Below are 52,327 nucleotides of genomic sequence, written 5' to 3' on the forward strand. Positions count from 1 at the left end.
TGCCATCTAAAATTAAATAAATAAATAAAACTAACTACCCCCCCCAAACACATTAAATTTAAAAATTAAAAAAAAAACTTTTGTGCATCAAAGGACACTATTAAGAGTGAAAAGACAACCTAAAGAATGGGAGAAAATAGTAAACATCTCAACTTAAAAATGAGCAAAGGACTTGGATAAGCATTTCTTTGTGTGTGTGTGTGTGTGTGTGTGTGTGTACATACATACACAATGGCATATTATTCAGTCATAAAAAGGAATGAAATTGATACATGCTACAACATGGATATAAACATCATGCTAAGTCAAACAGTGCAAAGTTAGACACAAAAGGACAAATATTTTTATTCCACTTATGTGAGGTACCTAGAATAGGCAAATTCATAGAGAAAGTAAAATAGAGGATATCAAGGGCTAGAGGGAGAGGGAATAGGGAGTTATGTTTAATAGAGTTTCTGTTTGGGATAGTGAAAAAGTTCTTGATATAGTGGTGACAGTTACACAACATTGTGTAATGTACTTTATGCCCCTGACTTATACATTTTAAAATGGTTAAAATAGTAAATTTTATGTTATGTATATTTTGCCACAAACAAAAAGAAAATTTAGAGGATATGGCAACTAAATTCTAAGATAGCCCCCAGTGATCCTTGCCTCCTTATATTCAAAAATCGCCAATTGAGCATGGGCTGGACTCAGGGACTTACTTCTTACAAACAGGATAAGGAAAAAGTAACAGTATATGACTTAAAAGAGTCTAGGTCATTAAATAAATTGTGGCATCACTCTTCTTTGGATCATTCATTTGAAGCCATCCACTAAGTTGTAAAGAGATCCAAGGACAGGTGCATACAGTGATGGGCTGAGCACCTGTCAATAGCCCTGTGAGTAAGCTGGGAAGCAGATCCTACAGCTGTCAGTCATATGATTTCAGCCCCAGGTAACACCTTAAATGAACCCACCTAAGAGCTCCTGAGCCATCGCGTTCAACTACCCTGACTCTGGATTTCTGATCCTCAGATACTATGAGGTACCTGTTGTTTTAAGCTCCTAAATTTTGGAATTTTTTAATGCAGTAATCGATAACTAACACCAGAGATGGGGGTGAGGAAAAGATGTTAAAGCAAGAGTCCAAGTATCATGATAAAGAATAATCACAAAATGCCAGTATATTCATCACCTAAAATTTCACATTTTACAATTTACTAAAGTTTCTCAAGTTAGTCACTTGCTGTGTTAGACTTTAAAGGAACAAAAGGAGAAAATGTCAATCTTAAGAAATACGAAAGTTGAGCTCACACAGGATACCAAGATGGCTTGAATCAATTCCATTGGCATTAAAAGTTTTTATTTGGAATTTAATCCACAATCTATACAAGTTATTTACAAGGCATGAAAATGGAAAACAGCGCAAAATACAATTGAGGTATAAGCTAAGAGCACAGTATGTCATGTTTCAATAAATATAATTCAAAATTTGTAAACTAACTGACCAGATAGATGAGTCTTGTTTTATAGTAAAACCATATAAAATATTTATTTCACGTGAGGTAGAGGACAGTTTTGTGTGTCATGTAATGCAACCAACCACAGCAATTTTAACCATAAAACTGTACATCATTGGCAAAATTTTAAATTGAATTATGGTCAATGTAGTCAACAATTTGTGTCAATAGTTGCACAACAGATCTTTCATTTACCGCGTTCACAGATTAGAAATTCAGAAATAATTTAAGACTACTGTGTTGGCTTAAAATTATCAGGATAAATAAATACTTCTAATAGGATGGTTAAAAGCAAATATATTTTATTTCTTCCAAACTATAATTCCCCAAAAGTTGTTCAAGATTTAGCAATTCTTTTAGTAGGATTTTTTTTTTTCACTAGAACTACTTTAAGTATGCTGTGCTTTATTTTCAAGTGAGGTATCTATATTGAAGAAAAAACTTTGTAAATTTCTTTACATTCAACCAACTTAATACACTATTTTGTTTTCTGGGCTTAATTTTTAAATTTCAATTTTTACATTTGTTCATTTTAATTCAAAAACAGTAGCACTATATAAGACATTTAAGTCTATCACTAAAGAAACAAGCTCCAAATTGCATTATGTAATTTAGAAACCATTGAAAATGGGAAGATTTTACAAAAGAAAAAAAAAAACTGTCCTTTTAAACAAGATGCAATATAGACTACCCATATGAATTTCTTCCAATAATAGAAATAAATTTAAGCTGTTTAAATTATTCAATCCCACAATTTATAATACAGCAGTAATGTGTCCCTTATTGCTGACAGTTTCAATAAAAATAAGTAGTTTCAAGCACAGAAATAGATGTACAGTATGAGCACAACTTTCCATTATATTAATTTTTAATGTCCTGTCACGCAGATTAAATGTATAAGAGCAAATAAAAACGAGGATTCTTCCCTAAGCAATCAAAACATAAGTCATGGACAACAAAATTTTAGAAACTGATCAAAAACCTTCAGCACCAGCTTTCCTATTACTTTCAGGGAAATAAAACATGTTTTCTGTTACTCGAGTTGCCTTATCATTTTACTTTCCTTCAAACAGAAGCCATAGATGTGCAAATAAATTGGCTATTCTGTCATGACTTCTAAAATATATGGATAACCTGCAAGTATCATTGTACTCAGTCTATTATTTAGTAACTGATTTTTAATTCAATATGTACACATGATTTTATATCTCAATTGGTAATATATTAAATATGTTATAAAATTAGTTCAAGAAGCATAAAACATCCCAACTCTTCTGGACACAGAAATTCAAAAGCAAAAGAATATGCTTTACAAAACTAAAGCACAAGCCAAAATTATATTGTTGGTCAAATCCTTTGATAGTGTCCTAAGTTGTATTTGTGATATCAGGGTGGTTTAGAGCTTTCTCAATGACAGCAGGTTTTATGTTTCTATAGATTTGGTACCTTCTTCTCATGAAGTTTAGAGTATAGAAACTGTCGTCACCCAAATTAAACATCACTTGTCACCCAGTAAACTAATATTCTATCTTTTCTTCTTTTTAAAGATGCTCTAGCACTCTTGATAGGCCATTCCTTTAACACAGGTTTTTAAAGTAAATATTTTTGTATTTTTCCTACAAAGAATAACATTATAAAGTCTGAGGGAAAATCTGCTTTCCTGATGAATTGGCACACAAAAACTAACACCAAAACAACTAACACCAAAACAAACTTCAGGCTAGCAATCAACACACAAAATGAGCATGCCAAGAATAAGAGTAAGTTTATACGGGTATTTTAAGCAGAGGCCACTTGTAAAGTATTACAAAGTCTCAATAGTTTCAAGCTATGTGGTACAAGTTTAACTTAAAATGACTTTTAACTAGAATAGGCATAATATTTACAATTGACTAAAAAAAACTATTTTCAAAGAAGTTAGACAGAAACCTATGGCACATCGATGTAGCTTCTGGAAAATAAAGACTATACAATTTCACGTGGCAAGTTTCCCTTATGTGAAGGACCAGAAAAAGCAGTTCTTTACTCAATTTTAAACTAAGAGTTTATGAAATTTAAAGGTAATTAAGCACTGCTTAGAATTTTCAAATAACATATTTCAAAGATTAGGCAATTTATTTTAGAAGTTTTGAGTTAAAACCTAAGTAAGCTAATTATTTAAACTAAGTAACATAAGTAGATTTTGAGTGAATCAGAAAAATAAATGAAATTACAGGGCCTTGAGTTTTGTCTCCCAAAAAGCTTAGCTATGACACAGCTAATTTACAACTAAAATGAAACTATGTCATAAAATGTCTTTGTGATTTTTCTTTCTCCAGATAAAGATAAATAAGAGGTAATAGGAGGGCATGTCACTTTTAATATTTGTTCCTATATGTCATTTTAGACATGTGTTCCTCCTTGAGTAGGTTCCAATAATCAACAAAGTAAACTGCAGGGTTAATATAGTAAAATTTGAATGGAAAATAGAAAATAAACACTTAGACCACACTCTAGTGAAGAAACTATACTTCGAGAAGTATAAAAATTCTTTTAGGATATATTAAGTACCATTAAGCAAAATATGAAAATAACTGGTTAAATGATAACATCTTTATTTTTGAAGTTCTATATCATTAGAGTATCCATCACCTATGGTGGGAATAGTAAATAATCTTAATCCTAGCTGAATTATTTTAAAAACAAATTTAGGTCTCAAGTTATTTCATACAATACCTTACACAAGAATATAAACATGAAATTCATGGGATAATAATGTCAATTAATGGCAGATTCTGGAAAAGTCTTTTAAAAAATACATACTAAGAATTTTACCTAGTACCTGTTAAGCCAAGATTTAAGTAATATGAAATTTGCTATTAAAAGAATGACAGGCTTTCTGTGCAAAAAAAAAAAAAAAAAAAAAGTGCAGAAGTTGCCCCTCCCCCAAACTATGGAATTCCTTTGTCTTCTAAAAATTATCTAAAAATCTTTTAGTAGCAATAACTAAACACTACCAGCTGACTGTATATTCCTGATTTTGATATTAAATAGTAACTGAAAATGGTCCATTCGTGCAAATTTTGGTAAGACTTGACATTTAAACATACAAAAGTCCAAAATAATCTTCAAGGTGTTTAATATTTTACAATTTAAAGGAAAACAAATCCATTAAGGAAAACAAATCCATTATATAAATTGTAGTAAGACCCATAACTACATATAAAAACTGTACAGGAGGATTATGGATTGTATAGAAACTGATACACATCAATGTTATCAGTTTTTCTCAAGTACATTAATATTCTCACACCACTATTAACAACATAAACAGAAGCTCAAAAATTATTACATTTTATTCCCTCTCCTGAAGTTGCTGCATAAAAATTTTTTTCTAAATATAACCCCATTTAAACAAAAAAAGCTAATTATAACTGCTTCTTGTGTTTAGCAGCAGTGTGTAAGAAAGCATATAATCCTTCCCCATGGGGTGTGCTATAACCCTCTATGGACAAAATGTCTCTCAGGAGACATTAAATAGAAGACAATCAGTGGAAATTCATTCCACAATATTAACAAAAGCAAATTTTGATTATAATAATGAGATTACTACATCAACTTAGACAGGAGACTGTATTAATAAAAAACATGGAGATTCAACTCCTTGAGTGGCTCTATAAATGAAATATGAAGCCGCCATTGTATCTAAAATTGAGTCTGAAATATGGATAACAAAACTGACCACAACTATTTTCCACCACACAATGCAGCTTTTAAAAAGTATGCAACTGCTAAATTTGCATTAGAAATATAGGCAGATAATATTATAGTTGAAATCATATAGTACTGTTACTAAGCTAGTTGAAAAAAAGTTCAAAGAAACATACACTTTCATTCATTTGGAAAATGTAAAAATTGATGTACCAATATATAATCTCTTCACTTTCTCTGACCTACAAATGGATAGAATGCCTAGTTATTTCATGCAGATAAATTGTTCAGAATTCAATGACCAAGCAAACAAACAAAAATAAACCCTGTTGGGAATACACAGATGAATCTCTTTAAAGATTTTTATTCTTTAACAGTCTTTGATGATTTCAAAATTTGCAGCTTTAGTTCTTTTATCATCATCTCTAATTTCTGTCTTGCCTCCCGTTCCTGTCTGAGTTCATCCTGGAGTTCTTGCCTATCAGCCTCTGCATGGTCCAATCTCTGTCTCAGTTCTGCCAGCTGTGTGATTTAAAAGAGTGTGTCAGTTTTCACTTAGTTTTGTTTTTCCATTTACTCCTCACATCATGGCAAAGATCTACTTTCAAATTACTTTTTACAAAATGAGCTGTTTTATATATACTGCAATCTCCTGAACATCTAATACTATTAATCTGACTTTGACATAACCTTAAAATGAGGGAAAAACAAAGGGTCAAGAGAACTGAACCTAGAGCACGTTCACGATGCCGTAACACTTCAGTACCCCTCTCATCACAGCCTGCTCACACTGAGTTATTTGTTCATCTTCCCCAAGTTGTGAGTTCATTTTTGCTCCAGGGCTTGTGAACACAGTGGGCAACAGTTCATGGTTGTTAATTCATTGATTTGAAAGCACATATACTACATTAAAATCATATAACATTTGATATTCAGACAGCTAGAGATTTAGACAACTCAATTACAGAAACCCATAAAAGTTTAAAGTAATAAAGCAATCAAGGTCAAAAAATCATCTTAGATGATACAGCATTAAGTTGTATTTAATGGAATTCTCTATTTTGAAATCTAGTCTAATGAAACAAGCTTGAAAAAAAGTAATTTCTTTAATGAGTAAAGTAACAGCTTCAATTTCCACACTGAAAGGGCAACACTATACAAACTGAGTAATTCTTACCTGCGCTGCATATTCAGCCTCTTTATCTTTTTCTAAATTTGAGTCACAGGTACATTTCTGCTTCATTACCTGCTCCAATTTTTTCTCTAAGTCCTTCTGTTCAACATAAAATTCTTCCATTTTATGAGCATGTTCATTCTGCAAAGATTCGAGCTCTTTCTGTAAATTCTGCTGTTCTTCAGTGAGCTCCTTCATAGCTTTTGAACTACTCAACATTTCAACTTCCTGTAATTTAAAGAATCACAATACAATTTTTACTTTACTTCCATCATGTTAAAATTTTCAAGTCAGGAAAGAACAGGACAGAAAAAATCTAAAATTCCACTGTCATATCAATTCTACATAGAAGTAATTATCTAGAAAAATTATTTTCTCTAAAGATTTAAAAGTATATTAATCTTTCTGATGAACGTAAAACTGAATAATCTTAAATACATTTGCAGCATGTTATCATGACTTTTCTTAAGAATACGCAGAAGTATCTTTTCACAATGGACTATTATTTAGATAACAATTTTACCATCTGAAGTTGTTGCTTCTTCTGTAAAATTGAGTTCAGTTTTTCCTGTTGTTTTACGTAAGTTTTCATTACTTCCTCCATGATTTTTCCCTTATCATCCTCACAAATGACATCTTTGACAAGAACTGGAGATGAAGCTACAGCATCATGGTCAGCTCCCACCTTGCTTGTGTCCCTGGTTGAGTTGCAGGTAGTAGACTCAGGTTTCTTTTTACTTGTAGAATTACTCGAAACTGATGGATCTTTGAGAGGCAAAAATGAAGTAAGAGTATTAATATCACTCTGTTAAAAAGTAACTTGAACAATCCATAAATGAAATTAAGACGATAACCCCACTTACAAATAAAATAAAAGATAATAAAATACTTACGAATGAATTTAACAAAAGAGTATAAAACATGTACAATGAAAACTATAAAACATCATTTAAAGAAATAAAAGACTAAAAAATGGAAAGGCATCCCATGTTTGTGGATTGGAAGACTTAATATTGTTAAGATGCTATCATGATCTGAATGTCAGTGACTTTCAAAATTCACATGTTGAAATCGTAACCCCCAATGTGATGGTTTAGGAGGTGGGGCCTTTGGGAGGTAATTAGGTCACAAGGGTCATAAGAGCCCCCATCATGGGATTTATGACCTTAAAAAGAGATTTCAGAGAGCTCTACCATTTAACCACGCAGAAGACAGTGAAAAGACAGCCATCTATGAACCAGGTAGCAGGTCCTTGCCAGACCAAATCTGTTGGTGCCTTGATCTTGGACTTCCCAGCCTCTAGACTGTGAAAAATAAATGTTTGTGGTGTCAGCCACTCAGTCTATGGTATTTTTGTTATAGCAGCCCAAAGGGACAATGATAAATGGTAAAACACCCCCAAACTGATCTATGTTTTTAGTGCAATCTCTATCAAAATCCCAACTGGCTTCATGGCAGAAATAGACAAGCTGATTCTAAAACTCATATGGAAATAAAAGGAAGCCAAAATAGCCAAAACAATCTTGAAAAAGAACAATAAAGTTGGAGGACTCACAATCTCCAATTTGAAAGCTCATTACAAAGCTACAGAAATCAAAACTGTGTGCAGTACTGGCATAAGGATTGAGTCCAGAAATAAACTCATACTTTTATGGGCAACTGGTTTTCAACAATGGTGCCAAGACAGTTCAATTGGGAAAGAGAAGTCTTTTCAACAGTGTTGGGACAACTGTACCTATATACAGAGAATGAGGTTCATACCTTACATAAAAATTAACTCAAAATGGATCACAGACTTAAATGTAAGAGCCAAAACTCTTAACTGTAAATCTTTGTAAGCTTGGACTAGGCAATGGTTTCTTAGACATGACACCTAAAGTAAGCAACCAAAGAAAAACTAAACTGGACTCCATCAGAATCTAAAACTTTTGTTCTTCAAAGGACACTAACAAGGAAGTGAAAAGGCAATTGACAGAATGGCATATTATGTAGATAAGGGTCTAGTACCCAGAATGAATAAAGAACTCCTATAACTCAATAGTAAAGAGACAAATAACCCTACTTAAAAATAGGCACAAGATCTCAATAGGCACTTTTCCAAAGATTTGAAATGTTCAATAAAAGCATGAAAAGATACTCATTATCATTAGTCACTGGAGAATTGCAAATCAAAACTATGAGATACCACTTAACAACTACTAGAATGGCTATAATCAAAGACAAACAATAACAAGTGTTGGCAAAAATGTGCAGAAATTAGAATCCTGAGAAGCTGCTGGTAGAAATGAAAATGGTGCAACAGCTTTGGAAAATAGTCTGGCAGTCCCTTAAGACATTAAACATAGAGTTACCATATGATCTAGCAATTCCACTCCTAAATACATACCCAAGAGAAATGAAAACCTATGTCCACATTAAACTTGCACATAAGTCTTCAAAACAGCATTAGTCATAACAGCTGAAAAGTGTACATCCAAATGTCCATCAACTGATGAATGGATAAACAAAATGTAGTATATCCATCCATACATTAGAATGTTATTAAGCCATAAAAAGGGAAGAATTACTAACACATGCTAAAACATGGACTGAGAAAACACTATGTTTAGTGCAAGAAGCTAGACAAAAGGCCACATGTTGTATGATCTCTCTTACAAGAAATGTCCAAAACAGACAAACCCACAAAAACAGAAAATGTATTAGTGGTTGACAGAGGCTAGTGGAAAAGGGAGAATGGAGAATAACTTCTACTGGATTACAGGTTTTCTTTTGTGGGTGATGAAATGTTCTGAAACCAAACGTTGTGATCATTGCATACCTCTGTGAATTTACTAAAAACCACTGAATTGTACACTCTAAAAGGGTAAGTTTTATGGTATATGAATTATATCAACAATTTTTTTAAGTCACTAGAATTAGATAATTTGGCAAATATAATGCAAACATGGCATAATGGTACATTACTAATTATTATTTGACATATTTAAATCTAAGGGAAATTAAGTTTTAGAAAACCTCAAAATTGAAGTACAGAAACCCACTCCCAAGAATCTCAATTATCTACAGAAACAGGTACATGACTGTTCTGAGAAAGCCGTTCCAAGAAAGCTGAAAGAGCTGTTACACTCGCCCAAGCTATACGCAAGGTTTTGCAGCTACGCAGAGGGTAGCACAGGCAGCATGTGGGCAGACGTGTCTTGCTTGGTCCACGGTATTTTAAAAGGCACTGTGAATACACAGTTTTTTGTTTTTGTTTTTTGATGTCCAGCAGGCATTCTGCATTTATGCCGAATAGCCTGGCTCCCATGGCTGTGAGTTTTCAATCCTTGCTTATTCCATAACCAAGTTTCCCTGAGTCCTATACCTAACTGCTCTTACATACCCTTCTCTCTTTTTTAAATTGAAGGATAATTTACAATATTACATTAGTTTCAGATGTATAACATACTGATTCAGTATTTTTATAGATTGTCATATACTTCTTATATTATCAGTTAAATGGGTTCTCAGTTCATAGCAAATCGGAAAGACAATAAGGACCTTCTGAAGAAATCTGACAGCAAAGAAAAGGCTGGAAGAATCAAAAATAATCAGACAGAAGCCACTTGCAGTATGCAGCCATCTAGCCTGTGTATCTATCTCATTAGCCTCTACAGCTATCACCATGCTAGTAGAGCAGCTGAGCTTCCAAAGAGTCACTCAAGAGTTCTGAAACATGGTATTTTTTTAAAGACAAAATCTTTAATTACCTGGAAAATTCTCCTAAACAGAAATGCTCTTTGAAAGTGCTGAAAAAATGTGTCTATTAAGATATTTGATTTTAAAAGGTAAATTCTGAATACTTACCTAAGTGACTATATGATTCTCTATTTGTTTTTAAATCCATTTTCTCCTGTTCCTCCAGTGAGACATCTGGATACGACACTGTTTTTTGATGTTTCCCACTACTGTGTGGCTTCTCTGACTGTCTTGGTATGGATCTGCTTGCCTCTGTCTTTGCAACCTCTTTAGGCTGGGATGCAGCAGAAGTAAGCGACACATTTGGGGCGACCACTTTATCACACATGTATAAGTAGTAGCTGAAAACAAAGAATGGCAAAGTAAGATACATATTACATTTAGGTAAAAAGCAAAATATATTACATCTATTTCTACGGTTAAACTTTTTTTTTTACCAAAAGAGACAACATAACAACCCAGAAAATAAGGGTCACAGAAAAGAATTCTTGAAAAAGTTAGTAGTTGAGGCAGAAAGAACACAAGTTATTAGGATATTTTTGTTGTTTTACAAAAAGTAATTTCTGAGCACTAAGAAGATACTCTCTGGAAAAGAAAATCAGTCTCTTCTCTTTCCCTCAAAACCATATGAGAACGAAAACCATGAAGTATCTTTACAGAGTGATTCAACAGCCCTGAGTAGGTAAGGTTTATGCCAAAAAGAAAACAGACCATATACTACTTTGGAGGACTATTTCCTCGTCCACCCTCCTCCAAAGCAAGGCAGTCCTGTTCTTTGTGATGGTGAGGCTGATTCAGTCCCACACTGCATGGCTATGGCCTGATTCACCGCAGCCCCAGTGAGGAGCTCCCAGGGCCCTTCTTAGATAGCTTAGGGAAAGAACTAGCATTCTGAATGCTGTCCAGCTACTGGGCAGTCCTCCGTGGATCAAACCCCACAGAGCAATCTTCTGAAAACACTGTGGTATTGCCTACTTACTTGATAAAACAGCAATAATAAGTTGTGCAAAACTAAGATCAAAGGGTAACTACCCATTTTGCTCACAGCTCACATAAAATTGTTCAGGAAATTATGTGAGAGACTCATGGAACAAATTTGAGCTAGACATGTAAATACCATTTTACTAACTATAATCTGCTTATCCTTTAGCCAAAAGACGCAATCATTTAACTGACCTAACACTTCATTCTCTGAACTCTAAATAATCTCCTCTTATATCACATTTTCTTTGTACAGGACATCTGTATTTTTCCTCTCTACTAATCACATGAATTCTGAGGATGAAAACTCAGTATTCTGCTAAGAAAACTGACAAGCTTAATACTGCCCAAAGACTTACTTCAAACACAACAGGACTAGAAGGAACTGTAAGACTGAGATTCATCATCACTGTGCTTGGGGAGAATATACATGTACAGCAGCAGATTAAAAATTTAGGTTCAATAAATTAAAAGTTTATAATCCATGGTATATTTTTATTGAAAATATGAAAATTTATTTTGAGGGGTATTGTTACTATGAAAACTTCTAAGTTTCAAAAAAGTTTCTTTTTAAAATATCAAAGTTGTACACCACACTCTTGAAGAGTTGGTTTATCTCTTGAAGGGAAGTAAGGAAATTAAAAGAAAACTTTCATTTTTTTCACTTTGGGGCAAAAAGGAAATGATCCATTTTTTAGAAAAACATAGAAACACACAGAAAAGGTTATTTCAAATATGCAACACAATTTATAATTCATTTCATTGATTAGAAAGAAAGCCTAAAAATATATAATAAATTCCCAGGACCTAGAATAGTACCTGATGTATAGAGGTTGAACGAACGAATGAATGAATGAATGAGCCAATACCCACTCACCTGGGGTGTAAAAATGAATGTGTCTGAGAAACATGGTCACCTTCCTGCTTTATAACAGGATACCAAGAGTGTAATTCCATTCCTGGTGGTGTATCTATCTGTAGAAAAATGCAGAAGGGGAAAAGTTTACTAAAGGAAGATATGATGGTTAATTTTGAGTCAATCTGATAGAGCCATAGGCTGCCTCTGGAGGACATTGATGAGTAAAGAATTATGCTATTTAAGAATCATCTTCCTATTAAAATAGTAAGAATTCTCGTTAGAAAAATAATAAGACAGTCTTTCCTTAAACTACCATGTTTAGTCACTTAAAACTCAAGGAGACTGCTACATGAACTGTCCCGTCACAAGAAGGGCTTGAGTCAGCATGAATGTTAACATGGAACACCAGAAATGATTTCATCAAATACCATACTTACAGAATCTATTTTAAAAATCCATTTTAAATAATAGTACTCTGCAAATGTACAGCATTTGTAAGCCCTGATTCTTCTTCTTATTGCTACAATCAGCTAGAATATACCACCGTTCCTACAGTGTTTATTAGCATATTCTACTGAATAACATTCTACAGCAATAAATACTTTGCGAAACTTTGAAACCACCTTGTCTGCTAACGCTTATCAGGATACTACATTTCCTCGTAACTATGAAAAGCTCTTTCTCAGGGGGACGGAGGGTGGGAAGAGATAGACTGGGATTTCAAAACTGTAGAATAGATAAACAAGATTATACTGTATAGCACAGGGAATCACAGAGGAAAAAATGTGACAATGAGTGTGTATATGTCCATGTATGACTGAAAAATTGTGCTGAACGCTAGAATTTGACACAACATTGTAAAATGATTATAAATCAATAAAAAATGTTTTAAAAAAAAAAAAAAAGAAAAGCTCTTTCTAGTCCTAAAGGATGAACTGTACCTGTAAATAAAGGAAAAAAAGAAAGCAGCTGACTACTTAATGAGCATCTACCTCAAAGTTCATGATAAGAACTTTATACATCCTGCTTAATTCTAACAAATATTTCAAGTAGGTATAATTATCTCCATTTTACAGATCAGAAAACTAAGGTTCAGAAACTAAAAAAAGGATAAATAACCTGTGTTAACTAACTTCCTCATTTCATTTGTTTTGTATTTTGTCTCCCCTCCCCCCAAAACACATATTGGTAGGAGATAAACATTTTTATTAAGAATTACTGGGCAAGGAATTTGAAAGACTAACAAGACTACAAAATTATAGGGAAAAGAGTAATATTTTGAAAGGATCTGAGAGCTGAGTATTCTGTGAGGGCCTCTAGACTGTATGAGTAGAATTTGTTTTACAACCTCACAATCCTGATCAAGTATTCTAAAGAAGTTCAGAATCTGGGGCAAAATCAACTGCTTTTTTATAAAATAAAGCAATCACTTGTTTACATTGTTTGTCAGCCTATAGCTTAGTTCTACCATAAATCAGAAATGGAACCGACTGCTGGCAACAGAAATACTAAATGATAGATGCCAGGTGCCAGCTGACAGCCTAAGGAGAGAAGAGAATTACAAGACATTAACACAAAAACTGATCCAAAAAGCAAGACAATCTAAGGGTTTTATCATAGGCCAGGGCAAAAATTTAATACATCTCAATTTTTCCCTATACTTATCACAACAGAGTAATTAATGTTTCAGAAGTCTTGGGTCAATATGACACAGTTAAATTACAATCTATATTTATAGACTGTATTTTATATTTACTTATACCACATAAGTAGTATACCACATACATATATATACCATACGCATATACTTAGAAAGACTGAAAACTATTTAAGACATTTTAGAATTCATAAAAAAAGGTTTTAAAGCTTTAGTTTTAAAAACAGTGCTGAAGAGTAGTTTCATTATCTAGAAAACTCACTTAGGCATAACATTTTTCACACCAACACGGGGACAAAAGGTGCAAATGAGCATGGGTAAGCTCACTCTAATAAATCAATAAAATGTAAGATCGGCTTAAATTAAATGAGAATTTTCTTTTTTCGAAGGTATTTTTAAACTCATTATTTAGAAAATAAAGAAAGTTCCACTTTAAATCAGTTTTATATCTGAAATAATTCTGGATGTGCTGCCCAAGAAATAAACTGGTTCCAAATTTTTAAAATTAAAATTGCTAAAATTGATTTATATATTTAAAAGTTCTTCCTACTATGAATATCTGGAATCTCAAACTTCAGAATAACAAATTCTAAACTTCTTCAGCCAAAGATCTTGACTTGAAATCTGATTCAATTTTTATCAAGTTCATTTCAAAACTCTACAGCTTGATTTGTTTTACTTTTATTCATGATCCAAACTCAGTGTATCTTTGTTTCTATGATGTCTCTAAACTTCAAATGCCGCCTTAAATAATTGCTAGCACATTTGTTCATTTTTAAACATCCATCCCTTTCTAGTTTCTGTCCTTTATTTCGTTTCCTATTCTTGCACACACCCACTAAGGCAGTCAGAGGAGGAGTTCTAAAGAAACCCTCCTTAAAGACCACTTGGTGCAGTCCTCTAGCTAATGTCTGAATTCCCTATACAAAATCCCCGACAATTGGCTATCTGGACTCTGTCTGAACAGCAGCTTGAGGTCAAGGGCTGTCTTAATTACTTTTGTATTTTCACTACCTAGCACTATGCCTGGCATGTAGTAGGAACTCAATAAATATTTGCTGAATGAATTCTGACTGACAGTGTAGCTCATTAATTTCTAGGGTGGCCTCTTTTAAGGTTACTGTGCTACCACAAAAGTCGCAAGATAGTCTCTTTCACATTTAATACCCTTCTGTTCCATGAAGTACTATGAAGTGCCAAAGAATCCCAACAGTCTCTGGGATGTATTTTTAGAGATCAGATCTACAAAGTAAATGACATAAATGATGGGGAAATGCACAACACTAACCATGATAAAATGCTGGGAGTTAATTTTACTTAATATGCTGTGGTAAACCATAAACACATTTATAACAAATTATCCTAACTGCATGTTAAAAACAATTAAGAAAAGCATATATTATACAACAGAATATTCACAGGCATGCCAGATTTTCTCATCTACTCTGCATTTGTGGCAACATACAAATTAGATCTTCAAAAACATAACAATATAATTAAATGGCACAGCAGTAATGCTACTACTGATCAGGAATAAAAATTAGACACCAAGATACAAGCATCTACTGCCTTTTATCTTACCTTTCAATAAAAGACTAATTTATTCTCTTTATGTATTTAAACGTTAAAATAGAATACACTACATTACTTGGCAAAGAAGAGAGGCAGATCACTTAGTAACTTAAGTTAGAGTCTTAACATTTTAAAATACTCCTATTGTCCAACGTCCCCACCATTATCTACCACAAAATGAACAGATGACATCCTCATCTGAAACACATAAGAAAAACTTCAGACATATGATTTCATTCCAAAACCTCAAAACAACAAATAATGTCTATGAAAGCAAAATTTAAACAATCCCAAATTGTATAGTAGAAGAGTAAATTTTAAATAAGTAGAAATTAGAAGATGTTTTATTCAAATTTCTCTAAATTTCAACTTACTATGTTATGTATACAGAACCCTTTAATAATCAGATTTCCTAATTGTATTTTGGTACAATGCTTATTAGTCTCACAATGACAAATAATTTAGAGAACTTGATTTCATTTATAAAAAAGACCAATCAGCAATTTTATTACCACTTTCTAGTTATAAAAGCAATTCCACCCACTCAGCACTACTCATATACAAACTTTCCAATTTGCACTTAAAAAAACCAAAACCAAAAATAAAAATAACACAAAAATCAAAACCCTCTAAAATTTCCAGACTTATCTTCAATAATAAACTTGGCTTTTCATAAAAAATAAAATTTTTGCAGCAACATGGATGGACCTGAAGATTGTCATTCTAAGTGAAGTAAGAAAGAAAAAAAAATGCCACATGATATTGCTTATATGTGGAATCTAAAAAAAGGACACAAATGAACTTATCTACAAAACAGAAACAGATTCAGACATAGAAAACAAACTATGGTTACCAGCGGGTAAAGGGGGTGGGAAGGGATAAATTGGGAATTCGAAAATTGCACCTTTTAGGGAGTGATGGAAATGTTATTAACTATCTTAATCGTGGTGGTGGTTTCATGGTACACATCTTTCAAAATTCACCAAATTGTACATCTGAAACATTTATAGTTTACTGTACAGGACTCATACCACAATAAAGGTGTTAAAAAACAATAACAACCTTGGCTTTTAAGTGGTATTCCAGTTTGTAATTATGATATCAGATTAGTATTATGATCTTTAATTAAATCTTAATGACAAACATTGACTAACTAAAGAAATCCAGACAATGCCTTAAAGTATGAATGGGATTTCAAACCCTTCCCCCTCCAAAAAAAATAATTAAATTTTTTTAAAATATGTGGGAAATTATTTTTAAAAACAAAATTTAGAAAAACAATGATTTTTACATTTTGATATTTATATACCAGTAAGCATACAAAGCACTAGTAGATTGGTAAATTTCAGTCTATCCTTCTATAATGGTGTGATTACACAAAAAATAAAATATAATGCATATCAAATACACATTACTTTGTATGAGCCAAACATAAATCGTTAACCTCACTAAATACATGAACGAACACATAGTTAGGCAACAACTCCTTGGGTATAAAGCAAATATACTTCCCAGGCTCCTTTTACTGTGTGTAATACTAAGACACTCAAGTGGTCCATAAATGATTTCAGAAGGACACAAAAGATGCCCTACCAGACAGCTGCCAGCGACTCCTACTGAAAGAAACTGAATCTCTTAGAATAGGATCAGCTTTCCTCAATACTTTCAACGTGTTGTGAATGAGTGTTTCAAATACTGAAACAGGAATAGTGTTGCAAGGTAGCAAATAGCTACTTAAGAGATTTTAAGGCTTAGTTTTAGTGCCTGGCTTCATTGTAATTATTAGAATTAATCAACCTAATGCAAAACTGGAACAATATGATCCAAGCACCTCCACTAACTTACCAAAGATGGATCTGCAGGAGTCATAACAATGTCTGCTGCTCCTCCACGCTGCAAGATCATACCACCTACCTCACAAAGCCAGTTTTGGGGTTAAAAGTGATTAAAAATGCTCACAGGAAAAGCAAAGGCCCATGTTCCTACAATGTGCAACTATCATTTTAAATCCTTCATGGAAACAAGGCCATGTAAAGGCAGTAGCATGGTATCACTTACTCCCTTTAAAACTTGAAGGAAAAGGAACAAACTGACAAAAATCCTGTTAATTCCTGGGGCTTTATAATTTTTTTTTTATACTGGAGTTCTATAGTGTCCAGTCTATTTTATATTGCAATTACTCGGAAATTTCCATGTCATATATATCTTTTCATTAAAATATTTGTTGTCAAAAGTTTTACTCTATGTAAGTCTAGGGTTTTGCTTTTCTAGTCCATTTCAGTAATATACACTTTAAAAAAATTTATCTCAGTTTCTGGCCTTCAACTAATGTAAACTGACAGTATCAAAAGGTAAATTAATTTTACTATATGAAATGAACTGCATTTTTCATTTTACTCTATTTCATATATTTTTTAAATGCTGGTGACCCACTAAATTGACTTCTTTAATGCCCCCTTCCTCCTTCTCAGCTGGGCTTCTCAAGAGAATTAAGCCCAACTGCTCCAAAGCTTCCATTGTATGCAATGAATTAACTTCTCTCCAAAGCATTTAGAACGGTACTATATACCACCCCTTCTGTAAGGCTTAATTCTCCTCTCATAGATGCCTAGATGAGAAAGGCTGCATGGGTGACACACTGCAACTGGTCTATTGCTCTAAATTTGTAATCTGACACTATTCTAAGTGCGCTGTGCTAAAATTTGCCCCAAAGTATTATTTCAACAATTAATCTTAAATTAATAACATGAGTGCTCTACAGATGCTTTTTGCACAGATTTACAAAGTATCACATATGTAAAGGAATAAATTCCAATGGTGGTTATCACTCCATGGTGAAATTACAAGAAAACTCTGTTGTTTTCTTTGTACTTTTTAAGGATTTACTATAATGGGCCTGTATTGCTTTCTTAATCACATCAAAAAACTTTCTCAAAATGGAATAAAAGTGGTCTTTAATTAAAGTCTTTTTTTTTTTTAACTTTTGTATTCCTTGTCCCTATAAGATAAACAAAACATAGACTTTTAAGGTTATTTGACATCTCAAAATAAATTCATTACCAAAAATGAAAATAAAATGCTACTTCAGTTTAAAACTAACCCTGTTTTTCTCCTTGAAAATCACTGGTAGCTTTCTAGGGCTACTAAGGGTTTTCATTCACTTTCATACAAACCTTTATTAAGCATCTACCACGTTCTACATTCAGAAACTAGAAGAGGATTTCCCGCCCTAGGGAGCCTCCACCTAGTCTTTACATACGTGTTTCTGTCACCCATCTCTAAGTCTGGAAATTAAAATGAGTTTTAAACTAATTTTGTATCTTTCCTTTTCATTCCTCTTTCTGCCTAACATGGCGGTAATACTTTATTGAGGGATGGAAGCAAACCACACCTTTACAAAAGAGAATGGCTTAATTAATTATATTCTTAATGCGTTTTGTAGTCTAACAAAATCCTTACATTATTTTAATGTATATATATAACGTACATGAAACCTCAACAGAACAAAATGCTATGTGTGGACAAAATCAGGTTCAAGCCATTACTAACACACTATTCCCAAACTAGTTCTACCTCTTTACCTGAACAAATTGAGTTCTGGTTCCACACTTTCTACTTCGAGAATTCTAAAGGGATTCAAATTAACCCAATTCTTGAGTTCTTCCTTGTTCTCCTAGTGGCATAAATTATAAGTACGCAGGGCTGTGAGAACACTACTAGCTGGCTGCACGTTGATTCAAGTCCATCCTTTTTCTTTTCTTCCTTTAAGTTTCTTAATTTTTTTCCCATTTCTAACATCAAAAGGATACATTTCTAAGTTTTTTATCATAAGCCTTTTTCAAAATGTTAACATTTTTAAATGTTTTACCATTTTTTAATGGTAAAAATGATTAAAGGCTCCCTATTTCCTAAACCATGAGAGGGCACTATTTCCAAAGTCATTCTGAAGATTTCACTGAAATGTCCTTCTTCAATATATTTTATAACAAACCTGTTCTGCATACTTTCTTCTTGCATACTTCATTTTAGTAAGTAAACAAAACATCCAACTAGTATAACTGTTGTGTACAAACAACTAAAAGGTACATCTGAGCCCAACACTTAGTTACCTCACTTACCTTAGAAATATTTTCAGATAATTCTAGATAAACCAAGAAAATGTTTGGGGAGAGGAAAAATCCCCAAAAACATATTAGTAAATATTTCAATCATAGTTTGAAGTACTAGCCTATATTTCTAGACTCTTAACTTACAAAATTCTTTTACATCCATTCTCTCATTTGATCTGTTGTCTTACTCAACAGTTTATTTGCAAATTACTATGTTTACCAAGGGTTAAAACCATCTTTTTTTTTTAATTCCTTAACTCATTTAAATTTGCACTAAGAAATACACTTACAAGAAACAGCTTACAAGAGGGGAGAATTTTTTGTACTTTTATCTTTATTCAAATGACCTCTGCAGAAATGATGAACTGTAAGGAAAATGCAAAACTAAAAAAAGTGAAATGTTTAATAGGCTTTAAGAGGAAAATTTTTAAGTTGATATCTTAGATCATCTATTTGCATCACAGATAACCCATAGGGTTTTTTCCCTAAGCAGAGTAAAAACTGTTATTTTACTTACCTAAGAGCAGTCAAGTCTAAATGTTAGACATCTAAATTTTAACTTCTAAAAAAAATAAGGGCATAAGCCATCTTTATCTAGTGGAGATTGTCAGCCACATGGTGTTAACAGTAAAGAATCACCTACACTGATCTTATCAATTGACTACAAATGTGCTTTTCTAATGTGCTTGAAAATAATCTTAAGTAAACATCAACCTTCAAATTTTATTTACAAATGATCAGTTTGCTTAGTAACCTTTTTTCCATAGATAGAAATGTAAGATTCAACAAAATCAGAATTAGATCAAATATATAATACCCACTGAAGATTTGGGGAAAAAAATCAAGAATATAATATTCTTGTATATATTTGTGCACTGTAACATACAGTCATTTTTCTAATAAAAAACATGAAACACTCAAAAGATCTGAAGAGACAGTTTAATAACAACATTTTACAAAAAAACCTAGGCAGATCTAAAATCAAGACCTGTGGTGACCTGAGTAAGAAAAAGTTCAAAATACTATACCTCTGGTGTCTACAAAACACAGTCAGTTCTTCACTTAGAGCACTGACCTTATACCACTTATTTCCCCATCTAAATATAGCTCCTAACTATGCAAAGTAAATATAGTTTTTAGCTAAGCAAATAGTTGATGATCATTACTAATATAATTTCCATCCTTAGAAATAATTTAACAGTTCCTGTATTTCAAACAACTGCCTACTGAGTTTGAGGGTTTTTTTAATTTGAAAAAAATATTCTAACTACCTTAAACATATCAAATTACATTCATGTTCACACTAAACATCAGGTCCTTTAGATTAGAGATTAATATATTTAGTATATTCTTTAATTTTTTTTTTAAGTGCCTGCTTTTACTTTTTAAAGTGAGTTCCTCTGGATCTGTTTGGTTTGTTTGGCAATCAACTCAGTGACTCACAGAAGGTAAAATGTTCCTCAGTCTAGGACTCTCTCCTTGCCCCCTTCCCAGTAAAAGACACTAGTCTACACCCAAGTGAATAGAGTCTAAGAACCATTACAGTAAGGTAAGTTGATAAGAAAAGTTGTTTCTCAAACTTCAGTTTCTTCTACTGAGTTTGCTTTCAGCAAAAGTAGTGATAATTACTAGGCTTCAAGTCAGAAGACCTCCATTCAACTCCTGATTCTACCTCCTACTAGATACACCACTAGGAGCATATGACCCATCTGGGACTGGTTTCTCATCTGAGAAACCTTGTTCACAGATTGTCAAAAAAGAAATTTTGAGGAATAATTTTCAAAATGTGAAGTGGCAAGCACAGTGAAACAATCACACAAGTATGTACTACATGTGAACCCCCCCCAAAAAATCTTTCTTAACGGTTTGATTACTGGTAATTTTCTTAAATTTCCTTAAATTGCTTAAAATTCAAATAAAATTGGAAAAAAAAATACCAAAAGTACACCAGAAACATCGTAGCAAACACTGTAAAAAATAACATAGTAAAAAGATGGGAAAAAACCTCACACCTTCCCCAAAAAACTGAGTAGAAATTAATAAATTCTGAGACAATAAAGGACTACATACAGATGAAGAATGGTTTCAATTTTAACCAAACCCTAGCACATTCAGTTTCAGTTAAGTAAATTCATCACCTTTTTTTTTTAACCTTTATCATGGTTCTCAGATATTTTTTCTCACAAATAGAGCAGGAATAATAGGCAAAGTAATTTATCTCCAAAATGTTTATGTCAGAGCAATCAAGACTGGACCAAGATTATCTGGCAAATAATGTGGCCACCTGTGGACATGCAAGAGTACAGCTCCTCATCAGGTTGGGGCAAGATATTAAAAATATCAAAATGGGCATTTCACATTTTGAGAATATAGGTAATTCTAAGCACAACCTTCAGCATCAGACCAGGCCAGCTGTTAAGTCCAGCAATGTGAGAACTGGCTTGAAGTCAATCCTGCTTTAAAATCAGTTAATAACTGCGCCTGAACAATATAAACTTACCTAGTAGCCACAGGAAAAGAATTTCGAAAAAGTACAGACCCTTGGGAATCAGCAAGTAGCAAACTACTCTGAATTCACATCTGAAATTACCGCCATTAAGCTTCAGAAGCAAATCACTGTCTTAAAATGACACTGTAACTAAATTTCCCTCAAAACATGAAAGGCACCCTATTACAGCACAGAACACCAAAACTTAGGTTCTTGCCCAAGCTCTTATCTTGCTATAAATAGCCTTCAGTCATTTAATACACTTCATTCATTTCTTCTGCGAAGTAGAAAGGGCGAGATTATGTCAAGAAATAAAAGCTAATAGAGAAAAAATTAGATTCTTCAGATGAAACGCGGCCAACTTTCTGTGGTACCAATCAAATAAAATCATGTGTGAAACTGCTCAAGAACAGTGCTTGCCACATTTTAAACACTTAGTGTTAGCTACTGATCTTACTCTAGTGGGAAAATATTTAAAAACCAGATCAACAAACTGAGTATTTAATAGCCTAAACTTTGTCTATTAGCTAGGCATTCAAACTCTTAAAATGAAGTTTTGAGTTTAAGCCTATTAGATAATGCAGTGGGCAAGTAAGTTTAAAATCTCTCTGCTGATATTAATATTTATTTACTCTAAAGTAATCTTTTCTTTATTCTACCTGTCATAATTTTTTAAATTATTTTATTCTTTAAAAATTCTTGGTGACTAGAATCATAAATTCTTCAGATAAATCTGTCTTTTCCATTTGTTTCCAATACTGATCAAGTCTGAATATCCAATTACAGAAACAATGTCAGAAATCCTAAACGTACCTTTGAAAAACGCTGTTTGGAACCCACCACCAGAACTGTTTTGGCTAGCTACTATACCATTTGCAAATGGAGATAGCACTAAAGTGTAAATTGTCTTGAGTCCTAGGAAAACAACAGATTTAGTCATCAAAAAGCAGGATGTGTGAAAAAGAAAAAGGACATGGCTTGAGAAGGAAGTCCCAAATCCTCCACTCCCTGGCTATATAATCTTGGGAAAGCCACTTGATCTCTCTGAGCCTCATTCTCTTTATCTGTAAAATGGGAATAATCCCACTTCTCTCAGTAGGGTATTTAGAAGATCAAACACACACAGGAAAGCATTTTATACCCTAAAATGTATAACACAAACATATTACATATATCAATATTTTTGTTGTTGCATGAGCAGCAAGATTCTTAACACACAGCTTAAGTTGCATTCTAACAGACTTGATTTCAAGGTAAACCATAACCATTATTCAAAATTACTATTAAAAAATAAAATAAAACTTGCCTTGGACTGAGTTCTCTTCCCATTTCTCATGCTAAACTTCTCCTTCATTTCTTCTAAAATTATCTTCAGTTTCTTTTCTTCAGGTGTCCCTAAGTATTTTTGGTTCACATGAAGATAGCAATGCCATTTGGCTGATTCAAAGCCCCAGTGGCAAGTCCTTTTGTCGGGTGATCTGTGAGAATGCATCACAAATGTCTGGGGTGCAAACATTCCACAGCACTCCAGACACTGAATACATGGAGAATCAGGCTGAACATAAAACTGGGGTGCAAATAAACCCTGACATTTGCCCAAGCATTCATGTTCCACTTCAAAGGCACTGCCAGTTTCCTTTAACTGGGCCAATGAGTTTTTAGCAGGAAGTATACTACCGTTTTGAGGGAAAGTGCGTGGCCGCAATAAAGCATTACATAGTCTTTGTGCATCAGTTAATGTGATCAGCCCACAGGATGGGGCATTGAATGGAAGTATTCCCAGGACCTTTAAGATATGAAGCTGGTCTGATGTACACCTTGAACAATAGATGTACAATTCATCACACACTGTATTTATTTGCTGGAGTGAAAATTCTCGGAGAACAGAATTTAAGACTTGGGGCAAACAGAGTCTCTTTTCTCCTCCAACCTGAAAACAGGAAATAGACTCCCCTTCCAACACAGTCTGGGTGAGTTCTGTGGAGCTATCAGAAGGGATGAGCAGTGGACCAGGAAGAACCTGAGGAGATGGAAGAGGCAGAAATACAGTAGGTGACATGCTTTCTTGGGAATACCGAGCAGAAAATGCGGCTGGTCCACCCAGAGAACTCTGACTACTTAAATGGAACTGTGCCAAAGTGTGTTTCAAACTGGGATTTAAATGTAAAGGTTCAGGCACAGAGGCACAGGTTCGCTTGACATGCTCTTCATCAGTTTCCATTGGCGCTTCATAGTCATCCAAGTGTTCCTTCTTTACTGTTGGCATCTTGTTTATCATCATTTTTCCATTTGCATGAATGTCCGTCATCATTTTTTTCACTGGAGGGCTGCCATCATCTCCCATTCCATTCAGTTTTTTATTTGAGCCCTGAACCAAGGGAAAATTTGTTTGTAGGTTTTCCATTGCTAAAAAAACTACTGGTTTAAATAAGGAAGTCTGAGATTTGCATTGTTATTTAGTTGCTTATCTGAAGAGAGAAAAGCAATGTATACCAATACTTATGGTAACTTACTCTCACAGAAAATTTAAGTTTCCAGAGAGATTGCCCTAAACTACTCAATAGATTTTGCAACTTTGTTTTGGTTCTGCTTATACTGTAGTGTAATTTCACTGCAGGTACTATAAAATTTCTTACTTTATGTTTAATAATAAAGAAAATAATTTTAAAAGGCACACCTCCAAGGAAGCCTTTATTTCTAATTCTTCAGATATATGTATTAAAATAAAGTTACCAATTCTCTCAATTCAAGACGTCCAGGTTCAACGCAATGGTTTGGTTTGGTTTTAAGCACAACACGCAAAAAGTCTATGCAATTACTTGTGTCAAAATAATGCACTCAAATTTAATTTTTGGCACCAAGGACACCAAAGGTGGGGGGGGGGGGTATCTTCTCCAAAAATGATGATCTGTTGGTCTGTGTGGACAAACTGAAGACTTGTATAAATCTTCACACCAGCAAGAAGAGCCTCTGACTCTACTTGAACGTCTACAATTAAAAATGAAATCTAAAGAAAAATTGTCCAGTTATCTTCAAGGATTACTGTTAATTCTTCTTTTAATTAATCTGGAAGAGAAGAGGGGTTGGGGGGAGAGTTACATTTGAATTTGCTCCAGAGGCCAAAGGGTCAGTTTGAAACTAGTTTCTTAATCTTAAACTGAGTTCACTTCACCAAAGGTGACACTTGAGTGATTTCTTTAAATCTAACAGTTAACTAGAAGAATCTTCATTTAAATACGAAAGCAATTTGAAATGGGTAAAGGGAACAATAATATCCCTCAAAAGGGTGAGGACTATTCCAACTCGGAACAGGAAGAACCTCAAGCAGAACATCTCACCCAAAATTCAGTACTACAGGCTTTCTCAGTTATGGCTTTTTAACTAAAACAATCTATTACTTCATCTCTTAATTAAAAAAAACACCAGTTTCTTCCAAAAAAAAAGAGATACTAGTTAACATATCTACCATATGTAACTAAATTACAATCTTAAGTGTATAATTCCTCTAGTCAGAGTATGCTATTTTTCCGGAATGACTGTAGGCAAAAATTAAGCTTCCCTTTAAAAGGTTAGAGAATTTGCTTAATGGAAGCCAAAAGCTATAGACTCCACTCCTGGGAATCTCCATCCTTGAACAAGACTAATCCGGGACAAAAACCACAAGGCAGACAGACCTCACAAAGAATGCAAATGGAGGAAAAGGGAAAAAGAAAAGATTCTTCTTCCACTTCCTTCTACAGAGAAAATCCAAAAGAAATTCAATAAATAGAAACGTATGCCTCCCAAACTCCGAGAAATTTACCTTAAAACAGACAAAAAGGGTTAAGGGCCAAGGCCACTAGCCAACGTACTGACTTTCGCCCACCACAGGAACACCTCAGCCAACGCAGGCCAAGGAAGAGGGCAGAAGGCATGACCTAGAATGGGGGAGCCCCCAAACCGTGAAATCCTCGGCCCACACAAAGCCACTCACCCATTTCATACTCCAGGGGGAGGCGGAGAGTGGAGGGCAAGGAAACAGTCCCGCCTTGGGGTATGCAAGGTGGCAGTGGGAAGTGGAGGAAGAGGAGTCCCCCAACCCCCACCTGCGGTCTCGGAACACCCCAGTGCCCTCCCAACATCGCCCCACTGAGGGGGCCGCGAGGAGGACTGTGGAAATCCCCCGCGCACCCTCTCCCCGGGAAGTTCTCGGGTGTTACCCCAGCACCCCTAAGTCTGCGCCTCCCCTCGCCTGCCCAGGGCCAGAGGCAGAGGGGTCAGCGCGCGGGTGGGGCGCGGAGCCGGGATCCCCGCGCCGCCGGGCGCCGGCCGACCCGATCCAGCCCGGGGCATCCCTGCGGAGCGCAGACGGGCGGCGGGGGGAGGGGGGCGGTGACCGGCGTCCGGGTCTCCGGGGTCCCGACGGCTCTGGTCAAGTGCAGCGCCCTGCCCCTGCCCGCGTCCACCGTCCGGGATGGGCGAAGCATTATCTGCCGTGGGACACCCGCCCCGCGCCACCCCATGGCCCCGACCCCACCCGGGACCCGCGCATCCGGACCCCCGACTCCGGCCTCCAAGCCCGAGGAAGCCCGAGGAGCTTTGTTAACTCCCCACTAACCTCCGACGCCGCCGTCGGGCACCCCAGGGGCCGCGCGCCCCTTGCCTCCCGCCGCGTCACCCCCGCGAGCCGGGGCCGCACCTGTGCCCGCCGCCGCCGCCGCCGCCGCCGCTCGCTCGCTCCCCTCGGCTGTGCCGGCGCCGCTCCGAACCCCACACACATCGCTACACACAGCCCTCTGACGTCACCGAGCCCTCGGCCCGCCCACGTCACTGCGGAGACACACGGCTTCCCGCAGACGCCGCCGCCGTCTCCGGCCGCCCGGGGGAGAGCGAGGGCGGCGGGGGGGAGGGGAGGGGAACCGAGCCAGCAGCGACACCGTGCGCGCGCCCTCGCCGCCGCCGCCGCCGCCGCCGCCGCCTCGCGGCTTCTTGCCCCTCGAGGACGCGTGTGCCGTCCGGCCTATTGTGGCTCCGGAGGGCACCCCCGGCCAGTCGTCTGGCGCGCGCGCGCCCCTCCCCCCAGGCGCGCGCCCGGCGCTCCTGGCCCCGCGCGCCGTCTGGGCGGCTGGCGCGCGGCGCTGTCTGCGGTGCGCCCGGCGCAGACAGGATGTTCCCTCCCCGCCCCACCCCCACCGCCGCCCTCCCTCCTTCCTTCCTCGAGTCGCCCAGCCGGCTGTCTGGGGCCGCCACCGCCCCGCCCCCGTCCCACCCGCTGCTCGGTGGCGACGGGCCAGACCCGGGGGCGCCCTAGTCTCTCGGCTGCCGCGCGACACGGAGAGAGGGGGCAGGGCGGCCGCACGGTGCACTGTGCACGACCCCAGCAGCCGGCAGGGCGGAGGCAGGGCCCGCCTGGCGGAGCGCCGCCGCCCGAGGTCAGGCACGGGCGACCCTCCCCCAGCGCGGCCGCAGCTGGGCCGCCCCGCCCCGGAGGCAGCAGGGTGGCGGCCGCCCAGCCGCGCCCCCCCGTGTGGGCTCTGCGCGCGGGGGCTGCCCCCCGCCCCCGCGGGGCCTCCTGCGGAAGGGCCGCCCCGCCAGCTGCCTGCGCTGCGCTCCGCCCCACCCCGGCGGCCCCCGCCTGTCCTGGGTGGCCTCCGCCCAGACGCCTTCGCCAGGCTGACCTCCTTCTCCATCGGGCCGGGCCAAAGGACTGACCAAAGTTCCGGCAAAACCGAGAGACAACATTTTTGTCTCTACTTCTCAGCCTCCCTTCACCCCCACCCCCTCACCAGACTGCTCTCTCGGTTCCAAAAGGGACCTAGAAATTACATGTTTCTACAGTGTTTACTGAAGGGTTTGGGGTTTTGTTTTGGAGGAGAACACGAGATGAGACTAGAAAAGCAACGACTTCAGAGCTTTGGGCTGTGACCCTGAGGGCCGAACAGAGTGGTGTCCTGGTCCGTGTTCCCAGGCTAGCCAATTAGCATATTGAACTCTGCCGAGCTGCTCCGTCATATTTCGAAACACCAAGAAAAACCCCTTTTTTGCACCCCACCGCAAGATCAGGAACTGAAACAGTCCCCCAGGTCTCGGTGAACCGAATTCAGAAGACTCGAGCTTTGTCTCCTACCTTTTTTAATTTTTTTCTTTTTGCTCATTGTCGTCCAATTTCTCCTGGTTTTACTGCTTCAAGGTCACTCATGTGGGGTCCACATTTTGAGGCGGCCAACTGGGAATGCTCCTGTGCTCATAGGTTTCCCCACCCCCCGTTTTCCTCCCAACGGGCCTACCAGAAGATCTGAAGCCTCTTATTCCCTCCACTCCCAAGTTCCGTGCCTCACACCCCCATCGCCTTGCTCCCAGGTCGTGCCCCCTCTCCCACCCCCCACCACCTTCCCCTCCTTCTTGACTGCCTCCTTTCCAGAACATGAATAATTCCGCAGCACTTCCCATCTGTTATTGCCATAGAGACAGAAGCTCAGCAAAGATAATGATGTTCTGTGCAGAGCCAGTGGGGGGAGAACAGCATCTGCGAGTCTGGGGAATAGATTTTCTAACCTCGAGGATATTCAGAAGGCCCGGCTGAAGGTCTGATGTGGAAGACGGGACAGTCCTGAGACTTGGCATCTGGTCAGCTCTCAGCACTTGGCTCCTGTCTAGCGAGAAAAAAAAAAAGCAAACAATTTTTAGAAACCAAAATGACAGATTTTTTAAAAAGTGATTTCAAACTGCAGTTAATGGTACACGTTCAGTACTCATTTTATCAGCCATAAAAATTAATTACTTGCTAGCACATCCAAGGACCAAAAATCATTTGGACAGTAAATAGACTTTTGAGAAATCAAACACATTTTCCCCTCCCCTGTTCTTTTGATTTGCTTTCTCCAGGAATCTGTTTTTTGAGGCGAGGATCTTTTGTGCTGGTGATTTTATGTACAATGGTTTGAGAAATAGCGACAGGCAAATGTGACTAGAACCAGTCAAGCTTTGAGGGTTTCTTTTTTTTTTTTCTTTTTCTTTTTTCATTATTCATCAAAGTACAAAATGTACCAAATTAAAATTCACTTTGCCCTTGAATTCCCAAGGTCTTGGCCTCAAAGATACAGGTTTGAACTCAAGCGAAACTAAGCAGGGTACATTTACATAGATCTGATGTAGATGGGGAGGTGCACATTAACCCACATTTTTGCAGGTCTACTTAAGGATTTTTGGAAATTATCAGTAAAATTGATTGTATAATATCAAACAAAAGCACTGAAAGAAATGATAATGGCTCTTTATCTCAGAAACAGAATTGAATGGACACAGAGAATACAGGCCTTAGAAAAAATAAACATGATGAGGTAATGAATATTGTAATCCCCACCTACTGATGGTCTTCATCAATGTTTAAAAGTCAGTGTGAAGTCAGTTTATGTATTGGTTAGTAAATATTCTTATTCTTTTTTTGTTTTTTTAATGGAGGTACTGGGAACTGAACTCCATGCGCCCTACCACTGAGCTACACACCCCCAACCCCTCCTCCCCCCAGGAAATAGCTATTAGATAGGTTTTGCATGGCCTCCTACCTCACCATCTCGGCTGCCAGCAGGAGTGAGAGTGTGTGCCTGTGTGCATGTAAAAATTCCAAATGACTGGGGGTGGGGGTAGGGGACCCTACCCATTGTCTCAACTTAAAGCAGACAGAGAAGATACAACCAACTGGTACTAGGTGGTCTAGAATTTCTTCAGTAGTTATGGACGTCTGGTAGTAATACAAGCAAGAATTTAGAGATTATAAATTTGAAGACCAGTTCTGCCATGTGGCCTGATAAATGGTTTGCGGCAAATGTTTTCCTCTTGTCTCTATTTACTAATCTATTGATAATGACTTGCTAATATCAGTTATTAAGAATACGGAAGCAAAAAGGATAGGGTAAAATGCAAACATTCAATGTAAATTCATTTTATTTTTATGCAGGAGTGGTAAGAAAAGTCAAATAAATGTTAATCGAGCATACCAACAGGCTTATGATTTCCTTTGCACCTTCTGCTCTTTTCCAAGAAAGAGAAACTAGTTGTAGGTTGATGGTTCCAAAGCCTGCTCTTACCCCTTCCTTGATTCTCAACAACAACAACAAAAACTTGTTTGAAATATTTTTAAGCAGCAAGTCAAATGCTACAAGATCCTTCAGTTTCACAAAAGACTCTCAACTGTTTCCTTTTCCATCCCATTTTTCTCTGTAGCTTTTCATTTATTTCTGCTTGTGAGAATTACGACCATAATGATGCTCTTTAACTTTCTCAGAGCACTTTTATCTTTTTCCTATCTATCCTCTTCCCCATGCACTTTACTTCCCATATTAGCTTAATGCTACTGTCCCTGCCAGTACAAAGTTACTTCCCCTCATTGACTAGACTTTCTCCTTGGGGCTCCATTCTCCTCTTACCTGCCAAATCAATACTGATCTACAAGATTCCAATTCCTATTTTCATGCTTTAAATAAGATGAGAACCAGATGCTTAAAAACTACTCACCTCCTTTTCCTGAATAGTGTCACATAGCACTTCTTTTCTTCAAGTTTTAACTTATGTTCTGTGGAATTGGAATGGAAGTAAGAGGAAGAAAGCAAAAAGGAATAGCCAGAAAAGATAAAATAGGAAAGGCTGATGTTAGGAATGTTTGAATTTTCAGGCTTAAATTGCAATAAACTCTAAAGTGAATGTAACAGACATATTAAGTGTATTTCGTTGTCAATGCATTTTAACCTACAGTTTAAGAAACAATGTATTAAAGAATAATAATCAATGTTAACATTTATATAGTATTTACTATTGCTAGGCTTTGTTCTATTATATTTTACAGATAATAACTCATTTAATCCTCACAACCCTATGAGGTAGTGTCTATTATTATCCCATTTTATAGATGAAGAAACTGGCACAGTGCTGTGCTCAAAATCACATAGCTAGGTAAATCTTTCCCTTCAGATTATAAAAAAAAAATTATAAAAGATTATGCATATACTCAACTGATTTCTATGTAGGATCAATCTGAATGTAAAAAAATGGGATTAAAGTTTTACGTTATGTGATCTCAGGGTCACTAAAGTTTCTATCTCCCCCATTGCCTTTCTGACACAGTATTTGAAATTCCCATAAAATATTTTATTTCCATTAATATTCAAGTTAAACTGAAAATGTATTTAGAAGGGAGTAGAATTATTATTGTTATTACTATTATTACTCTCTAAACCTCAAAACAATACCCCAAGCTAATTAGACAATATCCCCATTTATCAAATGAGAAAATGGATATTCTGGGTATCAGTTATCTGAAATCTTTGCTACAGTTTGCTGTCTATCAGAATAATTGGTCATCTAGCAGAATTCTATTATAATGGTACACAAGATTAAAAAAAACATTGCTCAGAGGAGGATGTAGAAGTAGAATATACTCATGGTATAATTCAGCGATGGAAAGATCAGGTAAATAACTAAAGAGGGGAGCCCTGAGCCACCAAATGGTAGACTGAGAATTTCAGTGGCCTCTTGTAGGGTTGGCTACCAAGCTCTGTGTCTGTTCCTGGCTCCTGTCCCACCCTGTGAACCATGTGGCCATAGCAGCAGGGCTTCATGCCGCGATGGTTGACCTTGCCCCCAGTCATAGCCAGTTGGACCAAGAATGGATACCCGAGCCAAGCTAGGCCAATGAACACCTTCCCAGAGATGACTGGAATGTACACTGAAAGAGTCTAGCCTCAGCTGGCCTGGCATATTGAATGGAAGAAATATAATCTTGGGAGCTATTGGTGGTCGTACTTGCTCTATCATGGAGAAGAAAAGCACTGTAAGCTGCTCTGTAGAGAGAAACCAAAATGAGGCAGATGCAAAGAGAGGAGCAGATAGAGTGCTGATAAGACCGAAGTCTTAGGTTCCAGTTTGGTTCCAGGCTGAGCTGCACAACTGTCCTTGGAGGATCCTGCAACTTTGAACTATATCCTCTTTTTTAGGCTTGAGCTTGTCCAAGTGGGTTTCTGTTACTTTCAACCAAATGAGTCTGAGAAAGAGGTGTAAGGATGGGGTAATGGCGGAAAGACCCACACACTTCAACTTTATGTACCCTTGGACTTAGTTATAACTGCCAAATCTCACTAGCAATACAGTCCTCAACAACAACAACAACAACAAATCAACTAGTTAAAATACTCTTTTTTTTTTTTAACTTTGGCATATGAAATATTCAAGGATCTTCTCACTTCTTTTAAATGTAGGAGTCTGTGGACTAGTGCTGTACAGTAAAACTTTCTGCAGTGATGAATATGTTCTATATCTGTATTGTCCAAGAGAGAACTCTTAGTTAAATGTTGAGCTCTTGAAATGTGGCTGGTGCAACCAGGAAACTGAATTTTTAAAAATATATCTAAATAGCCACTGTGTGTAACCAGTGGCTGCCATGTTGGACAGCACAGCTCTCTAATTATTGAAAAGAGATTTTCTTCTGTAACAAGATACAAATAGTAAAAGTTGGTTTGCAGTGTTAAGATGAGAATTAAAGAAAGTAGGGAATCAAAAGAGAGTAGGGCAGCAACACTAGTGAACAACTCTGAAGGATCTGACCCAGTGATTGTAAACTACATCCCTACCTCCCACTCCAGGCAGTAACTTGGGAAAAGGATATTAAGATGGATAAAGGGTAATAAGAATTACCTGTAAAATAAACAAAAAGGAAGAAAGGAACAAAGAAAGGAAAGAGGGAAGCAAAGAGAGGCAAAGTCACTTTGAAGAGAAAAAATTAGTTCTCTGGTCTAAAATTTAACTGATAGCATTAACAAATCTTTGAAATAAATGTATCCCTCAGAAGGCTATCTGGTCAGCAAGACTAGCAAAGCTGTCGCACTTGTGGCAATGAATGCACCAGCGTCAAGATACCCAGAAAGCAAATCTTGTATTGAACTCCCCTTATTCTGACCTTCTGATCTTACCCAGGAAGCAAACTTCTGACTGTAATTGCACTTGCCAAAGCACTGGCATGCGGAGAGTTCCTTGCAATGCAAATATTCCAGTTTCTTTCTAACTATAAACAAATGTGTGGCAGGTTGGTCATGTGCACCAAGTGCTGTGAGTTTGGTTAAAGTGAACCTGCTTACAGACTAGATCCAGCCCTGTTTGTTGACAAAATCAAGTATCTGAACCTTCAAGGCAAAGAGCCAGGTTCTACTTAACCCAGATAACATCAGCCTGACCCTTTTCTGGTAGACAGCCAAATGACCTCCCCGCATACTCCCTGACCTGTCCCAGGGGCTTGTCTTCAAAATACTAATTTCTAAAGTAGGATCAGGAGAAACTCTAGAGCTCCTCAATGGATTCTGGCACAGTAAGAGCTGGTGTACAGCATAACGTTTCAGTCATACGTATGCACGCGTATATTCATTTTCATATACTTTTTCATTATAGGTTACTACAAGATAGTGCTATACAGAAGAAACTTGTTATATGTCTATTTTATATATAGTTGTTAGTATCCGTAAATCTCGAACTCCCAATTTATCCCTTCCCACCCACTTTCCCCATTGGCAACCATAAGTTTGTTTTCTATGTTTGTGAGTCTGTTTCTGTTTTGTAAAAAGTTCATTTGTGCCTTTTTTTTTTTTTTTCAGATTCCACATATGAATGACATGGTATTTTTCTTTCTCTTTCTGGCTTACTTCACTTAGAATGACCATCTCCAGGTCCATCCATGTTGCTGCAAATGGCATTATTTTATTCTTTTTTATGGGAAAAAAAACCTTTTAATTTTCATTTCCTCCCACCCAAAAAATCCCCATTAAGTCCTCAGAGCCATTTTTCTCCAAGTGCAGTTTATCAAGCACCTGTGCCAGAGTTACCTGAAGAACTTGTTAAACATATGGATTCTTGGGCCCCAGAACTACCAACTTAGAATCTCAGGGGTTGGAGCATAGGACTCTGTACTTTGAGTAAACTCCCAGGGGCCTCTCTGCCCTCTCAGTTTGAGAAGCTCTACACCAAGGGAAGTATAAAGAAAATCACAGGGAAGATTTCTTCTCTCTGAAGTGTGACTAGGGACATCCCTCAGACCAGCCCTCGGGCAGGCAGGACAGAGTACAAATGCAGACTTCCCTGAGAGAATGGCTGAGAACAGCCAGGCCTGGCTTTCCAAACTTCGTCAGCTGTTCCACCACCCTGAGAGCAGTTTGGGTTTCTTGGGTTTTTTTTAAGTCTTTTACAAAATTTGCAAAATTTTGTGAAAAACAGCACCTGGAATTTTATCTTTCTCTTTTTCTTGGATTGTGGCCTCTCTAGCAGCAGTCAAGCTGCCCTAATCTTTTCTTGAAGTAAAAAACATTCTAGAGATATGAATATTTCCCAAAACAACATCAAAATTCTTCCATAAACAGTTTCACAGAAAATCAAGAAAAAGAATAAGATTGTAAGGCTCAACCTCTTTTGTGAGCTGATTACAGAAATGAAACTTTTATGTCTTATAAGTTTACACACATGGAGAGAGGAAGTTAGTATTATATTCTTGGTGTTCAGTAAGTAAAATATTAAGAGATCAAGAGAAATATAATGGTAAAAATATGGCAGGATAGGTAGAAAAATTAAAAATTTGTATACCCTTTGAGTCAACAGTTACTCTTCTGAAAATTTATCCTAACAAAGTTAGTGGACAAATGCAGAAAGATGTATAACAAGGATTTGTATCAGTGTAGCTTACAATACAGAAAGATTGGAAACCTCTAACATGAAACACATCAATCATAATGCATGCACCTCCTCTATCCTTCCATATCAGAATCCATCCTGCTCACAGTCCCTTGCTGTGTGGCTTCAGATTTTTCTAGCAAAGGGTGATCACTGAATGGATCAGGAGTGGGGATCTGAACCATAGGCTGGCCAACAACCTAGACTTAGCCTGACCCAAAAAGCCCCGCCCAGAGGCCTAATTAATTAGGCCAATTAGATATTTTCCTTTTACAATTCAACAGAAAAAATATAGAATTAGCCAATTAGAATGGACATATACATTTTTCTTTATACATAAATTATAAACTTATATATTAAAACCTCAGGCAGTAAAATGGGTATTTGCAAATATGCCTAATATAAGTATAAAAGTTATTTTCCTGAGAAAAATATTAACAACCCTGTTGTTTTATCCATTAATATTTCAATCATTTACTAGTTAAATTAGTTACAGTAGTTACTATTATTAGTTACAGTTACAATATGGTTGACATATTCTTCTAACTGACAGCATGGGAAATAAGTGTTGATTATAAAGTCTTATAATCATAAAGTTAAATATCTTGGATTTTAAAGCTCACTAGAATTGGCCTCAGTGGGCTCTGAATATTGGCTCTGTTACCAAAATCAGAGACTGGATTGCCAATGAATAGGTTTTCTTTATACAGGTAATACAGATTTTAAAGAAACCACATGGGCTCATTAAAAGTTAATACAAATGTGAAATTACTGCCCTAAAGTTCCATTAGCCACTTTGTTGATTTTTAAAATAAATCAGATTGTGAAAAAAGCTCTATATAATATTTTCCTCATGTGCTTTAGTCTCTTTCTCCTGGATGGACAAGTGCCAGGCATTCGGTATGTTTTACGCATTTGAAAATAGATAAATACTGAATTAGCATAATTTTAGGAAAATGAAGAACAACTTGCCAATAAATGTTACAGAATTATTTATTTGTAAACAATTCATCCACAATGATGTAGCCTAGCCTCAGGCCCTCCATAAAGTATACACCACAGAGATCACAGTAGGACAAAATAAATAGGAAATGAGTCCAGTCTCCCACAGGCCTCTATGACCCCAGCAGTAGCCCCACATCTCCTCAGTGTGTGTCCTCAATGTGTGACATTCAGTGAGTCCTCTACCTAAACTGGGAGATCTTCTAGTATCTCCTCTCCAGGTTTGCCTCTTGCTTCCAGAAAACAATGCCAACTCTAACACCTGCTCTGTTGATTGTTGACATATCAAAATATTAGAAATATGCATCTGCTGTTATCAGCTGTATCCAATTTCTACCCTTCAAGATGTAACCTCTCTGCCCTTTAATTCTTATCAAAACACACCAAACTCTACCTAGTGGAGTGAAAGGCCATCCACTCTTCTTAAGCTTGTTATGTTTTCTCCCCCTTAGATTTTTTTTTTCCCTTGGATCAAATCAGCCAACCAAAATGTTCATACTTAAAACCAGGAGCGTTCCCCTCCTTAGTAGGATTTTGGTATTATGTTCTCCATTTGCATAATGAATTTTCTAAGAAAGAGCCACCTGTCATTTGTTGGTTGAGGATAATGTGGCTTTCTCTTTACGAGGACCCGTGAGAGAAATTTCTGTTGGGCTTTAACTGTTTCGCTTCTGTCTCACAAAATACTAAAAAGGTCATTATTAACCATGTTTCTACCCAGCTCTTTGGAAGGTCAGAAGCAAATCTGTAGGCTATATCCAGCTAGTTGTGTGTTGACTGTACACCTAGTTTGATTTTATCTCCCACCTTTACTTTCTCATTGCTCTCATTTCATCCATGACACAAGGAAGGAGGGCGGGTGAGAAAGAAGTTGGAGGTAAAACAAAGAGAAACTGGAAGTTCTGGCTAACTTATGCCATTTGTTGATTCCTGTCACATACAAATGTCGGGCAACATCCACCTTACAACTACAATTCAAGGCATTTGTACCAAGAGAGTCTCGGAGCTAAAAGAGAAAAAAACCGAGTTCCTATGTCCATTCATCTTGTCCATATAATTTAATCAATGATTTGGTTAAAGAAGAGTTGTCCATTCCACTTACTTCAAGTCACTTAGAGGTAGAGGATTATAAAGGGGACCTTTTACTGGAACCAGAGAGTCCTCAGACTCCTAGGAAGCCTGGTACCACCTTCTCTCCTTCATAACTTTGACTTACACATGGCATCATTTCACTTGAGCTCTTTCATGTGCTTACATTTAAATTATCAAGAAGAAGACTTTCATGGGCTCAGAATGTCTTTCTAAGCCAGGCTGTGCTAGTCAGGCCACACCTGGGAGTGACAGTCCTGGGTCAGGTAACCTCCTCTTACCTAACCTGGAATAGGGGGTCGTGGGTGTTAAAACATGACTGCCTGCAAGAGCCTTTGGACAAGGCGGCTTCTTTGTAAGGAATGTAGACACGCAGGCCCTGGCAACATCTAGTATACCATGGTGGTATTAGCTAGGAGAAAGGCTCTCTCTCCCTTTAACACCTGCTGAAATTCGGGCCACCCTTCAAAGCTAGACTCAGTCCTCAGATCCTTTGTGAAGCTGTGCCTGCCCATCTCAGCCTTCTCTAATTTCACAGTCATATACATTTACCACATTATGCTTACAATGTAACTTTATGAGCTCTGATTTTTCACCTATATTGTAAAATCTGGCAGGTCAGGAACCTCATCTTACTCATGTCTGTATCCCCCACAGGGCTTGGTTTGGTTCCTTTACATGGTACTCTCAAGAAGCCTTTGTTCTTGACTGTGCAGAAGTTGATACAGTCAGCCTTCCTGCTAACCCATTAAATAAATTAAGATTTTCAGCAAGATCCTGAAATACATAAAAAATCCTGTTGTTTTTTTTTTAAGAGTCTCTACCACATTCTGATATTTTTCTAGTATTTAGGAAGAATCTCAGACTTTGTTGTTTTTTGAGGAGGGTGATAATTCTGTTTATTTATTTATTTTTAACAGAAGTACTGGGGATTGAACCCAGGACCTTGTGCATGCGAAGCACATGTTCTACCACTGAGCTATACCCTCCCCTACAGACTTATTTTTAAATTGAATAAAAATCAACTGATCACAGGGAGAAAAGGAGTAGGTTTTCTGCCCCTTAGGCCCTTAGTCCCCGTCCCTTTACTTTCTTTCAGTGCCCAGGAAAGTCTCTGGTGACTGCAAAGTGAGATATGCCCTTTGCCTGTGTATGTAAGGATGCCCTTTGGAACCAGTGTGGCCACAGCCTGTCATTCCAACTGGGGCACTTCTGACTCTCCATCAGGGTGGATTTCCTGTCTGGCTGACACCCTTGGTGTACAGATGCTTATCATTAAATCAACACAGACAGGCTCCCCAAGGGACTGCCTTTTCCTGGTAGTGCATTTCCTACCAATCCTTGCTTTGTCAGTTTGATAAGCATAATAGTCTTTAATCCACTATGACTAGGTGCAGGATTTCTCTACTGATTGTCAAAGAGGTGGATGTGGCCAAAAGTTGTATTTCCAAAAAAAAAGTCTATATTCATTTCAAGCATAGTTTAGGTCTGTTGCAGGACTCATGAATTTAGCTGAAGGATATAGAGCCAAGACCTATGCTCTTTGGCCTCCTGTGTTGATTCATTCTCTCTCTCTCCCCACCTATTATTGAACTTGAATGCCTTCAGATAGCACCTGTGCTCCCTGATTTACCATGGCCCTGGCACTCTCTGCTGCTGGCCCTGGCACACACATTTTCACACTCAGCAACTACTACGACTCACGGTGGCGGGCTCCCCTAGACCTTCCTTGGCTCTGACTCCAAGGGCCCACGGAGGGCAGGCTCTGCGGCAAGCCAGAGGGGGCCTGGGCGCCTACACTAGCTTTCTGACTCTGTTGTAAAGGGAACCAACCCTATGGAATAACAGTTTGTGGGAGAAGGCAGGCAGGCAATAGGAGATTCTCTTTGCTTTGGTTGTGTATCTCTAAACAAGAAGTCCTTTTCAAACAATCACAATACCAGAGTTGTACCTTAAACAATTAACAGCAATCCCTTAATATCATCAAATATCTACTCAGTGTTCACAGGTCCCTGATTGTTTCATAAAGTTTTGTTTGCTTTGTTTTTATAGTTGGTATGTTTAAATCAAGAGCCACATACTATACTTGGGCATGTTTCTTGAGTCTCTGAATTATATAGGTGCTCCTTTTCCCCTTGCCATTTATTTGTGGAAGAAACTGTGCCATTTATCCTATAGAAATATCCTATATTCTGATTTTTGATGATTTTGTTAACTGCATCCCTGTAACGTCAATTTAACATGTTCTTGCTCCCTCTGTTTTCTGTTACAGTGGGAGTAAAATCTAGCAGCTTAATCACATTGTCTTTAATTTGTTGGCAAGAATATCTTATTGGCAGTGTTGTGCACTTCCTGTTTATATCACGTGAGGCACATAATGTCTGTTGCCTCTCTTTTTTGTAGCATTAAGGTTGATCAGTGTTTCCAGATGCTGTCAGCCTGATCCATCTATTATAAAGTTCCCCGTCAGTTTTCAGCAAATGGTTTCAGCAACCACTGATGATCATTGCCTGGATCCATTATTTCATTAGGGGTTACACTTATTTATTAATGAGGAATATTTTTTAAGAAGAAGAACTCTCTTGTATTTATTGGTCAACCTGAAGTGTGGTTTTGTTTTGTTTTTTCAGGAAAGGCAGGCTGTTTGAGTCTTTCCTTTTATTTATTTTATTTATTTATTTATTAGTTTTCAGAATAAGAAGCATCTTCCAAAGATGGCCAAGGAGTTTTCTTGATTTTAATTTTTTGTGTCCATAGGAACGCATCAGTTTTTAGCCTGTTTTATGTTTTGCTCAAAGTGTTTCACTTTTGGCCATACGAGCTGCTTGGTTCTGAGAGATGAGTGACCCATGATCATACAAACCTTTTCTTTCCCATATGACTAAGAGCTAATTTCCAGAACTTACAAAGTGGTTTGTTATGAGTTATATAATGTGGTATTTATAGCCCCAAATTGGTGTGTTACTAGAGTTTCAGAGGACGTTACATGCTGCTGTGAAGTCCGACTGTCAGGCAGATGGTGGGAGGCAGCTCCAGTTGTGAGGAGGAACTTCTCAATGTGTTGTTGGTGTTGCACTGGTCGGGGTTTTCAGATTCTGCTATTCCTGTGGGGCTGCCATGACTTTTACTCTACAGGACTGAAGTTGGGAAATGTCACATTCCTACCACCTGATAAGCGGCACTCTTGAAAAAAATAACATCTGCATCTTCCTGAACCCTCATTAAAAGTGAGGTAAATGAATAAAGTAAGCACAAACCCACAAGAACACAAAAATTCAAGAAATGAGGGCGAAGGGAAATGTGAGACTGACGGTGAAAGGAAGCCCCACGATGACAAGCACGTTCCGGCCCAGATTAACGCAGGAGGATGAGGACGGTCGGAAAAATGACACACTTCCTAATGTCTGAACACAGTGAGAGCGCCTTACTGTGTGGAGAGAAAGTCCGAGGATGAATGAGTGATGGATAGGTAAATAGAAAACTAAGCCAAGTTTTTCTAAGGTACATATTAACTTTAGAAAAAACAAAAAGTTATTCAAGAAAGGAAATTATATTACCTGACTCTTGTGAATAATATTGTCATTGTTACACTAATGTAAATATACTTTATTAATAGCCAAAATTATGAAATTGTGATATAATTGTATTGAGAGGAGAGAGGGGAGGTAGTGTGTGTGTGTGTGTGTAAAAGAGTTGAATTTTCATCCTCCATGGTAAGAAATCCCTAGACAATGTATAAAACTCAAAAACTCCAGAAATGCCTTCTTTAGAATTACGGAGGGAAGAGTGAGAAAAAACAGCTAAAAAGGTTGAAGGTGGTTATTCCTGGGAAGTGGGAATCTGGAGTGCGGAGGTGGGACAAGGGACTTTTATTTGACATTTTAAATTATGGAACTATGCACATTTACTAATTATGACTTTTTTCATTAACAACTTGTCATATTTCTATGTACCTCTAATTCATATAATTCTGCAGCCAGGAAGTTAATTTCAGTCATGATTTGGGGTTCTCCCCACCCCGAAGGTCATCCAGGAGTCTGAGATGTTCCCCTGTATTCTAGGATACATGGGGCAGGTCCTCTGGTCTCCAGCACACATAGGTCCCAATGCCTCTCTCAAGTCCATAATCTCTTTGGATCTTGGGCCAAACTCCAGCAGAAGAGTCTTTCACTGCTGCCCTCAAATCTTAGCATCTCCCAACACTCCTCATCAGAGAGGCCTTGTTGCCTTGTGGGGCCCTACATGGAGTGGAACTCCACGCCTCTGCTCAGAGAACCTGAAAACATAAGCACCAGCTCCTTCTCCACTCCCCTCCTTCCCAGCACTTCCCTTTCCCTCCTCTCAGTGACCTTTTAGAAATCCAGGGTCTGCTTCTCTTTCCTGTAGGGGGGAAATGAGAAGAGAAGTTACTAAGCAACACCTAGGGCACCCCGTCTCACCTCCATTATCTTCCATTCAGACAATTAACATCTTCCCATTCTTCTGTAAAGGTCTACTCGGAGAGAGCTTCTGGCTAGATCTCATCGCCTCTCACTTGGCCCCTCCTCATTTGCCGCCCCGCCCCAAAAGAATTCTGCAGCTGCAACTGAGGGGAGCCTACCGTTGGCATTTTTTTCTTACTCGTTGGCATTTTTTTCTTACTCGTGTTGTTACATTTGTAATATTTTATTTTGGTTGTACTTGTGCAATCTGTGTATTGTTACAATTTTATCATAATTTTGTTTCTCTCTAATTTATAATCACCCAGTTCCCCTACTCCCCAAAGGAGTGTGACAAATGGGTCCTTTGCCTCATTAAGAGCCAGTTCTAAAGTAGCCATTTCCAAAGGGCCTGTGCACAACCTAGAGGCACACATGTGAGCATCAGGGTGTGGGAAGAAGATACCAGGACTTCTGTTCACTTGTTTGCTTTCTACTTTTGTATGTCTCTAATGTATATAAAGCATAATTGCAAGTTAGAAATTCATATATTTGAAGGATGCATTCTCAAACTTTTTTTTTTCATTGATGAAGTGTGTAATCTAAGATATTTGAGAGCTATGTTCTAGGGCAACCCTGTCCAATAGAAGCATAGCGTGAACCACAAAGGTGAGCTGCATATGTAATTTTGTCTTCCATAGCCACAATCTGAAGAAATAAAAAGAGGTAGAATTAATTTTAATGTATTTTATTTAACCCAGTATATCCAAAATATTCTCATTTCAACATTTAATAAATATTAAAAGTATTAATAAAGTATTCTACACTCTTCTTCTTTTACTAAGTCTTCAAAATCTGGCATGTAGTCTAGAGGGACAGCTCATCACTCCGACTAGCCACACTGCAAGTGGTCCCTAATACACATAGCTCACATCTGCAACTCAGGGGTCTTAGAGGGCATCTGATATGCGTCCTGACTCTGGAACTGCTCTACTGATGGTGGAGAAGACCTCCCGAGGTTAAGACAGGACCATACCTGCCTCATAGCTGCTGCACACCCCAGGAAGTAGGAGAAGAGAAGATATAGTTCACTGAGCACCTACTCTGCACTTAACCACTTTTACATCTATTTCACTTCATTTTCCAGCATCTCTTTGAGATAGAAATTATTAAACCATGTAAAGACGAAGAAATACAGGCTTGGGTTACAGAACTAGTTAGAATCCCAGTCTTCTTATCCAAAGCCCTAAATGCAGATTCTTCTGAAGGACACTCTGTTCCTTCCTTTGAAAGCTACTGAAATGTTTCCACTCACTATTGTGTAATGCTGTTACCTGTTGAGACCACTTTCATAGCACAGGTGAAGAAAGCCTAAAGTCAGACCCTGGGGCAGTCACAATGCCCTCCCCCTGAAAGAACGAAAAATACGGATTATATCCCAGGCCACTCTACTGCCTTCTTAGACTCTCCAGCTGTGTGCTGTCAGATTTCCCAGCATGATACTTTCCTCGTTGGGACTCCTTTATGTGAAGTCAATCTGCAGTGGATTAATTAAATACTGTACTGATTTTCGATTCTCTGGGGTACTTCTAAAAGGATTGTATTCTTGAAGCCCCTTTCCCTTCTCTAAGCTAGTAGAACATTCCCCTTTGTAAATGTGATACTTAGAACTTTATCACAGTCCCCCCACCCAGAATCACCCTCCTCCATGCTACCCCCCACCCTCATCACTTGGCATAAAGTAACTTCTTGCCTTTCCCCAAAGACTGTAATGGAAAGAAAGGGGGAGGGAGTCCTGCTGGTTTTCAGGTCATGTTGATTTAACACCATGATTTATGCATCCTGGCTGTCTTGCTTGTATTTTCATTTTTGCATCCTGCTAAATACCTTGCAGGAGTGTTGTTCCTCTTAATTAGCTAATGTTTGTAAGGCATGCTAAAGATGAAAGTGCTGTGTCAGTGCTAAATATGAACACTCGGGTATCCTCGAGCTGTCCTTTGCACAGGGTTTTCCGGTGTAATGCAAATCATGAGAGATCTGCCTTTGAGAAAAGGCTTGGATATTCTTCCCTGAACTGTAGATTATTAAAGTATACATACTTGGAAATTAAGAGTGGCAATAAACACAGCACATTTTGCATTCACACGGTTTTCTGATCCTGATGTAACAGTGCTTTCCCCACTTAGTCAAAACGCTATGATGATGCGGAGTGAGAACAGAACCTTCCCTGTGAATTGTGCTGCCTTGGTGGCAGACCCTTCACCTTCCTGATATGTAGCAAGTAATAAGTCATTTTTTTTTTTTGTTCAGTGAGTGGGCGACTGAAACAATTTAAGCTGCATTTCCAACCGTTGTCTGAGTAGAAAAAAAGATTCATTTAAAATTACAGCATATTAAATTAAGTGTTGAGTAACGTTTCACTAAGAAAAAATTTTAAATACCAGTTTCATTTACTTTTGTTATATTCACTAAACTTGAGTTTATCAAATTTCTAAATGTGTAAAGAATCATGTTAAGCATTTTTATCAGGGTATTGGTTTCAATGGCTCGTCTTTGAACACAAACAAAATACGTTTTCTTTTAGAAGACTGAGTGGCTTACCATTCTTGATTGGTTTCTAATCCTCAGCTTTTAAGCTAGGTATATATTTTAGAATGAGAAAACTGCTTGAAATGGAGCAGAGAAAGTTGCAGTCTTTTCTTTTAACAGCGAGGGTTTATGAAAACCATGAATATGTGGGGGTAACTTTCATTATTACTTAAAAAACAAAAAATAAAAATATAAACTCGCAGCCTAAAACACACTTTATACTTCTTTCCAAATTCACAAAATGGCTGTTACCAGCAAGTAATTTACAGTAATAAGTGATAAACATGAAATGACATGTAATTATATGTAATATAATGAATAAACTAAGAAATAAAAAATATGTTAATAAATGTTGTTTTGGCTGATCCAGACTTCATTCCAAGATGGTAGCAAATTATCCTTCATCTTTTAGTTACTTTTCTATGTAAGAAAATCCTAGGTTTATTTTTATTAATCAAAATTCCTAATGGCTCCAACAGGATCTTCAGTCAATGTAAATTTACATAATTCATTTTCTACTCAACTTGTTTTTCTATAATTAGTGCAGCTGTCACCAGGGAGCCACATTCTGGTGGGCAGGTAGCTATGGGTACAGCAGGCAGGCTTCAGTCAAACATTGCCTTTTAAACCAGCCATCAGTCTTCTCCCTCATTTCAAATGACTTGGATTCTATAAAGAAGAATTTGTTTCCAACCTAGCAGACCTCCCTCTTCAAATATGGACTGTTGGTCCATATTCTACAATTCCGTCTCCAGGTCCACTTAGCCAAAAGCTATAAATGAATCTCTGATGAATTTCTTGGTCAAGCCAACTTTAGGCTGCATACATAATATTTCTCTTTATAGTTTCCATATTTTTATCAAGACAGATCCTCATTTCCAAATGTAGTTATAATACTGTTAAAAACACAGCCAGACCACATTATAAGTACAATGACAAAGCAAGCTTCAGAATGGTATAGTAAATGTTTACCTTTACCCCTTTCTAGTGCTTATAGTCTTTAAATGGCCTTACTCTTTAGAATTTTATATAATCTTTGTCAGTAGTGCTATATGTTCAGCCATTTCTATCATTGCTTCACTTGTAATATTCATTTTGAGGACTGAGTAGTCAATGTTTTAAATCATTTAAATCTTCACTATAGAAAGAGTTTCCCTTAAAATAATAAATGGATAAGAAAGAAACTAGTATTAATAGTATTTAGTGAGTGCTTCGCCTGTGTTAGGTGCAGTGGTGTAAACAAAGAAGTACATACGAGCCACAATGCTTAGGACTTAACAAGATACTCATTAAATATAGACCAAGGGTTTCCAACTTAGATGGGGAAGGAAGTGGTAGATCGCCTATGTAAAAAAAACTCCACCATGATTAAGCTGTTGACACAATAAATGACAAGTGAAGGATTCTTCCTGAGTGTAGTTGATGTCCCTATGTCCCTGAACTGCCTAGGCCACAGATGGTTTCTAGCTATGGAGCACCTCACGGACAGAAGAAGTCCCCTAACACAGTCTGGAGTTTGAGGGAGCAAAAAGCTGAGTGTCTTCAAGTGTGAAAGGGATAGCTTCAAGAAGGCCAACCCCACAGTCAGTCAGGGGGGTCACGCAGAGGTGAGAGAAACAAAAGAGGAACCCAAAGTGTCAAAGCCAGGGGGAAGCCATAAAAGGCAGTGGCAGAGGATGGGGCATCTGGACACGGGTTCAGAACCCTGGTGCCATTGTTTACATTAGGGGGAACAGAAGGGGACTTCCAGGACATGTGAGCCCAAAGACAAGCTGTCCAGTGGGCCGCTGAACAAGGGACCAGGAAACTCAGTCGGTGGATCCCGGTAGCAAGGAGTGACCATGAGCCTGAGGCCACACTGACTGGAAGCAGGAGGCAGGAGGTGAGCAAAGGAAGGGGCTGAAGTCCAGCTGATCCAAGGACTGAAGAGGGAAGTCAAAGCGGGACGCAGCCGATGCAGCCACCAGGGACCAAAAGGGGCTGTGCCAGTGCTGGTGACCCCCTGAGTAACAGTTCACGACTCCCTACTTGATCCTTCTCCATCTGAAACCTATGCCGATGCCTGTCCAAGAGTCAGTTCAGGGCTACTCATCTGATGCAACTCAGCCTGAAAGAAACCCCGCCTCAGCGTGGTGGAGGCGGCTGGCAGCCCATGTAGATCTACTCCCCGCACCTTCCTGGTGCTTTAGGAAAGGCCATCGGACTGAGTTCTGGCCAAAGCAACAGGAGCCTATGTGAGACAAGTCACCTGCAGGCCTGGGCCCTAATGACCCCTCCAAATGTGCCCTTCAGCTTTTCCCCTTCCTATGGTTTGAAGATGGCAGGGCCCCCATTAGCCTGGTGCCTTGAATATCAATGGGAAACAGAGCCCCATCCTCCCAGCTCCAGACCCAGAGCATCTGTCCTGAACTATTAGGATAGGAAGAAATAAACTTCCATTTCCATATGGGTCTGCCTGTTAGAGCAGCGTAGCTTACCCTAAGTAATACTCAGTGAGGCCAGGGATTCCCCGAGGCCCCAAAAGGATTTCCATAGAGAGAATGTCTCAGGGCACCACCTTTATGTGTCTTATGTGTGTGACCACTCGTGCATACACATAGGGTCTGTTTCCATGGTAACGCTAGGTCCACTGGTGGGCTTGCCGTTCTTTATTTGGAACATTGAGGATCTTTCCCTACATAGATAGCGTTAGAAATGGCAGTTAGATTCTTACACCTACACCTGCTTAATCTGTAATACCAGAAGCAATAGTTCAGTACAGTCCATCATTGTTTATAATGTCTTTTTGCCTGATGTCAGAGGGTGAAAGAAACAGGAAAATGGTTTCCGTGAAGTCAACATTAATAGAAGGGGACTTCATAAGGCTTCTCCAGGTTTTAAAAGGAGACGGATGCTCTCTTAAGTCCCAGAGGCCCAAGAAACCTGCTAGCCGGGAAAGTACGAATCTAAACATGGACCTAGAGATATAACCATAGAATATTAATTCTCACAATGCAAACGGTCTGATTTTTTTAAAAAGAAATATAGAAGTGAGTGATCAAATTAAAAGCAAACAAAAACAGAAAGTAAAACCAAGGCAACTGCAGTTCTTTCCTTCCCTCCTCCCACCCCAAAACCAACGCCTATGTTTTCCTACCGGTCTTAGCAGCAGGGATGGGTGTAGGGCAAGAACAGCAGTTACTCTTGTGGTAGAGGAGGTGGGGGCGGGGGGAGGAGCAGGGCGAGGACACAGATTCTGGGTGGGGCGTGCTCAGCTATTTTTAGAGAGCACCCATGTGAGGACTCCCAAGGCCTGAGGGTGAGACCTTGCAGTTGTGTGAGCTTCTAGGGATAGGATTCTTAATCAGAGGTGTGAAGTCTCTCTTTTCATCCCCACCCAACCCCAACCGCATGAAATCCCATCACAAAGAGCCAGGAACGAAGTGAATACTCTTCTGGGTCTGTGAACACCGGCTTGGGAGAGCTTCTGAACTAGACTCTCCCCAGCCCTGCTCCAGAGCAAGCCCCTATGATACCTCCAGGGGGCTCCACACAGAGACAAAGGGCACAGTTTGGGGGGGATCATTGTGCTGGAAAAAAAAGAATTCTCTTCAGTTCTCTGAAATTCTTCTCATCAGTTCTCTGAAAAGAACCGGAGTTCCTCTGTGGGCCAGAGAGAAGGGGGAATGTGTCCTTTCACCTCTGGAAGCCGTCTCAAGACGTCATCCCATCAGAGGCTCCTCTGCCGGGGGTTGGGGGAGGTGGGGTTGAGGTCCACATTTCCAGGACAATATTTCCCAGATTTGCCATTCGTATCAAATTTGACTCCAGTGGCTTTTGAGTATTTCTGAGAACTAAATCCATCTTCAGGGTATGAAATGAGTGGCCACTGAGGATTTTCAATAGGACTTTTTGCCTGGTTAAGGTGGAAGAGGCAATCTATACACTGACATTCTCCACTCCCAAATTCTTCCAACAAAATAGAAAACTAATAACCAACTAAATTACTCTATGCTTTTCAGTCTCTACAGTCTTTCAGGAGTCCCCTTTCCCTTGATTTCCATTTATTACCTGAGCAATTGTGGGCCTTCTCTAAATGCTTCCTTTGACATCAGTGATGGGGAATCCCACAAAACCCCAGAATGATTCACCTTCCCGACTACAGCAAAAATTCTCTAGCCTAGGTCAGCATTTAGGGTGTGTGGGTGAAGGCCTTTCCCTGGTTCTGTTTTCCAAACCTTATTAAAGCATAAAATTTAACTGCATGACCTATAAAAAAAACACCAGCCCCTTAGTTCCAGTTCTGCTGAAGCAAATGAGAGTTTCCCTGCCAACCTCTACTCATGATGAAACCACAAGCCAGCAGGAGCACTCTCTCTCCAAAGTACACAGCTAACGTTTGTTCATTCACTCATGTATTTATTCATTTGGTAAATCTTTCTAGAGGGCCCATGCACCAAGCATTGCTCTAGGTGCTGGGACTGCAATAGTAAATTAAATTTGCATGACCCCTGTCCTCATGGAACACAGATTGGTGGAGGTGACAGATGATGGCAAAAGAAATCAGCAAACATATACTTGCACATCATGAGAGATGCTGTGAAGAAGACAAAGTGAGATGACAGAGAAGAGTGGAGCAGGCTAGGTAAGGTGGCCCTAGGTTGTCCTCTTTGGGGAAAAGACATACATGCCTGAAGGGTCTAACTGCCCACCTGAGAAAAGGAGAGAGGGGAGAAGAGTATCACAGGCAGAGGGATGGCGTATGGTAAGATCTTAGGTGGAAACGCGTGTGGCAGGAAGAAGGGATGGGGTTTGGTGTTTGGGTGTCGGATTCCTGATCCCTGAGACACTGGTTGTCACAGATGGCAGGCCTCAGAGTCGAGCAGTGAGCCAGGTGCCACGTCTTCCCCAAATGAAATGGAATCGGCAGGATGATGTTCCATGACAAAGAGGCAGAGCCACACAGCACAAGCCCCAAAAAACTGGTCTTTTGCACGTGGGTGGAGGAGTAACAGTTTGCAGTGGCACTGAGGAACCAGGAGGATGCTCAACCCTGGGAACCATTAGAATGAGCCGCCTCCACTTGAGAGGGCGGCAGGGAAACACATCCTCGGGGGACAGTCAGGGGAGGAAGGAGAATGCAGTGAGTAGGCTGAAAGCACTGATGCTCATGTCTCCAGGAAGAAGTGTCCCAGCAGGCACAGAGAACCATTAGGAGGGAAAGGAAGAAGTTTGCGAAGGGTGAAAACAGAGAAGAATGAGAATGAGAGTACAAGGCAGGCTGCCTCCCTGGGGTCACATCTTGGAGGGTCACCATAAACAAGATACAGGCATAGCCAACCCCAAGATGTCTAAAAGAACTAACGCCCACACAGAGGTGTGTGTATGTGTTGCAGGGGGCACCCTGGTTTCCCAGCAGTCAGCAGCATCCTGGACTTCTTGATCTGAGGAAGTCGTGGTTAGATGAGGCCAGTCACAGGGTTATCTCACTGGGCAGGCTCACACCAAATACTGGACCTAGGAAAAGTTTCTGGTGCACTACCATGCAGTTCTGAGTGCTTGAAAGAAAGAAGTCCTGGGCTGTTCAAGACAATGTATTTCATGCCTATGAAGCGGGAGGCTCAAATCATGGCAAGACGGAGTACAACATCATGGGAAAAGGCTGGCAGGGTTGAACCAACACAGATGGTTGCAGAGAAGGGACTAAGGCCTTAAGCAGACCCACAAAGATGGCCATCAATGAGTTAGCAAGACAGCATTTAAAGAACAGTTCATTAATTAGTTGTGTGTAACTTCTCAGGAGACAGAATTTAGAGCAAACTTTACATAAACTGTCTTGAGAGGCAATAGGCACTGGGAGTCATGTGGACCTAAAGTAAGTTATTAACCTCCCTAAATCTGTATTTTTCCCCCATCTGCTGAATGATGATAATAGTACATGTTAATACAAGTTTGTGGTTCTCCGAATTTAACTTGAGACCACCTGAGATCCTGCCTACACAGATTTCAGTTCAGTAGCTCTGAGATGGGAAACAGAGGATTGATTGAGACGTGCAAAATGTTTAGCACATGCCTGCCCATGTCAGCTATTAAAATCCATAAATAGTATTTCTATTTGGGTGGACCCAACAGCAAGGAGTAACTTTCTTTGGGAAAATTAACTTCCTTTGGCATCACTGAAAATCAAACAGAAGTAAAAGTTGTCAGGTCTCATCATAAGGTACAAGCTTTCTCTCTATTTCGAAATACAAAAAGGAATTTTTTTCTTTCCTTTTTTTCTATTACTACAGAAATTTGTAAAAATGTATTTAACTATTCCCCAGTTTTTGTAAAATTTTTTTTAATCTTTACTGACATATAGTTGTACAATATAAGTTATAGGTGTACAATATAGTGATTCACAATTTAAAAAGGTTCTAGTCCACTTATAGTTATTATAAAATATTGGCTATACCCCCCATGTTGTACAATATATCCTTGTGGCTTATTTTATATCTCATAGTTTGTACTTGTTAATCCTCCACCCCTATGTCCCCCTCCCCACCCCCCACTGGTAACCACAAGGTTGTCCTCTGTGATATCACTTATATTTGGAATCTAAAAAGTACAACACATTAGTGAATATAACAAAAAGGCAGACTCATCACAAGGAAGTCTTATACTTTAAAGAATCCTCTCTAAGTGGACAGATTTCATTCTTCCTAGTTACCCGTACCTCCAACTAACAATGTGCAGATTATAAAGTGGTGTCAACAACACAATGAATCTAAAAAGTTGTTGATGAAAAAACCTGTGAAGAAGAAGGTGTGAGGTTGTTTAATGCAACTCACGACACATTGTATGATCAGTTATTTTGGGCAATGAAGTAAATAACCGCCTGGAACTGAAGTATGCTGGGAATTCATTTTCAACGGGATTAGTAGGAAAATGGCTTTCCTTGGCAGACTGCTGCTTTCAGCTATTTACTTCCAACACAAGTGTTCAGTGTTTGTGAACAAATAGCAGCATAGTGAAAACTCTCCTGAAATCATGTTTTTAATGGATTATCTGAATGTCTACAAACTTCAAGGGGTTAAATCTGATGCCATGCAATAGTAGACGTAGGAAGTTCCACAAGTAAAGAATGTGGACTATTTCTTGCATTTGTTTTAACTGAACTCCACTATATTTAAATGACTAAAATCAGCTGTGGCTCTTTATTTTCAGCTAAAGGTATCCCTCATAGATGGAAAAATACCCAGACAGCATGAAATATGACGTAACTAGACTCTTGCTTGATATATCTCCAGTGCCCAGCACCCAGTGAGTCTTCATTTGTCTTGAACAAATATGGGAGGTCTAACACCCAGAACAGATAAGAAGGCAAAGCAGTTCTATGAAAACTTGCCAGACTGCCAGGTAAGTATGTGAGATTTCCTTCAAAAGAGCAATTCAAATGTTGAACTTTAATAGTTCTGTAAAATCAAAATACACATGATGAGCACTGATGAAATCCTAGACCCTCTCGGTAACTGTCCTGGAGTGCATACAAGGGATCCTCCAAAGGGCGAGCGCTGGTGATTCTGACCTTCATTACAGCAAGACACTGGCCCCTGGTGGTGAAGCGGATGGAATCACCCTTCTGAGATGCAACCAGAGATGCTGCTGTCTCACATCCACATTTTTCAGACCTCACTACTCGGGGGCAGAATGTTAATTTTTATTTTAACTATTGGAAATCTCCCCTATCTAAAGGGGTAACAGACACATTGACTTTTTTTTTCTTTTAAACTTAAGCCAACTTTTCAGGAATGAATTTATTCCTTGTATCACACACACATACAAAATTCCTTACAATAAAACTTTTTAAAATCCAGTAGAATAAGCATAGCGCTGAATTACAAGTCTTCAATAAATACATGAATTAAAACTTTAAAGAAGGTAATAATTTAGCAAAATATCAAGTCTTATTAGACTGATTCACTGATTCAGATTTCTTCATTAAAATATTTCAAACTGAGTAAACTTCCAAAAGGCTCACAAATGCACATACTTTCATGACCTTTAAATTTAAAAATCTGGCTTTTTAGTAAAAATCGAGTGTGGAGAAAAACATTTTACTTAGGAAAAGTTGTTTCTGGAAAAGACCATAAAATGTGAGTTAGAATTAGGTTTCTCGAATATATGTATGCATGTGCATGACTGGGACTCTGCTGTACATCAGAAATTGACACATTGTAACTAACTGTACTTCAATGTAAAAAAAAGAATTAGGTTTCTGTATTTAACTATCTTTACATGATTCTTTTCCCTAAATATATTATGAATAACAAAAAGTCACTAAGTATAAACCCCCACATTGCAGAGTTTACATCATGGAAGGTTTAAATCTAGGTACCCAGTACTACCTCTCAAAACACAGCACTTCCCTTTTATGGAAAAAAACAAAGCACCTAATTTTTCAAGGATTTTGCTAGAGACTTTCAACGGGCTCCTTTTCCCCCCAAGGGGTTCTTTCTTACACAATTAGAATTTGCTTCTGACCAGCTAAACTGTCAATGAGCTAAAGCTCTCTCTAGTGAATCCATCTGGTATGGGGCTTAACTGTCAGACAGCCTATTAAAGATCACACTAAACAGCCACTTAATTCTTAGAAAACTTGTAATTCCATTTTTTTCAATAAAAACATTAAAAAGTCATTGGAATAAAAATACAGTGTTAATGTCAGTAAGGCACAAATTGCTACACAAAGGTGAATTGCACTGCCAGATTTCAAGCCAAAAATCACTCCAAGTTCTGAACTGGATTCATCTTAAT

The 52,327-nt window shown here is 38.3% G+C and overlaps 1 protein-coding gene and 1 non-coding gene across 5 annotated transcripts; both read right to left on the bottom strand.

Moving 5' to 3' along the window:
- Positions 1 to 1,331: 1,331 nt before the first annotated feature.
- On the bottom strand, positions 1,332 to 26,769 carry SKIL (SKI like proto-oncogene). 4 transcript variants are annotated; one of them, XM_074367936.1, is made up of 8 exons: positions 26,371 to 26,769; positions 24,507 to 24,839; positions 23,080 to 24,141; positions 11,966 to 12,063; positions 10,216 to 10,448; positions 6,893 to 7,134; positions 6,373 to 6,597; positions 1,332 to 5,717 (listed from the first exon to the last, which is right to left on the bottom strand). In XM_074367936.1, exons 3-8 carry the CDS (start codon positions 24,115 to 24,117, stop codon positions 5,559 to 5,561), a joined length of 1,995 nt encoding a protein of 664 aa, XP_074224037.1. In that variant the 5' UTR covers positions 24,118 to 24,141; positions 24,507 to 24,839; positions 26,371 to 26,769; the 3' UTR covers positions 1,332 to 5,558. The 4 variants fall into 4 exon arrangements, with proteins under 4 accessions (XP_074224037.1, XP_074224032.1, XP_074224046.1 ...); XM_074367931.1 differs by having other exon boundaries at positions 23,080 to 24,839; positions 26,452 to 26,769; XM_074367945.1 differs by having other exon boundaries at positions 6,442 to 6,597; positions 23,080 to 24,839.
- Positions 26,770 to 37,462: 10,693 nt separating this feature from the next.
- TRNAA-CGC (transfer RNA alanine (anticodon CGC)) lies at positions 37,463 to 37,535 on the bottom strand. The gene has a single exon. It is a non-coding gene; the product is annotated as a tRNA-Ala (tRNA).
- Between the last annotated feature and the right edge of the window lie 14,792 nt (positions 37,536 to 52,327).

This window comes from Camelus bactrianus, chromosome 1 (genome assembly GCF_048773025.1).
Source record: "Camelus bactrianus isolate YW-2024 breed Bactrian camel chromosome 1, ASM4877302v1, whole genome shotgun sequence".
In the NCBI taxonomy this organism is placed as follows: Eukaryota; Metazoa; Chordata; class Mammalia; order Artiodactyla; family Camelidae; genus Camelus; species Camelus bactrianus.

Excerpts from the sequence above, each read along its gene's own strand:
- SKIL (XM_074367931.1), bottom strand. The coding sequence starts at position 24,177 with ATGGAAAACCTACAAACAAATTTTCCCTTGGTTCAGGGCTCAAATAAA. Across the intron at positions 12,064-23,079 it reads GGAAGAGAACTCAGTCCAAG|ATAGATACACCACCAGGAAT; the intron begins GCAAGTTTTATT and ends ATTTTTCTACAG. Across the intron at positions 6,598-6,892 it reads AGAAGCAACAACTTCAGATG|GAAGTTGAAATGTTGAGTAG; the intron begins GTAAAATTGTTA and ends TTTAAATTACAG.